The sequence below is a fragment of the Crotalus tigris genome, unplaced genomic scaffold (assembly GCF_016545835.1).
Source record: "Crotalus tigris isolate CLP2741 ecotype Arizona unplaced genomic scaffold, ASM1654583v1 scf7180000018941.1685476, whole genome shotgun sequence".
Classification (NCBI taxonomy): domain Eukaryota; kingdom Metazoa; phylum Chordata; class Lepidosauria; order Squamata; family Viperidae; genus Crotalus; species Crotalus tigris.
The window spans coordinates 112440-184528 of record NW_024097285.1 but is presented as its reverse complement, the minus strand read 5'-3'; the positions used below and the strand labels follow the sequence as shown (position 1 = coordinate 184528).

General features: G+C 36.1%; 1 long non-coding RNA gene across 1 annotated transcript; it reads left to right on the top strand.

The window, feature by feature from the left end:
• Nucleotides 1–19826: 19826 nt before the first annotated feature.
• LOC120314536 lies at nucleotides 19827–57898 on the top strand. Its single transcript, XR_005558471.1, has 3 exons — nucleotides 19827–22441; nucleotides 54284–54403; nucleotides 55291–57898. It is a non-coding gene; the product is annotated as an uncharacterized LOC120314536 (long non-coding RNA).
• Nucleotides 57899–72089: the final 14191 nt, after the last annotated feature.

Here is a 72089-nt window from a genome sequence, read left to right as displayed (position 1 = left end):
AATGTGGAAATGTAGACAAAATGTACAACATTTCAGTGAAGTTACTTTGTTTTAATGAAGCTGAAGCAGCAGTTCTCCCTTAGTAGACAGTTTCCGTGGCTCTGTAGTGGAATGTAGGAATGAAGGAACAGCCTGTCCTCTTTCCTTTAATCATTAAAGCATCAAAGCTAAGATGGGACAGTAAAAGGGAGAAAAAGGAAGACATGATTAGCATTAATGTCAAAGGAGAGAACCTGGAAAGAGGGCATGAAGGAATTCATATGTGCAAACATCTGGAGCAATGGAATAGTAAGGAGAAAACAATCCCTAAAAGAAAAGGCAAACATTAGGAGATCTGGTCACACAGGACAGGTCCCCCAGGAAGGTTTGTCTTCTCTACATGGATAGGAAGAGCAAGAGGCAGGAGAATGACCACTTAAGGCCTTCAATGGCTACAGTCTGGACTGAGCACTCTCCCAATTACTTTGCCAATCCACTATTGTCCAGACTAGCATTATTAAACTTGGCTTTAAGAGTAGCCAAGAGCAGCATAGAAAGAGGCTGATTATGTTACCATGTGGAATTGCTCTGTGTTTTCCTATTGCCACCTAAAACAGAATTTTCCAATTTGATGCCCTTTAGACATATTGATTGCAACTCTCATAATTAGCCATGATGAATAGAAGTTATGGATGTTTTAATTCAACACATCTGGAAAATACCAGACTGAGAAAGGCTATTCTAGAGAGCTGATTTCTCAATATGCAGTTTTATGGATTTATAGGGATTAAATTACTGAGCTTGGATGGTTGTATTTTTGTTGCATTAGATAGAAGACTAAGGCTGAAAGACTTTAACCCCTCCCCAAATGTTGAAATTAATATTTGGGGATGAATAATACTATAATATTAATAATTACAATTGGTACATCATTTGTGACATGAACTCAGACTTTTTGTCCTTACTCTGCATAGTTTTTTAGCTAAAATAAACTTTCAGGATGTTGCAAAACCTGTAAAACCTGTTTCAGCAAAGATAATTGTGGTCTTAACAAATAGGCTTGTCATGCTATGAATAGTGACAGATATAATATATCAATATTAACTCTTAAAAGCTCCAGTGAAGCTTTCAGGATTGTTGTTTGCTTGTTTTTAAATTTGTTCCAGGTGTAAGTTTTGAAGAGCTCAAATCTTTAGAAAAGACCTATGTTCTGTGATCAACTCAGGATTTTGGATCCTCTGCCAATGCCCAGATCTCATTTTTATTGACATCCAGAAGAACTGAAAGCATTCTGTCTATGAGAATCAATGTATGGCTTTCTTTTTATAATTTTTTTCAAGGGTAATTAACCAAATATTTCTATTGCCTCAACTTTGCTTATAAAACCACTCTGCTTGTAATAACATGTAAAGTAGACCAGCACTTTATTTGAGAGAGAAACTGTTTTCCAGATGGTTCAGTAACAACACCCATTGCTTACAGACAAATGGAAGGATTTAGTTAAATCAGTTCCAAATATCAGGGCTCAGAATGAGAACTAGACATCTCTCCCCCCCCTTCAGAATAGGAAAGAGGAATAGAACTATCTTTAGCTTCTCAAGTTATAAATGAGTATAAATTGATCAATTATTCATAGTTTGTTGAACAAATCTTTCTATTAAAAAGAGTGCTCAGAACAGATTAAATCTAAACAAGTCTCTGTCAATGGCAAAAAAGAGGCAATAGAGGAAACTTTTCCATTCACATGTCTGGGAGAGTCCAATGAAAAGTTCAGCTGACCAAATCCCTGCCAGATAGCAAGTGTATAGTAAGACAAGATTAAAGATCTCAGATATGGCATGATCATATAGCAGTAGGTCCCTCTCTGACATCTTATCAAATACATCTTACGTGAGAGTTAAGGGATGGCAAAGACAGTAAAATGTTGAATTGACAGGGGAATCTACTGTTTGGGGATCTATACTTTTAATTATTGGCAATTTTCTTGCTATATTATGGGACATTTGTCAGTGCTGAAAAAAAACGGCCCAAAGGATTTGATCAAAGGTCTATTTACTCCAGCAGCCTATTCCCTTATTCAGAAGCAAGAGAAGAATAAAGTGGGAAGAAACTCAAGCTTCCCTCTAAATAATTGGCATTTGGAGCAATATATAGTCCCTGTTTATTATAACAACATTATTCCGAAAAGAAAAAAGAGATTATTCTAGATCAAAATCTAACAATTTGCCAATTCCTTTAAAGGAGGAGACTTTGTTGAGACACTTTCCATTCCCTCAACCACAATGTGAGGAAATATCAACGTTCTCCTTAAGGCTAAATTCAGTGGCAACATGGGGATATACAGAACTCTGTGAGGAATTTCACTAGTGTTGTCAAAATTAAATTCTTCAGATGTTTTGCCCATTCAGGAACTACCATATTTGCTTGAGGCAATCTTTGGGGGCAAGTATAACATGTTACAGATTCTCTGGCTCCCTGTGCGATTGCTTTGCATAAATGACCTGCCATTTCTGAACGTCCAAACAAAACTTGTAGAATTATTGGCATAGAGAGAACATATTTCAGTCTTTCACTATAATGTATGTTAAACCTTCTAAGTCAGTCTTGAAGAGATACACATTTACTCCACTGCTGACATATGGTCTTCATCGCTTCCCTCCACTCTCCTCTCCTTTTTACTTGTTTACAGAAAGAGAAACTCCCCTGTTCGTGCTAAGGCTCCACTGGAGCAGCTTAAAATAAACAAGCTCAAGATAATGCAGCCTTTCTTTTCAGCCAGAAATGCTGGTTTCCTGCTTAAACGCATACCTTTGATGATGGTTCATTGGCAGAATTTGCCTTAGGTAAGAGAAACATAATTATGCAATTTTCAACTACAGTGTTCCCCACCCCCTCCATATTTCTCTTTTTTAAAAGACAGATGAAACTCACAGTTCTGCCTTCTCATGTTTGCTTGGTTTAGGCATTAAGTCTAACTGAGTGGTTTAATCTCACAAAACTTTTTATTGAAAAAAACAGCACACTAAACATGCAAACATTCAAATAAAACCAGCAAATATAAATGTTCATTTGAAACGGGCAAAGAAGAATGTAAACATTTTTAATATTGTCCAACTTATTAAGTGTTAGACTCACATTTTCATCATTTAATTTCTTGCTTTCCAATCCCATTTTTACACATTAAAAATGTCACTGAAGTTAATGAAAAGGTAGTACTAGCCAGCAAAATAATTCATTACTAGGAATTGCTGGTGGCTATTGTGAGGCAAATAGGGAATGTTCTTGCCCTTCTTTTTATCCTTTGAAAAAGGCTGTGGGAACAGGAGCTGCTTTACTCCTCTGCTAGTGCACAATTGGTAATTGGACTCTGTTCCAAGCATGTACCAGCATTTCTGTTCTGCCTGCTTTAGTTCCTCTCATTTATTATTATACGTCTAGATAGACATTCCTTCCTATTAGAATCTCTGCTACTCTGAAAGGCAATTGTATGATAATGCTCATCAGCACACTGATTCAATACATCATGTTCATTTCAAAGATATGTCTCTGACTTTAATTGAATTTTTTTAAGATGTCAGATGAAAGCAATGTGTCCAGTGAGATACAGGTATCGACTTAACAACCTTTCATTTAACAACTGTTTGAAGGTATGATGGCTTTGAAAAAGAAACTTACAACATTCTCACACCGAACGATTGTCACAGTGTTCTCATAGTCAAGTGATCAAAATTTGGGCGCTTAGCAACCTATATATATTTATGACATGTGCAACATCCTGGGGTCATATGATCACCCTTTATGGCGTTTCCAGGTGGCTTCTGACAAGCTGAGTCAATGGGGGAATCTGGATTTATGTAATGATCACTTGATTGGTATAACAACCATCTGATTCACTTAACAACTGTGGCAAAAATGGTAATAAGAATGGGTGAGATGACTGCATAATTAAGTAATGGAAGTTCTGGTCCCAATTATGGTCATACATAAGTCAACCAAAGTTTAAAAGCTTAAAGTGAAGAAAAGATCTAGGCCCCCATGAAAACCCTGTTCCCACCCTCCATCCCCATAATTATAAGCACATTGTATTCTGAGATGCTAAACTGGATTTTAGAATATTTCTTATCCTCTACAGAAAGAACACACACAGAGGCACACACAGACACACATAGACACACATACATAAACTGCCAACACTAGCTCTTTTCTTTTTTAGGGATAAACAGCCAAAAATTCTCTAGTGCTACTGTGTCCCCTCTCCACTGCTTCCTACCCTTATATTGCCCAATAACACCAGAAAGGGACAATTGGCAATCTAGTCCCCTCTCCCACCAACCCACTGAACATTTTAGAGAATAACTGATTTCTCCACAGATTGGACAAATCCAGAAATTCATTTGGTTTATTAACTCACATATCAACTTTAAAGGTGATTTTACTTGTGACACCATTCCAATTTTGAAGGAGAAACTCAAAATATGAGCGTTTTTTAATCCATAAAATTTAATTTACACTTACTGTAGGTCCAAAAAATATGGATGACATGTTGTCTAGCCCTGTTTACAAGCAATCACACTGATTTTAAGGGAATTTAATTCTATACTCCAACTCCATAGGGAAATCATCTTCTCTGAGCTATAATCAACATAACACAGCAAAGAGGTTTTTCACTTCTCCTCCTCCTCAAGCACTAACTTAGACATTCTTTGTATCCATCTGCTTCAGAAACTTTCCACTCTTTTTGACCAGATGTAGGACATACGCAAGAGCACTGCAGGCACAAAATCCATTTTTCCAGTTGTCAATTCTGCTGGCAGGTAGACACAGATGGACATAAACAATAGCACATCAATGTTTAACTACTTTGCAGGGCCAAAACTGATGAAATTAGCTAAGTGCCAAATTGCCCTCAAACTGTAGCTGAAAATGTATACTTCATATCCACTCTCTAGATTAATAAAATTTTATATCATTATCCAGTCATTGATATGGTGATATACATTCCTAGAATCGAAATAGAAATGGCCACTGCTATCTTTATTCATATCCCCAGAGGAAATTTCCCCAAAGTCAGCAGAAACATTAGCTAAGAATTAGCCAAGAATTAGACCAAGACTTAAGAATAATTAAATAGGCATTCTAGAAAATAGTGCAGGCTGACCAAATGTTTAGTGGTTTACAGGTAGTATGAACATTGTTCTTAGCTTTTACCTCTGCATATTGAGGACATTTCTTGAATTGCTCAGAGGAAATATGAAAATGAACAGTTTCAGCTTGTGCCATAAAAATGTTCATCTATTTGTTAAGAATATTATATACTTTGCTGCAATTCAAAGTGCCTACTAAGATCAAGGAAGGAAAACATTTGAAATGTGCCTTTGGCTCTTAATGGATATAAATAAGAAAATCAACTACAGTATCCCATCTGCTGACCTGTTGACTCTCTGCTCAAATCTGTAGCCAGGAACCTTCTCCGATGTACACTATGTGTTCCTGGTCACACACAGGATAATTTGATTTATCCCCACCAATGATTTATTAAGAAAATAAACACATTAGGCACAATGTGGCATATGGGACACACCAATAATCAGAGAAGTGCCTGTGTTTGCTCATGACCTTGTCTTGCTCAATTTGTACGCTATGCAATTTGTCTGCATGCATCCCAAATTCCATATTTAATCAATTAACAGAAAGGATTCACATCTCCCTGGGAAGCAAATGATGCCTAGTATAAAAATATAAGAACAACAATCGAAGCTGTATTCCTAAACAAAATTACTAAAGAGAAAACCCTACGGAACAAAGGGAGACTTATTTCTGAGTAAATGAAGCATCAGAAAGAAGAGTTTACTTTTCTGCTCTACATAATGAAAAAAGAGTGTCCACTTTCTGAACTGGACCTCTGGATGTATCCTTTATTCTGAAAGCACAAGTGATCGGGAGACAATGTTCCCACTGATTTCTGCCTGTCTGCCTAGATAAAAAGACAGAAGCTGGGTGAGAATAAAATGTGAGCAGGAAGAGATGGCAGTGGAAAGTGTCAGATTTGCTTTGAAAAGGTCTGCAGGAAGTAACCAGGGAAGTTGTGGCTATTCAGGAGAGATCTGTGCAACAGTTAGCATCCTTGTCTGAATGCTTATGAGTGGAATCAGCAGATCTGAAACTTTTTCTGCAGGAACAAGATACTGAACACATTTCAGCGAGAAATGTTCAAAAGGAATTCTGGGAACACAGTTTCAATTCCAATTTCTGAAGAGGAAAAACACTCAGGATCTGGTGGTCCTTTTTGTCCTTTCTACCCTTTCTTTCTCCTACCTTGTTGTGATAATCTGAGGTTGGAGAAAATGCTGATAGGAAACCCAGACAAGTTTTTTTCCCCTAGATACATAGGATTTCTCACAGGAAGGGATAGTTAAAACTAGTTAAGTACCTGGCAGAAGTTAATACTGTTGGAGTTGAATTTAGAATAAAAGAATAAAAATGGTTAGCAAGCAACAAAAGGAGCAAAAAATGCTTAGCAAGCCCATTAGTCATGGGCTGCTAAAAAAAGATAGACATTCCTGGGGGATTCATGATCACCAAGGAGGAATCTCTATGGAAGGCAGAGAATCATGCAGTATGGAATCTATCTGTATAATGCTCTGATTTACAGAAGAAGACGAGGAACCAGAAACACCAAAGAGAAGATCAAATTTGTGCTACTAGCAAGAAGTTGCCAATGAAATCCTTTGATTAAGTTTTGGGAGAGTTTAGCAGCAGCTATATTTGAGCAAAAACAAAATTATTGCAGGCTGAGGATAAATGGTAGAATAGTTAGGTCACAAGGGAATTTGAAGCCAGAAGCCAGAAGATAAGGGGAGTTTGTATATCTTGTATACCTTATTTGAATGTTGCTTGAATAATTATCTAATTAAATGACTCTCTCAGACAATTTGATATCTTTGTTTTCCTGATAATGCTATCACTAAGTCAAAACTGCCCAGAGTCACTGGGAGTTGGGCAGCATAAAAACAAACCAACCAACCAACCAACAAACCAATAGGAAGATCATTGAGTTCTGTATCTTGTCTGATCAATCCTAAAAATTATCAATGGGTCATATACATTTATAAAATGTAAATATTTTCTACTCAGATTGCAGGAGGGGGCTATGATTATGAGAATATTCAAGTTTACAAGGCTTTTAATCTGGTTCTACTATCTTGGAGTATGGCAAAGAGGAGGAAATACATTGAGATAAATATAAAACTTAAGATTCTTTTGTGGATGTTCTTGAAGTTGCTAATAGGAAACCTGATTGGGGAACATAAGATAATGTGACATGTGAAAACCAAGGAAACTAGGCATCTGTTTAATAAATAGTGTAATAAATATGCCAGGACACTTGGAATCATTGCAAGATGTCTGCTCCTGATATTCAGCACTTATTAGTACTCAATCTCTAAATATGGAACCATATTTTATTTTTATGCAAAATGTCTACTGTTATCCTTTATACATTTGTCCAAAGCTGTTACTGCTGCTGCTCCCTCTCTTTTCCTCTCTTTCCCTTATTTGTAAAGCTGGCTGAATATTTTTAAACCTTGATATATTTGATAGAAAAGATATAGAATATTAAAATCTTTTGAAATATGAGTTGAAGTGTTTAAGACTGTAATCCAATGTATCCTTACTGGGAGTAAATCCCTCCATGATTAAAATGTACAGAATGGACAGTGTGATTGTGACCTAATCTTGAAGGTACTGATTAGCCACAGTAATTAATAATGGACAGCAAATGATAGATGGGATTGTGTAAATTATTGATGTAATCTAGCCTCAAATAATGGCTAATTATTCCATTTCTGTAAGGGAAATAATTTTAACTAAATATATTACAAAGAAAAAAAAAGATAGAACAAAAGTCAGAAAGGCCAAAAATCTGAATATACCAGTAGTTATTTACAATCGATAGCAAATAATCCAGTGTTTCTCAAACTTGGCATCTTTAAGATGGATGAGCTTCAACTCCCAGAATTCCCCACCCAGCATGAAATCCACTCATCTTAAAGCTGCCAAGTTTGAAAATCAATTAAAGCTGTTCTTAAAATTTGTTCAAAATGAAAAAGTCTGGCTGAAAAAGATACCTTTTTCAGAAATAGAAAATTTTTGCAACAAGAGTGTACGCCACAGTTTGGAAATGATATAAGTGAGAAGTGAAGTTTCTGCCACCGGACTTCAGGAAAACTTTTATGAGTGAGTCCTATATAGCTTCAATGTCTGAAACAAAGTTATGTGTAACTACTGACAAATCCACCAAATCCAATTCAGAGTTTACTTCAGCTGTTATGTTAGATGTAATTGTGTGAACATACATTTTATGATCTCCATACTTGGGAATACAAGTTTAGGTTGGGGACAGAGTATTTCCTTTGGAGGTAAAAACAGAATATGCCCTTTTACCATGTATAAAAAAATCTATCCCATTTAGAATTCTGTTCTGTGGAATTCTAGCTTTGGCTGAATATAAGGTGGAAGACAGAATTATATGGTATGTAATTGGTTTAATATGTTCAGTATTTGTGCAATTAAAGCAAAAGAAGCAAGCAACAGAAACAACTTACATAATTTCCAATGCAAGCTAATGTAAGCTGAGTTGAATATTTGCAGCTATAGCTGAATAAAAGCATGACAAAATACCAATCAAATAAAAGCATGTCAATCAAAAGTAAGAAAGAAAAGAGAGGTAATAATTGTACCTTTTTTTTCTCTTCAAGTTAAACTTGATCCCTGGTGCCTTAATTGATATACCAATATAGTTTCTTGAGAATCTACAAAAAGTTTTTAATTTTTTTCCAGGATTTTTTTGTAGTTTTTGTGTATTTCTCATCTATCCTATGGCCTCTGTTATTTTCCAGGGACCATCCAGCAGGAACCATTTATAAGTAAGATCTAGAATTACACAATTTAAAAACTAAACAGAACCAACCTACTCATCCCAGAATGAATGGACCTAAAATAACAATTATACATGCCACAGGAAAAAAAAATGTTTAGATTTTATATAGGAATTGTACAATGATGGTACAACAATAGGAAGTGGCAATCAAGATGACTGTAGTAGTCCTTGGAAGAATAGCATTCAGTAGGAAAATACCTTTTAAAATATAAAAGTGCTAAGGGAATAGCAGTGAAAAGATGAAAAATATTAACAACACTCTCAATGGCAGATTCAGTAGTTAATGGGAAGTGGTAGTGAAGGGGAAAATAGCATGTAATGTAGAAACATAAGCAGTATTGAAGAAAGAACAATGAACAGTCTCCAGTATTAGAGCTAATTCTCAAATTGTGACAATCAATTAGATTTCATACTAGATCAATTTGTTACTAAAACAAAAAGTGGAATCTGTCACTCCAGTCCAGAAGGAAAGCACGTATTGCATGCAGGGGAGAAAAGGGAACAATAATTTGAACCTTGATTTCAGTATAAATAGATCTTTGACCCCCGAGACTCACGAATTCTTTCATAATGGCTTCTTTAGCTTTCTACAACAAACTAACTAGTCTGAACTTTTGTATCTTTGGAAATGTATTATTGCAGTTTCTTGGTTAGCCAGGTCATAGAAGTCTGACACCCAGTGGCTGACAACAGGACTTCACACACACCACAGTTTTTAAGGAAACAGCAAGTCTAGAACATGCTCTTTTCATTACCTTAGGGAGAAAAAGAGAGTTCTGGAAGAAGGAGGACTAGAGTACTATCTATCTTACTAGATAGAACAGGCAGAATCATGATAAGATAATTTCACTTTATTGTAAAGCTACATTAACAGAATCCTGGAAGTCTGATCTCCTTCCCCCTCCTTTACAGACCAAGAATTAGGGAGAGTCTCTTCTGAACCTCTTGCCCTCCCCACTATCCATTTGCAGGCTATGCAGTCTCTTATCGGATCATTCCTTAGGCAGCCTTTTTCGGCCCTGTCTCCCAAGATCTTTCCCACATTTCATTACATATACTTTCTCTATCAAGTAGTCCTTTTTCTTGAGGATTACAGGCAGGCAGAGTCTGCAGAAATCCTCAAAAGAAAGTGGTAAAAGTAGGAGGCCTCTATCATTAGATGCTGATGGATGCTTTTTGGCTGGATCAATTGTCTCTTTTCCTCAGATTCCAAAAAAGATTATAAAATCTAACTAAGTAGAATATGTTCCAAGGGCCTATGCTGATTTAATAGGGTGCATTTTCATCACAACTTGCATAGTGTTGTATACAGAAATGGTGATTTGATGGAGCTCCTTTAATTCTGGTAAAAATACATGCTATATAAAAAAATGGAGACTGTTCTAAAGCTAAAACAGTTACCGATTATGATGTGCATACTGTCTGGATTTAAATCCTTGTGGAGGAGTATCCAAACTACACAATATCCCCTGCTCAGGAAGGAGGAGATATCTGTAGCAGCAAAGCAGTGGAAGGTTGGGAGGTGGTTATTAACAGAGATTTGGGGAGCAGAAGTGTGTGTTGCAGAAGAGGCTGACAGCCAGTAATCCACAATGAAGAAAGTTTACTCCAAACATGAGATTTTCATTTTTGTCCTGTTTGGAAATCTTTTTCTTAAGGATATTGGAGGGTGTTAAATTTGGTTTTGGAGTGCTTTCTTTATGCCACAAATGGGCCATGTTTTGTGTATCTTTTTTTTAAGACCAGAGTTGAAGACGGAAAGATGCAAGATCCCAGCAGTGGTCAAAAAGAAAGATCCCTCTACATTTTAAACTTTATCAAAATTGTTCTTAACCCTCAGAAGTCCAGGCCTTTGCTGAGCACTCCTTATCTTGTGTTCTCAGTAAACCTCTTCCAAGTCCTGGCCCACCGTCTGAAGTTCTGATTACTGTAATTATTATTTTTTTTTCATTTACATGTTACATAATATGTTTTCAAAGCATTCATCAAGGCAGAAACACAATTATGACTTTGGAGCTTAAGGCATACTTTCTGGTTGGTATAGTTGGCTGCTGAAGGGCAATTTTAGCCTGCTTATGCTTTGAATGTTCACACATTTGATTATGTTTGGAAGGGAAAAATTATTGAACATTCTTCTGTACTTCCTAGGAGAATCCTTTATCCTGCATTACATCATTTAATTAGGTACAGACTACATGACAAAGAGTGTAGCGTTTTACATCATTTGACATTTTATCATCAGAAAAGTCCTCCACTATCATTAAAAACCTCCTTGTGTGTTTCACAGGCCTAATGTATCGTAACCCATCTGTCTAAATAGTCTCCTCCTTATATGCTTTGGCCTAATTTAGGCACCTTCTAAAGTTTCACTGTATTTCTGCCAAAAGGATGACAAGCTTACTACATAAATATAATTGTAATCCACTTGCTACCCTTGCAATGAGCACATATGGTTAAAATAACTCTACATTTCCCCGCACTTTTATAACATTTTGTGAATAAAGCTTCATACTTTTTTCTCTACAGGATGTCCATGTCATAGAAAATACTTAAAACAGAGATGAGATGTAAACTAGGCATGTATAAATGAATTGAATTTGCAGCCCATACTGTATCCATGTTTATATACAGATATGCACACACTTAGACACGCAAAACTTATGTTGTGCTAAAAATATAATTTGTCTAAATTATTCTATGGTCCTGATGTTTCCATTGATAGACAACAGTAAAGTACCATTTTAGATATTTCCATTTTCCCCTATAGGCCCTTCATCTCCTACATTGAGTAGAAGAAACCAAAAGTTGTTGTTGTAAACCTTCTGAGTAAAATGTTCATGACATTCATATTATACTTTGAATTGGGATCAGATGCAATTACTCTGTGGCCAAGGCTCATGTGGTGGTTTTCCAAGACATGATTTATATTTTAAATTAATCTTTACTGAATTGCCTGATACATATCCAGATATTCATTTTCTCAGTGATTTCATAATTATTGCTAATTGATACCATCAATGTTTTCTCCCCATATGAAAACCTTGCTCCACTTCATCATGTAAAGCATAAAATCGAATATAATCATAATTTTATTTATATAACACTTTTTAAAGTTGAAAAGTTTCCCTAAAAATTAGTTATACTAGCCCCTTCAAAGAAAAGAAAAGGATGGAATGATAAAAAATGCAGTTTCCTACTAGTATGCCATGCTCATTGATTTGAAAACAGTTCTTGCTGAATTAGAATAACTTCTAACTAGTAAAACAAAGATTTCTGCCTCTTTGAAATTTCAGTATATTGGCATTGTACTGGATTGTAACTGCAACACTAAAACATTTTTTAGGTTATGGATATTAGAAGTAAAACATCAGATTAGATTATTTAAAGTAGATAATAAGGGGTAAAATACAGGTGGTCCTCAGAATAGAATAGAATAGAATGGAATGGAATGGAATGGAATGGAATGAAACAGAATAGAACAGAACGGAATGGAACAAAATAGAATAGAATAACAGAGTTGAAAGGGATCTTGGAGGTCTTCTAGTCCAACCCATTGCTGAGGCAGGAAATTTAGCAGAAATTTAGCACTCACTCATTCAAACTTACAACCCTATTGAACAAGTGGTACTTGCCACTGGTCCTGAGAGTTTCAGCCACTGCAGCATCCTCACAATCATATGAACACAATCTAGATGTTTTCTGCCCAGTGATGTTGATCTTTTAATTAGTAAATGGTAAAATATTCTGCTTGAAACATGAAAAATGTTCCATATTTTTATATGGAACACACGCTAAAGCTGAAGACAGGTGAAGGCAAGACTGACTTGAAGATTTCATATGATGAGGTTTTGGTTTTGCTTGTTTTTTTAATACCCAGATTGCTATAGGGATTTACACTGAAATGCAGCCACCTGGATTCAGATATCTTCCAATATCCATTCTGAGCAAAATCCAGGAATGTGAATTACTGAAGAATACAGCTGTTCCTTGTGGATTAGGCCCATAATCTGAGTATTCAGACAATAGTAAGCCTTTAAGAAGCTTTTGCATGCATCCAAACCATCTGTTCCTATTCAATGAAACTCTTCTGTGCAGTTCTGAGCTATCTACCATTCTGATCTAGTATAACTTATAGTCATGGAACTCTAATAAGTAGACAGAAATCTATTTTAGCCAAGATTTTCCCACTTACTTCAATAGAGGAAGCCACTCCCTGAGTACAAAGGTACGTGAATGTGCCAGAGTGTGTGCACATGCACATATGCTAATAGGAATGGTGTATGTTTAATCCATCAGTCCAAAGATGCCCTTCAATATGTAACTGAGAATGACACACATATATTCTTTGAAATCTGAAATACTGCATCTGGAAGCCCAAGAGGAATGATAGCACAACCTGCTCTTCACTACAAGCACTGACCCTGCTGGGATATTGTAATGGTCTCTAAGAATGCCCTTGAGAGACAGGAGAAGGAGGAGCCTCAGACTAGGCAATGATCAGATAAGAAGCAATTGGGAAGGTGGCAAATGTCTCAGAATAGACCTTTCCTAGTTTCTTGGACTGTAAACGTGAGGAAGGAAGAGATGTACTTTCATATTGCAAGATTCTGTTACTGTAACCTTTCAGTACAGGTAGTGTTATTGTTCATAGTTTGAACTTCTTGTCTTGTTTATCTTTGGACAAACACAGAGTGCTGGACATCAGGTAGAATGAGATGAGGAATCTTTGGCCCTTCAAATGTTGCAGAGTTTCAGGTCCCCAGTATTTACCCAGATCAGCAATGCTTACTGATACTGCTAGGAATAATAATCTGGAGGGGCCACAGATTCATCAGTTCTGCCTTCCATCCTAATGAGAGGCACAGGTATACCTTGGAGATATTGCAAGTTCAGTTCCAGACCATCACAATAAAGTGAGTATCACAATAAAGCAAGTCACATGACTGTGTGGATTTCCCAATGCAGATAAAAGTTATACTTAGATCATACTATAATCTATTGTCTAAAAACAGTACACAGACTTTAATTAAAAATACTTTATTGCTAATCATCACCTGAGCCTTTAGTGAGTTTTAATCTTTTTGCTGGAGGAGGGTTTTACAAAAAATACAAAAGCTGTGAAGTGTTAATAAAATAAAGTGCAAAAAAATGAGATATGTTTGTATTATCTAAAACAGAAGTTCTTGATTACTGTTACACAATATATTGGGGATTTTCTCTTCTGTATATTGTCTACTCAATGGATTTTATCATGGTTTATCGCACAATCAACCAGATGTTCAGATAGGATTTGGCATTTTTATCCACCTATTGAACCCTTCCTTAGTACCTGGGATAGGCAGATGTTTGATAGTGTTAAAGGTATAGACACAGGATATAAGCTGCTTCAAATAAAGCTGCCTTTTGCAATTGACTAGTGGTGATTTTGTCAATGCTGATGGTGTTCAAGTAGTGCTCCAGTTGTTTTGGGATTGCACTCAAAGCGCCTATTACTGAATATTGGTACTACCTTTGCATTCTTTTTCACAATTAAATATTTCTATTCATAGGTCTTTGTATTTTGTTATCTTCTCCAGTTCTTTTTCAACTATTCTGCTGTCTCTAGGTACTGACACATCCACTATCCAGACTTTTTGGTCTTTCTTATAGTTGTTAAGTCTAGGGAGTTATGTGGTAGATGCCCGCCTGTTTGAAGTAAATCCCAGAGCACTTAAGCTTTTTCATTTTCTATGATATTCTTTATTTTATGGTCTCACCAGTTCTTGCTTGCAGGCAAATTGTATTTCTTGCAGATCACCATTGTTGCTACTTTGTTGTACCATTGCTTTTAGCCAAAATTGCTGTGTGATCTTCCTGCAGCAGCTAACCAGAGAGTTCAACATTTCTTCAGCTTCTTTGCAGATGTGGCACTTGCTGTCTTTTCACTTCTGGCTTCGTATGTGTTCTGAACCGTATAGCTCTATGTAATCCTAACTAGAGAGCATGTATCTGTATGTTAGAATATCTGACATTTATTGAGTTTAGTGTTGTTTCCTTAAGAGATGGATTATGGGAAATGCAGTTTTAGCTAGTCAGTCATTTCATGTTAATGGGTCAGTGGGAGGAGTCTCTAAAGGGCATTGGGAGACTTCCTGGACACAAGCCAGTTGGGAATGTCTTTGTCTGAAAGAAGCATGGGCCGTCAGATGTCACCCAATGAGCCTGCGCCGTTATAAAGATGGTATGGAAGAGAGCATCATTCTTTTACCTATAGGAATGGATAAAAGATGTATTTTCCAGAAGTTACAACCACAGCATGAATGCAAGTAATCTTTCTGATTAAAATATGTTTTTTTTGTTATGAAATCATTTCTATTGAGTTATCTATCTGATTTGATTTATAAGGCATTTTAACTCAAGATCAGAATAGTGTGCATTTGTTTTTAAGGCTTGATCTTCTGCTCTAGCCCTTCTGTTTCTTTCTTCAATTTTCCTGCTGTTAACCATTGCCAGGTCATGTTATTATCTGTGTTGCGTGCTATGTTTTAAATGTACTGGCCATGTAATACTTTGTCATTATTATTTTATGTCCAGAAAAATACTGTTGAAAACTTTTGTCAGAAGAAAAAGTTTCTAAATAAAATTAAAATAGTTATTTTAAATATTTTGTCTTTTTAGAAAAGTTAGATTAAAATGAAAAAGATTATTGAAGCCCACACAATTTGCTCTGGGGGATGCACCTGCAACTTTTCAGATTATGTATAGTTTTGACCTCCACCCTGATGACATCAGAAGAATAGAAGAAAAGTTATAGACTCAGCAATTTTGAGAGTTGGTGGCTAAATAAAGTCAGATTTGTTCTTGCTGAAAACAAAGGGGAGGGGAAAGAAACAAATAAAAAATAATTTTCAAAACATTAAATTAATCTGTTTCGAGTCAGCTATAAATAGTAAGCAGGAAGCAGTGAACAAAAGGCTTTTCCCCTTGGAAAATTAAATCTGATTCATTCACAAATTGTAAATCAGTCTTGCATTTAAAGCAATAATTAATCAAAGCATTTATCCCAAACAGATGGAGAGGAAAGGGCTACAAGTCAGGAAAATGCTTCTCTTTAAAAACAACATAAAGAAAACTGTAAAACAAAAGCATGAAAGAGTCCTTAAATCACACTCAGAAATGTTTATTTTAGCAACGTGTGGTAAAATTCTCCATGACACAATTGGTGTAATGTCTTTGCTTTATGTTTCCTAGTACTGTTCCAAAATATGACTCACATTAAGTAAAATTCCACAGAACATAGCTCCATGATTAAAATACAACATCTTCTCCAGCTACTTTGGGACCATGATGCATCCACAAGAGAAAGCAACCCTAGCAATAAAATATTATCCCTATGTGATTATTACATGTTAGCTCAAAATGATTTTGTTTACTGAATATTGAGATATCATTAAAATAAAATAAGGATTGTGCCAGATACTCAGTAAAGAAGGCAAAAGAGTAGCAGATGACGCTCTACCCGCATCCCAAAAGGCAGACCTAATCAACTCTTTCTTTGATTCAGTTGTCTGAATGCAGCTAGGAAATTGGGAAGACTTGATGGAGGGATTCTAGTTCAAGCTTAATATAAACATGGGAGAAAATATCTGCTGACCTTGAATGAGTTCAAATTACCGGAGAAAAAGAACTCAAAATGACAAACCAGTGCCAGTCTGAGACTGATATCTGGGAAAATCCGGAAGCATGGATTTGACAAGAATAAATCTTGCAAGAAATGCAAGAAGCTTCTCTGATAGATTGAAAATACACTGTGGAGTATGCTGTGGACAGTACATATCTTGATTTCAAGGACCTTCTACAAGATCTGAAGACCCAGAGGTTCGTTATTCCTTTCTATTTGATGTCCACTAGTTGTCAGCCCTCTGAGGTAATTCAAACAAGAATCTCAAACCGACTTCCAACTACCTGCCAACTTCCCCATTGAGTTTCCTTGTTTGAAGCTGGCAGGAAGCATCAGAAATCCATCCTTCCTTCCTTCCTTCCTTCCTTCCTTCCTTCCTTCCTTCCTTCCTTCCTTCCTTCCTTCCTTCCTTCCTCCCTCCCTCCCTCCCTCCCTCCCTTCCTCCCTCCCTCTTAGGGTACTTTCTCCATCTTGTCAGATATAATTTGTTTCACATCTGTCATTCTTTCATTAACATTTTTTGGACATAATCCACCCATAGAAGAAGACATCATTACTGACAGTATTGATATTGCAGTTAATTTCTGGCTTCATTTTTCAACAATTTCCTTTAATGTTTCCATTGTTATAACATTTTATATCAGTTTGTAAATTCCAGTATTAACTGACAAGAATGGATTGTACTTTTTCTCTTCTGCTTACAATCTTTGTCCTGCATAGTATCCAGTTTCTGAAATCGAAAAACTAACTTATCTTCCTTATGACTTACAATGGCCAGGGTAGCCAAAATAAGTCTGTTTCTCATGAGAAGTCATTAATTTTTTATAGTTAATTCCAAAATCTTATAGTAAAAGTCAGTATTCTAAATATATCTGGAAATTTAATTTGTTTATAACTTTCTTAGATTAAAATCTTATTTAGCTTTTTTAAGTTCTTAAGCTTATAATTATTTATTCTTTTGTTCAGAATGGAAGAAAACTCACTTGAATTATTTTTCTTCCACAGGTCCAATTTATGGCCAGAGATTTCCTGGTGGTCCATTTTCCAGGATCCAGATTTGCTTAGCTGTTTGAGATCAGTCAAACTGGAGGGAAATGGGGTTGGAATTGTGGCACACATTTCTTTTGAATCTGGTAATGCAAAGATAGAAGTCACTATAAGTGTGTGCATGTATAAAATAGCAATTAAATAATTAAACAAATTACAACTTCATGGATGTGATTTTGCTTACAAGTTCATCTCATCCCCCACTTATAATGCTTGTGTACAATAGAGGCCCAATTCCAAATGACCTCCAACATGTCCTAGTGGACAGTCACTTAAATATGAGCCAGCAGTGTGCTGCAGTTGCCAAAAAAGCCAACACAGTGCTAGGCTGCATTAACAGAGGGATAGAATCAAGATCACATGAAGTGTTAATACCACTTTACAATGCCTTGGTAAGGCCACACTTGGAATACTGCATCCAGTTTTGGTCACCACAATGTAAAAAGGATGTTGAGACTCTAGAAAAAGTACAGAGAAGAGCAACAAAGATGATTAGGGGACTGGAGGCTAAAACATATAAGGAACGGTTGCTGGAATTGGGTATGTCTAGTTTAATGAAGAGAAGGACGAGGTGGAACATGATAGCAGTGTTCCAATATCTCAGGAGCTGCCACAAAGCAGAGGGAGTCAAGCTATTCTCCAAAGTACCTGAGGGCATGACAAGAAGCAATGATGGAAACTAATAAAAAGAGAAGCAACCTAGAACAAAGAAGAGCAGGTCAAGCTATTCTCCAAAGCACCTGAAGGCAGGACAAGAAGCAATGGATGGAAACTAATCAAGGAGAGAAGCAACCTAGAATTAAGGAGAAACTTCCTGACAGTTAGAACAATTAACCAGTGGAACAACCTGCCTCCAGAAGTGGTGAATGCTCTAACACTGGAAGTTTTTAAGAAGAGACTGGACAGACATTTGTCGGAAATGGTATAGGGTTTCCCTGCCTGAGCAGGGGGTTGGACTAGATGACCTCCAAGGTCCCTTCCAACTTTATTATTACTATTACTATTATTATTGAATGTTGTGCAAAAATTTACTGTAACCATTACAGTCTCTTGAATTACACCAAATAGCTTTTTCACACTGGCTCTGTGTTTTGGCATTTTGACTAAAATAACTTTCTCCTCTTGTCTCCCAGCCAGTTAGCATTGGCTGCTTTCTTTCTTTTTCTTTTTTTTACAGAAGAATAATTTGCTGCCCAAATAAGATGCCTATTGTTTTGCTTGGGTTAATAGCTAAGCCATTTAAAAACATTTGTCGGTAGATGTCATGATAAAACATTAAAAGGGCTCAACCCTAACAGGCAGTTGCATATATATCCCTGTTTGCTTCCTTTGTTTAACAACCCTGAAATGCATATGTGCAACCACATTCTTGCATACCACATTGATAGTTAATATGTAAACAGAATACTGGCAACATTTCTGCAACTGAGATTTTCCCCTCCTTAATCACATCTGTCAATCTTTTCTTGAGAAAAAAAACATGGCATTTGATGTACCAGATTAATACATGAGCTATGTTGTTATGCAAAAAGATAAAAAAAAGAAAAATAGAAATGTTTTAATCATGTACAGAATTCCCAAACTCTTCCAATTAAATTACCCTCTACTGCAGTGGTTCTCAACCTTTTTAATGCTGTGACCCCAACTGGTCGTAAGTCGAGGACTACCCAACTGGTCGTAAGTTGAGGACTACCCAACCGGTTGTAAGTCGAGGACTTTCCCTGCCCAGGAGCGCCGCACATGCGTGGTGCCGTCCGCTGCGCCAGCCGAGGCGTAGCTGGCAAGTGGCAGAGATGGCACAGACCGACCACAGGCTGGGCCACCAGCTGGCCCAGCCCAAGGGAGGTAAGGCACCCGCTGGGCCCCACGCGCACCAGCAACCCTCCCTGCGCCCGCCAGCCTCCCACCTCCCACCTCCCACCCCTGGCCCTCTTTTACTTACATTTTTAGTAGTTGCTCAGCAGGGAGGGGTGGAAACTTCCAGACAGCTCGCCTTCGCTGCAGACAACTTGCAGCACCGTTTGCAGAATGGAACTTTTGGAGGGCTCGGCAGGGTAGAGACAGCCTGGATAATTCTTATTGGCTTTTGAAAGCCAATAGAATTAGACTCTATTCAAGAGAGTCTATTCTATTGGCTTTCAAAAGCCAATAGAATAAAAGGGAGTAGCACAGCTAAGGAAAAGGGGGAAAATGGTGGACTGCATTGTTTGGCGAGCCCCGTGAAATGGTCGTTCGACCCTAAATGGGGTCCTGACCCAGAGGTTGAGAACCACTGCTCTACTGCATTTTTTTAAAAAAAATTCAACTGACCCAGATGTGTTTGCATAACACAGAAGCTAAAAACAACCCACCTCAGTTTACCATATTAGCCTATAATTCCCTCTTTTCAAGTTCATCCAAATGATTACACATGTTTGGGAGTTTTTGTGTCATCTAAACTAAAACTGTCATCATTTTGGGATTTTGGAAACCAAAACTTGTAAATTATTATAAACTTTGGGTAAAAACCTTAGGAAGCCCCAAAAGGCTTATTGGATTCTATGGTAAGCCATAAATCTGATTAATGAAGCCTGTTTGTAGTGGATAAAATTGTGACATATGCACTAGAACTAGTGTGTTATGTGAACATAGGAATATTGCTCAGGTTAAGCAAATGTAAGCTGCAGACTGTTCTTTAGCTTCAGAGAACAAAAGCTAAGATAGCCGATTTACAAATAGAAAAGAAATATAATAAAGTAACTTCTAATATAGCCAATGTGGTCAGAGGTTAAGGTGGACTAGGGGAGACCCAGATTCTAGTCTACTCTCCACTATAGAAATCCACTAGGCAAGTTTGGGATAACTGGTCTCTTTCAGCCCAACCTCTGGAGCAAATGGGAGGAGGGACAACTACATATGCCACTTTAAGCTTCTGTATAAAATGTGATATGTAGTTATTGAAGGACCTGCTGAAAAGTGAAACACCAAAAAGGGATCAGAATTTTTTCATAAATTGGCAGGCTATTAGGAGGAAGACAGGGAAGAAAGGTGAGAATCACAGTTGGGCATGAACTGCTTGACAGTTATTCATAAAAGTAAAGAAGCAGAAACAAAGTAATGATGAAATGTAGAAATGAATGAGTGAGTTTCTTGCTGGGAGTCTTCTTTACACTACCTTTTAAGATATGATGATTGAGTATAGCATATTTGGGCTGCAAAATTTGGACAGCCATTGGCTGGTAGTAAAGACTTAAAGCATTCTGTGGCATGGCTGCTGTCTCATGGTCATCCAAGTTTTTGCAACCCAGCTATATTATGTTTGAAACGGTCCTATGAATGTAGGGTGCAAAATTTTATAAAACGCAACAATAATGGAAGCAAAACATTTATAATGGTATGTGCAAATGACCTTGGGAGATTGGGCAGGAGATGGGGGAATGAGGTGCTGTCTAGAGAATAATCAGATAAGAGAGGGAATAGCCTGCAGATGTATAATGGGGAGAGAAAGAAGCTCAGAAATAAACTTCTCCAACTAATCAGGCTGTAAAAGAGATGGTGGGAGATTTTACTATCAGACATGGAAGACTGTGTTCATGTAGCCTTACAATAAAATAGAATTAGCTCATATGATCATTTTTTTCTTCTCTGTTCCACCTAGGAATGCTGGTAACAATAATAATAATAATAAAGCAATAAAGCAGTTAGAATGACTACCAATAAACCAATAAAAGATACACTTGAAGGCAGGAGCAATCTTGGATGATTTTCTGGAAAGATGGGGGGGGGGGGAAGATTTATGACAGAATCTCAGAATATAAGGGTTGAAGGTATCCTGGAGATCATCTGGTCCAACCTCCTTTCCAGTGCAGGTACTGAAGCATCCCTGACAGATGGCCATTTAGTCTTTGTTTAAATACTTCCAGGAAAGTCCACCACTTCCTGGGGCAGTATGTTACATTATTGAACAATTCTAACTTTTAAGACACTTGTTTTTGTACAACCAAAATCTACTTCCTTATAATTTAAATCCACTGTTTCTTTTCCTGTCTTCCTGTCTTCTGTTCCTTTCAGGCATTTGAAGATAATAATTATATTCCATATAGTTGTTTATTCTTTAGGCTAAATAAATCAATACCTCTAATAGTCCTCTAATATTCCTTCTAAGCCACTTATCATTTTGGTTCTTCTCTTTTGGACAAATTTCAGCTTGTGTTCCTTATTCGAGATCTCTACACCTGTATCCTTGTCTGATTTCTAGTATTTAGGCTATTTTATAGCATCTTTTCTACCTTTTCCACAGGATTCAATTTAAAGTCCTATAAATCAGATTGGCCAGGCCCCTCTCAAATATTGTCTTCCTTGTGCATTTGGCACCCTCCACATATCCCATTGTTCATTTCCAATATACTTCTCTCTCTCTCTTTTCTCTTTTTCCCATTCTTTCAAGTCAACTCCAGCTGTGTCCCTAATAACTTCATCCTCCTGGCCTGTGGTTTGTCACCCCTTCCAGTATCTCTACTCTTTTCTGTGTGGCTGTTCCCACATGGACCAGAAGACAGAATATTTGTCAACAGGTTGATGAGCCTTGTGAATCTTTCTGTTACCCCCCCCCCCACCAAATACCCTAGGAACATAATTCTCTTGATAGGCTGCCTGGATGACTGATTTCTGCTTCAGTCTCTCTCAGTAGGGAGTCTTCAATCACTGCACTCCCTTGTTTCCTTCTCTTCAGAGCAGAGGTCTTTCTCTTTATAGATCTTGTAGAGCCTCTTCTCCAGGCCTGGATTCCAGAAACATTATAATCACTGAAGTCCTGGACTATTCTATAACAGCTAAGGGTAAGAGTTCTTGTTAGAGGCTTAGAATAAAAAGATTCAGTTAAAAAAAAAGGCGCTATACAAGATAATGCCTGAAATCTTGCTTAACCGAAAAGAAGAGATTATTATAATAATTTATGTATATCAATTATATATACTCAATACTTTTTAATTTGTAAATGAGCAATAAGTTTAAAGTATAAAGAGAAGTTAGAATTTGTATAGATGTTAGGTTGCTGTCATAAAGCACCAGAAAGAAGTTGAACATTTAAATATTTCTAGTTGCATCAAAAATATGAAGGCAAATCTTTCAGAAAACATTATCTTTCAGGCATTAACTTTAAGAAGAGACTGGACAGCCATTTGTCTGAAATGGTATATAGTTTCCTATCTCAGCAGGACTTCCAAGGTCCCTTCCAACATTGTTGTTGTTGTTGTTGTTGTTATAGTTTTGTAAAACTTTTTTTTAATCTTTGACTCATAGCACTTTCACAAGAACATTGAAAACAACAATAAAGTCATGTGAAAGGATTAAAGCTATCTAACTGTAGCAATAAAAACAATTTTAATCACCTCACTATTTATTATGCTGATGTATCACTTTATTTGGAACCTGATTGAATGGTTACTGATACATGTGGCTCAACTTAGCCCTCTTCAGTGGTTGAATGCCAAGAGCAAGAACACTTGGGGTGGACACAATGGTTTGGTAGAAGGATATGGAAATTGTTTGGATAGGTCCTTTGGCCAGGAAGGGTGAAGGTAGGGCATGGGAGAAGGATGCTGGGCTGGGGTTTTGAAGACAAATGAAAATGTGAATGTCAGGAGAGATATGATGGGAATCTGAGAGTTGCATATTCAGAGGGACAGGAGAGTTGATGGCTCAGATCAAACCCACTTTCCATTCTTTACTATTCACCTACAATATTAGGTTACTAGATCCTTGGAGGATCTGGTTTCTGATAGTTGGTATTATATGTCAGACAGCTTTGCAATAAGACCATCCTTATTTATAGGTTGGTGATAGAAGAAGCAGCCTCCCTGGATAGGTCTGAGGTATGTGTGTTTGTGTGTGTGTGTGGGGGGGGGGTGTTTTTCCTCTTTGAGTTGTTTCATTGAGTTATTTTGTGTGTGGCAACAGTTATACTCTCACCCATTCTATTTCCAAGCACCTAAAAAATATTGCACAAACTGATGAATTACCCTTAAAAATGTTTCATCTTTCATTTCCAATATGGAATATTAAACCATTGCCTAATCGAGTTTGACTCTGTTGACTTCATGGTGAATTCTGAGACAATCTACAAGTGCTTTGCTCTTGTTTATTTTCCAGAATATTTTTTCAACTAGAATATTTTGATGGTTCAACATCCATTATAGCCCTTTAGCCATCCAACTCTAGAGATTTTTCTTATCAGCCAAAGTCTGCCATCTGCTGCTTCTTTTAAAAGCAGTATGTAGCAACTTTTGGGCATAGTTTTAATTTTATCACTCAATTCCAAGTGGGCCTTCACTTCAATAGACAATATAATTGTAGATGGAGGCAATTGTCAATACTATATATATAAAAAGCTAATCCAATGCAATAGCATAAGATTCTACTAATTCTCATCTAAATTCAAGTTCTCTGTAGATACAAATCATCAACTAATGAAAGAAAGTACAGTTATTACCTGTTTAACAAAACCTATTTGTACACGCTACATTGATTTTGGTAATGAAGCATTAAAGAAATTTAAAACATTATGCCCGGAAACAATTTTTTTTCAGAAATGTTAATTTACTCCTCAAGGCAGATTGAAACATATCACCATCCAGTTGTAGTCATAACAATACTGTGTTGCTATTGTGTTTTATCTTTGGTGCAGTGGAAATCAGTTACATATTGCTTTTATTTTCCTCTTAAACAATCAGCAGCAATAATCTTTATTGAATCCAGGTTCAATCATTAAAAAACATTGCTTCTCCTTCTAACACAAGGATAAAAATAAAGTGCATATCTTCAAGAGATATCAGCAATAATGGCTAAGGAAAATCTTTATGTTGAGGGGCATCTGAATAGTTTCCCAAAGGACTGTTTCCATCTATATTTTGTTTTTGGGCACTCAAGCAGCTTATGGATGGGCATCTTTGGAATTAGGACCAGGGGCTGAAATGAATTTGGAGATTGTTTAGCCCACAACCAAGCTCAATGCATGATGTGCAGAGGAAGATGGAATAACAGCTTTAATGTGCTTGACATTCATGTGGGTGATCCCAACATAATTTCTCTTAATGCATCCAAAATTGTTTGGTTTTTTTTGGAAACTGTATCATATTGCTGATTTAGATTCAGATTGTGATCCAAATTATTTTCAACTATATAAGAGCAAAAATACAGGTAGTCCTTGACATACGACCGTAATTATAAGCTTGCTCATTACAGTCATATATAACGATGATTGTAAAATTTTACAATTTTTGTGACAATCATTCACTGATTGCAGTGGTTGTTAAGGGAACCAATGGTTCGCTATGAATGCAATTTTGCCAAACAGACATAAATGCGACTATGTTGCCAAGCTTTCAAAGTTCAGTCACATGACCATGGAGGGTGCCTGACCATTGGATCCTTCGAACTTTGAATTCAGGTTGTGAGTACCATTCTTTAGATAAGTCACAACTTCAAGTGGTTGTTAGGCAACCAGTCATAAGTCAACTATTACCTTATAGACTTTTCTTATCTTAAAGAGAGTGTTCTTTATTTTATTTAATGTTACTTTACATCTAAGTCCAAGAGCTTATATTATCTTCTATCCATTTTTATCTTTTGGATTTCTGCTTATCATGATTCTTCCGATCTAGGATTATGATCTGAATTTACTTCTAGATTTATATTGCACACTTTTGTTTAAATATTTAGAAGTTCCTATATGTTATCAATTATAACAAGATATTGTGAGGCAGTTTAGGACATGATGGAACGATGGTCCCAAAGAGGTCCTTGCTGATATAGGATTCAATAGGATCATAACTTAGTCCAACCCACCAATATACAGTAGATCCAATGCAATATACAATAAATCCAGATTTTCTGAATTTGAACTTCTATAATGCTTAGTGTGGTTTTGCCCAAACTGCCTCCCATCTGATAGAGTTCCTCTTATATTTTTAAGATGGGAAAAGGCTACTGTTGCATATGATGGGAGAGGATGTGATAAATTATGAGTTTCTTCTTCTCCCTTGGGCCAGAAATGGCTATGAAACAGAATATTTTCTTTTCTTTTTAGACCGCCTGTAAATTCAGAGGTAGCCTTTACTGAACCTAGTTCCATTTGTTAAAATAATATATTTCCTCTGGCTTGGAGAACATTCAACAGATGTACTGTGTGTGCCTTGGGAGAAGAACTGGAATGAACGATGGATATTGAAAAGAGCAAACAAAAGGTCTGAAAGGAGACACTTGGCTTTGATGGATGAAAGCAAACTTTGCTACGATTAAAAATATATTGCAAATATTATACATAATATGAAAACAAATACATAGTATAACATGGCGACTACATCACAGAAATGTTTGCAGGTGGTTAATAGGATGATATATTGCAGGGCAGGGGGTTTCAGATGCACACAGACATATTTATACAAAAGAAATTGTAAAGTATGAGATACATTAGACAGTGGGTCTTAATTTTTCTGCTTAATTGGTAGCCACCAATTAAGGAACAAGACCTGATTTGTAATTTAAGAATGGAAACTGATATCATGCCTCCCAAATTGAGAGGGTTTGGGGGTTATTATTCCCCAAACAAGCCACCCCAAAAAGGAACCTCATATTGACTTGCCACTCTGGTTGCAATCCAACAGTGGATAGTATTCAGAAACAGTTCAATTTCTGAAAGAATGGAAGCATGTTCAAGGTCTTCCAAAGCTGCTTTCTTGGACAAGTACCCCTAGTGCTCTTCCTCATAGCCTTTAATTATTTACAAACAGTTTCCTAATTCTGCTGTTCCTCATGATCTTATCTGTTTCTTGGTCCCTCTTTCTGTTGTCCTAGCCCATAATATAGCTGCAAGTCATAGGGCAAGGACTCTTCAAGATGGGAAGAGATGACTCAATAGATACTGCACTCTAATCCCCAGACTCCCCAATGGGAGTAGACAGCACTCTTTTTTGAGTTATTTCTTTGTTGATTTATTTTTACCAAAATATTCTACACTAAGTCATCTAGTTAATTTTGTGCAGGTGTTCAGATTTTTGACATTTAAGCCTACTCCTTTTTCTGTGAAATATATTATTTTGGAAGCAGTTATATCTTTCAGTTGCTGCATTCCAGGCATAGGAGCTGTCTCAAGTCTCTGCTGTACTGATCAAATTGTGTTTCGTTTCTTATACTAGAACTTCAAGTTTATCTTGTTTATTTTTCCCTTACCAAGTGCATTAGAAAATTAGGATAGGTTAGCCCTGCAAGTGGGAACAAAGGTTGAGATTGGCTGTCAATGGTTCTTACATGTTTTATTGAAGTAGGGAACGAAGTAATGCATCTTGGAGAAGTATATGGGAGAACAATTGCGGGTCACTTTGAAAATGAAACAGCTAATGCTTCTGAGAAATAATGTCAAATCTAAATTATATGGCTTTGTAGGAGGACACAAGAAGAATACATCTGTGCCCTTCCATATGGGGCTCACTTCAACAATTGTGTCTCATCACATCTTTTTCAGAGTCCATTGGAATTGGGCCACCAATAAATTTAAAATATTTTAATAACAATAATAATAACATTGGACATTATTTTTAAACTATTTAGCAGACAATCTGCTGGATTGTCTGCTGAGCCACAACTTTAACAAGTTCAAGGGTCCAACTGCAAAAGAAAAACAACTTTTTAGATCAGCACTCTAAGAACAGATTGCTCTTCAATATTTGCAGCCCAAATATTATCAAATTGCAACTTCCAGTAGTTCCAGTCAGCATGGTTAGCCACATTGAGGTTAGACAGCCAGAGGTTCCTCACCTCTGCCTTGGATCCCTGTGTAGATATACCTAACTCTTTACTTTAAGCTCATCCAATCTCCTATCACCCCAAAAGAATGCTGCATGGTCTTGGCAGTCCAGGATAAGATAAGTGAGGTAGCCAATGTTCTTGCCTGTTTATCTTGGTAGAAGACATGATCCACACTGAAGTATATTTCAGATACAAAAGAAAGTTAAACATCATAGCCCACAGGAAACAATAGGAGTAACAAAAGTATGCAGCTCTTGAATAGCATATGAAGGGGATTTTCAGAAAAAAATATATTGTAAGTGGCTGTAGTAACAGTCTGTATAGACACTTTTTGTAGCTTTTTTATGATGCACTAACTATAGGATCTCTCTCAGGATACTGTTAGAAACCTGGAGGATACAGGTAGGTGGTCTGCTACTGCTGCTGCTCACAGGAAACAGTACACAGGATAGGGGGAGCTGTCCTCTCCCTATCTCGAATGAAAAAAGGATTTTCTCTTCTTTGGGCATCACCAAGTATTGGGCAGGGCAAGAAGGTGAAGTGGTAAGCCAGATAATCCAGATCCAGTGTAGTAGACTTCTCAGAGTCTGTGAAAGAATATGATAGTTTGCAAAATGTTAAAAATCCAGGACATCTTCACATTTTTCTTTTGTCATCATTTTGAGAAAAGCAGCATGTTCCTGCAGATGATAATGACCAACCTTAATGAACTTAAAAGAGAAATAAGTTGTTTTGCTGAAGTAAGTGTATGAATCTATGTAGTTGCTAAGAGTCAACAACAATTTGATGGCGTGTAATCAGTCAATGAATGTGAATGTATACAGCTATCAACATTTCTGTAACTAATGCACCCACACCTTTTTTCTCTTTCAATGAATCCAGAGAATAAGCCCATGGGACTCTTGGCTATTTAGTGGCTGCTAGAAGCCTGATAGCCTGCAAGGCTAAGAAAAAGAAAATATTTATCTTAATAATAATAAATAATAATAAAAATCTTCATAAGTAAGCAAATTGGAACTCATGGCTACACTTTGTAGACATTCCCAGGATTGGTCTACCATCTTCCAAATATAAAAATAATAGTTTTAAAGGGAGGATATAATCTTTTTCTTTTTTAAAGATCAGTATCTAAAAAGACCCTTTGAATTTCACATTTCCAACAGCTCTGTTTCAAAGATGAAACTTTTATGAATTATGATTACACACTGACTTATGGCATAGTATATTAGAAGGTATTTAATATTTGAAGGGTAGAAGAGGAGGAGGCGGGGACAATCCCAGTTAAAGCTGTCAAAAAGTGATTTTCATCTTGTCATAACAATTTTTAAAATCCCTCAGGGTACAAATTATAATGCTATAATAAAATGGGAGCAAACCCAAAGAAAGCATTTAGGTCTAGTCTTAGTTAATTTAAAAACTTTTATTTCTAATTACAACAGCAGGACTTTCTGCATTCCAAAATAGTGACCTGCCAAAACATGTTCGTTCTGAAATGAAAGAAAATGATCATTTTGCTCACACAGAAGAGATCTATAATTTTAACAAGCTCACTTACAAAAATGACAACTGTCTTTATTTAATAGTATCCCCTAGCAGTTTCAGAACTCTTTGTTGCGACTGAAAGTCAGGAATGCAAATGAACCAGTTGCTTTTGCTCTGATGCTTACTAATAATTTCTGGCTTGACTTTTAAAATACTGTCATACTGCAGACATGCATGCGGTAATGGAACTAATTTATCTAAAAATCCACTCTACAAAAGGGCAATACTTTCAAGTCAAAACTTACCTAATATCTCAGATCTAGTGGATTATTTTTATTGCAAAATAAAATATAATATTCTAGTATCTACCAACATGAAATAAAAACCAATAATATAAAGCAGTGGCAACAGCAACAAAAATTTAGTTGCAAGCATAGACTATTCAAGTCCCACCACTTGTATAATGAAAAAATTAAAAAAATGAAAGATGATTAATCCATTTTTTAAAAAATGGTCAGAAAAATAAATATCTGTGCCAGGCAACTAAATGACTTCAATATAAGGCATTGTAGTTGAAGAGGTAATATCAGTTTAACAAATGGTATTAGAACCCCCATGAATAAAAACAGTCTACCTCTCCCTGCTGGAACCCTGAGAGCAAATGGCAGCAAGGAATTTCTTGTTTTCTTATAAAAGCTCTGCTTTGACTTCCTTACTAGATAACTCACTTTTAACCAGTGGTGGAATTCAGCCAGTTTGCACCACTTCGGCAGAACCAGTAGCTATTTTTTTGTTACCCAGGCCCAGAATGGACTTCCGGAAGTGGCATCCACACAAAGAACTGGCTCTTCACATATCTGAATCCCACCACTGCTTTTAACCCAGGGAGTATGAAGTGTACAGGTATACTAAAGTTTGCAAACTGCAGTGCTGGAGCCTGCTTGCTAAGAGATATAATCACACAAGAACCAGGAAATGAAGTGAAAATGAAGTGAAGGAGATTTGGCCTGAGGCATTTCAAGGAGTTTTTTCAATTGTTAAAAATCAGACAGAAGCTACATAAAAGAAATGGAGCATGAAGCAAAACCTGCTGCTGAAGCAATGTCCGAACAGCTCCATTATATAATAAGCTGCACTGTGTGGTTGCGCAAAACAGTACTCCAGAAGAGGAGGGAATACTTGCATCCAATCATGCAGGGGACGAAAGGAATCTTTTGAGGTGGAAGGAATAATATTACAAATGCTATAAATGTAACCAGCTGAAATTCCAATGGGCTAATCACTTTCTTATGAACATTTACTGCCTAGGGTTGAAAAAGGACATTGCACCTCACTGGTTATAAACAAAATGTTTCTTATTTTATTCTGAAACTTCTAGTTGGCCTGGCTCCTTTCTGGCTATTTCTTAGCAGCTTGTCTTCTCAATAATTTTTGAGAAGATTTGAGGCTTGCTATAATGTCAAGTTTCATTTACTGTTTAACAGCATTTGATGGGCGGCAGTGGCAATGGTACTTCCCCCCCCCCGTAGGTTCAGTTCAGTGCAGGAACTGAATCAAAACACAGATAATCCTAGACTTACAGCCAGCTACTAGTGACCATTCAAAGTTATGACAGACCCTCCAAAATGACCTGGTTCCTAAGTTATGGCTATTGCAGCACCTCTGTGGTTGTTTGCTCTTATGACTGACCACTGGGATGCTACAGCACCCCACTTATCTTCTCCATCCCCACTCAACAGGTCTTTGCAGGCCTTGAACCTGCTTCCCACCCCACCAGGCCCCACACTTTCCTCTTCACTTATCTTTCAAAGATCTTCAGTGCTCGGGAGGGTAAGCTGCTCTGTTTCCGAGCCACATGGTGCAATGCTGGAAGCAGCTGCCATTTTTGGAGCATCTGCATTAGATTGTGACTGCTCCAAAAATGGTGACCATTTCTGGAATCGCATCACATGGCCCAGGAGCAAAGAAGCATGCTCTGCTTTTTTTTAACATAAGCTATGGACCATTGCAGAGCTCTCATTGCTTCAGCAATCACAGCAGTCACCAGTGTGTAACATAGTCTACCAAGTTGCAAGTCACTTTCTATTCCAAACATCTCAAGTCAGATATACTACATATATGAAAGTCATTCTGAATTGTACAACTTACACTGGTAGAAGAGAGAGACTAGACTAGTAGCAGAGAGATCTAAATTCAAATCTTGCTCAGATATGGCCCCTGATGGACAATGTTGGATGGGTTGCACACTCTTGGGCCCAACCAACCTCAGAATCAGCCATCATGATGAAACTGTTTGTGTTGTAAATATAAAGCATGAACCATACATTTAAGTCTGGGAAATATTATTTATTTATTTAAGTCTGGGTATGTTTTGTATTTAATATCTAAATATTACCATTTCTTTTATGTATTTTATTGTTTGCTTTTGTATTTGTTCTGTTTTCTTTTTGCATCATTGGTCTTGAGTTGTACTTTAATTTTCCATGGTGAAGAATATATACATGTGGTGATATTTTATGAGGCACTGCGGTATTTCACTGCTAGTGAAGTGAGTTGGAGATATAAGAGGTGGACTTCTAATTCCTTTGTTTTTGTCAATTTTTCAAGCTTTATAATATAAAATCCTGCATATTATTTTTTAATAAGGCCATAGTCCAAAGGAAAAAAGGGGAAAAAAACCTTAATGTTCCCCATTCTTTGAAAAATAAGAGAAATACCTTCAGACTAGTTATTCAACCTTTCACCTTGTCTTTGTACACTCCTTTGTATACACAGCCTTATATTTAAACACTTTCAAGTTTGCTCTTCTACTTTTTGTATGACTGGTGAAAGCATAGTTATGCTTGCATTGCCTTTGCTGGAAGAAAGAATTGCCATAATCTCTTATTTATCTCTTCCATTGTTTGCCGTCTTGGAAAATAAGATGTTGGAACAGGTGGGGCCTCACCTTTAGCTTTTTAACTCTTAAATTTCAACTTAGGTGGTAATTATGTTGGAATTGAGAAAAAAGGGAGGGGGATTAGGAAAAGTAGCCATTTTGGGGAAACACACATACTATTGCACAGGATATCCTAAAGGCTGACAACAATCTCGCAAGTCTGACATTTGTTAATTTGGAGGAGGCAACCTTTGGGGGCTGAGGGTGCTTTTAGACTTCTGAGAGCATGGGATGGCTACACTCACAAAATGGCTTCAGTAGAAATTTTGTCTAATCAGAAAATGACTCCTCAACTGTCCATTTTCTACCACTGAAGACAGGTCAGGCAATGCTGGAATCCAATTGAATGTGGAAAATGGAAATAGAATAAACCTAGGATACAGACTACAGTTAGTTGTTTCTGAATTTGAAATTCTGATTTGAAAGCCAACAGAAATGTTTTTATTTTTTGCAAAAATATTATCTTTCTTTTCGTGAGCTACCTTCTTCTCTGTTAATGTTTTTTTTTAAAAAAAATAAATCCCTGGTACATTGCTTCATGATTTTTTAAGTCACCTGAGGTAGAAATGTTTCTTCTCAGCTCCCTTCATGGCAAAGAAACAAGCAAGTAGCTCAGGGGGAAAAACAGTAATAAAAATTATTTTTGCTGCATGTGGCTGTTTAGCATGTCAAGCAACCATTTTCCACTGAACACAACTTGCCATAATGGAAGTTACAGCAGACCTTCTAGAGAAAAGCTGGAAAATCAGATGAGTGGACATTTTTATCTCCACTGAATAGCTCAGTGTTTATCAACCTTGGCAACTTTAGGTTATGTGGACTTTAATTTCTTGAATTTCTCAGCCAGAATCAAATAAATACCTTGAAGCAAATAAAGTGTGGCAGCAAAACTGAACAATAATATCTAAGCTCACACAAGCCAGAAAACATTATTTAGGATTTAAACCAGGAATATATGAGCAGAGGTCACATTTACTCTGTACTAGACTAGAGCAGTGTTTCTCAACCTTGGCCATTTTAAGATATGCAGACTTCAATTTGGTTAATTTTGGCAGTTGAAGTCTGCACATGCTTAAAGAGGCTAAATGAAAAACACTGGTCTAGAGGAAAATAGATGACAATACTCTGTATATTTCTGCTTTCTAGAAACTTTTGGTGGTACAGACTGATGACAAGACAACTGAGCAATATGGAAGTGCCCTCAGCTGATGAAAAATTTCTTGAAGCACTTTTTCAAGATTGCAGAAAAGTATGACTTTTCTCTAAGAATTTCTTTCGTACTCTACTGAATCTGAGAGAAAATTTGGAAATATTTTAGCATATTTTAAACTTGTTATTCTGAAACATTATTATTTAGCTAAAATTATGAATTAAATCAATAAGTTGATAAAAGCAATGAATTTGCTTTTTCAAATAGAAGGAGAAAATATTGCCTAACACAATATTTGAAAGGTCCTCTAAATGAAATGGATCTTTTCATGGCCAATTTTGATGGACTAAACTTTTGAAGTTGGCAGATTTTTGTGGAAGACAATTCTTTAATACTGTAGTTCTCCTCTAAACATTATAGATTTGTTCATTTTTTAATCCAGACTTGCTGAAAATACACACCATACATGAATTATTTCCTGAAGCATAACTGAATTATTGCCTTGAAGTAAAAGCACTGAGTCTTGTGCTATCTTAAAGACAAACCAATTGTAGCTAAAGCTTCTGTCAAACATAATCCATTGATTAATGAGTAGGGAGGATCATCTAAATTTAATGGGTGAAATTAAAGTGACATTCTAAATGCTGGCTTTTTCATTTGTTTCCATCTGAGAAAAAGGAGTGTCTTCAGTTTTCCAATGCAGACATGACCCACTTTCTTTTATTAATTGGTGTGTTGATCATTCTTGAGACCAGTTAGAAAGAGGACATTGTTTCAAAGCCAGGCCAAGCTCTGACCTTACTAAAACAGCAATTTGATTTTTTAGAAAAAGCCAGTTACAAGTAGCAAACTATGTCACAAAGGTCTCCATGAGAGTCATGGAAATAGTGTAGTGGATTGAAAGGGAAGGCATCAAGAAAAACTGTCACAATCAACAAGGATGTTTTTCGGTCTAATTAAACTGTTAAATTGTTCTTGATGGATCACTGTTCCATTATGGCAGTAGCTCCCAGACATTGGTTAAGTAAGTTTGTATTGATGATTTTACACAAAAAGCTATTTGTTTTTTTTTAGAGAAAACAAGAAAAACATGTAATTTTGAATTTTTTGTCCTGATCCTAAATGCATGAGCTTAGAAGTAATTATATGGAGTTTTACCCAAATATAATCTTGACTGTTTTTCAACAAGCTGCATATAACCTCTATGAGTGTAATTTGAGTTCACCATTTTTTTGATTGATTTTATTTTTTTCTGCACACCAGCAATGACATAGATAAATAAATAACACAATAAACATAAACCTAGAATTAAAGAGAAATTTTCTAATAGTGAATGGTTTGCTTTCGGAAATCTTGGGTGCTCTATCATGGGAGACTTTTAAGAAGAGATTGGATAACCATTTGTTTGGAATGGCGTAGGGTTTCCTACTTGTGCAGGAAATTGGACTAAAAAGACTTCAAAGTCCCTTCCAACTCTGTTATTCTGTTATTTTGTTAAATTAGGAATTATTATTTCATATTATTTGCCATTCAAGCAGGATAAATATATATAAAAGAAGAGATAACAGGTAGAGCATAGTACTGTGTGGTTTTTAATGTACCAGTCTAAAGCATTTTAGGATTTTAGTAGCATGATCAAAAAAAAAAGATATCCCCAGTTTGAAATACATTATGTTTCCTTACAGTGAGTTGTAACAACTGCCTATCTATCCTAGTATCACCTGTACTAGCTTTCCTAAACATGCTACCAGTCACATGGATGCCCAAGGACTTTTTCAAGGTTTCAAAAAAGTCAAGATGGTGCAGCAACCATGTGATTAAAACCCTATTCTTCCACATCTTTAAGAAAGATGTGAAACTTTGATTGCATGATTGTGGATTCTATTTAACTGCTTTGATTCCCCTTGCCCCAAATACCATTGCACCTACATATAATGGGCCAATTGCACCCTTTCCTGGACCAGGAGGCCATGCTCACAGTCATTCATTCCTTGGTCACCTTGCATTTAGATTGCTCCAATACATTATTACATAGGAATGCCCTTGAAGACCACCCAGAAACTTCAACTGGTGCAGAATGCAGCAGTGTGCACAGTAATGGGGGTGAGGTAGTTTTGGCCATGTAACATATTTGTTGTATGAGCTGCACTGGTTTCCAGTTTCTTTTTGGGTGCAGTTCTAGGTGCTGGTCATCGTCTTTAAAGCCCTATATAGTATATGGCCTGGTTACTAGTGGGATTGCCTTTTCCTACGGACATCTATCTATCTTTTTATTTCATACAGGGTGGATACACTGCTAGTCCCTTCCCTAAATATTGCCATCTGCTGAGAGGTAGGAAGCATGCCTTTTCCATGGCAGTCCTTGTCCTAATGGAATACTCTGCCCCCTGAAGTTTGTCTACCCTCCTAGCCTTTTCTAAAGCTTTGAAGACCTGGCTCCCCCCCCCCAAGCATTTGGATAAGATTGGATAATTGCACATTTGAAGTTTGACTTGGTCCCAGGACTTCGTTGTTTTTAATGTTTAATCGGTTCAGTTTTATAGTTTTAACATTATTTTATTTCTTTAACTTTTGACTGGGAGCTGCCCAGATTTGGTCAAAAGATGGGCAAATACACACACACGCACATACATACATACATACATACATACATACATATAAAAGGTCTGTTAGAATAAACTTGCAGAACAGGAGCAACAACTTCAATCAAGATAACAATCAGATAAATAAAAATTGAATCTAAAGCAAAAATGTAATTTGAGAAAATTTTCAGATTTGACCATCCCTACTTCTCTTGCAGATAAAAGGAGGGAGTTATATCCTGACATGCAAGATTCTGTTACTGTAACCTTGTAATAAAAGTAGTGTTAATAGCCATAACTTTTGTATGCAAGTCTTGTCTGTCTCAAAGGCCTGACACTGTAGGAACCTGGGTGAAGAAGACTGGCACAGTCTTACTAGCATCAACTCTCTAGAGCATTTCATGGAAGTCATTTATCATTTATCACCAACTGAGGCTAAATACATTTACAAAGCAGATACTTCATTATGGTGTTCTCCCTTGTCTTTATTTTAAGATGGATTAGATAATGAGGTTGGAAAAGAAAAGAGCATAATTAGGGACCACAATGAAGTTGATAAGTTTAGACTGGAATGCAAGTAACCTTATCCAGATAGAAACCTGTTAGGAAGAATAGGACTTAGTCTTAATTAGATACACACAAATTGCACTGCTCAAGTTTTAGTCCTGTATTGTTGAAGTTAAGTTCCAGTACTACATTGGCCTGTCTTTTGAGTAACACTTTTTTGTATTCTGCAATAAAGAAGAGACCAAATGAAAATGTCAATTTTTAACTGTAATATAAAAAGAGGTAATGTTCAAGATTGCTAGGAAACTTTATAATTCAGTTGTAATATTTCATGTGAAAGATAATGCTTAATTTGATATCTACTCTATAATAAAAAATCTAATAATTTCTTTTGTTCTTTACCATAAAAAGTTTACTTCCCAATAAAACAACCAACTCAATGTATGAGATGTCCTATTCCTATTCTGACTTTTTGTTTTTTTATGTTTTAGCTCTGTTGAATGAGTGAGCAATGAAAGGACAAATGTTGTGAAGCAATTCACCTCACCTCATTTTGAATGTTCAGTAGGTTTTGTCATAGAGGAAGAGGTCAAGAGGGTTAAGGTTTCTCTTCAGGAAAAAATGATTTATTGATAGTTATATTGCCAAGCCCTTCCCCCACCCAAATACTGGAAGCATTCCTGATAACGTGTCACGGTGAACTTTGCATATACGTTTGTGTTTTGGAAATGGGTGTAAAGCTACAATTATCTTTACTGTGTCTTCATTGGCCTGGCAAAGGCATTTAACACCATAAACAGGCAGGCTCTATGGATCATTCTGACATATTATCGATGCTTGAGGAAATTTGTGAAGTTGATTCAGCTACTCTATGATGGAATGATAGGACAGATTCTTTGCAATAGTGATACATCAGCTGCATTTATCATTTTCAATGAGGCAAAACATTCAAATCTGTTCTTTGCTTGCATGTTGTTATGTGCTATTCAAGATTTGAAGGAGTATAGACAAGAACAACCAAGTTCCTGCAGGGCTCATATTTTTAGATGCTGAAAAAGCATTTGATCAATTGAATTGGCATTTTATGCTAAGAGTAATGGAAGAAATGAATTTTGGCGAAAAGATATTACAAGCCCTCACGGTAATTTATCAAAAACAAACGGCACAACTTATTGTTAATGGAGGTTTGTCGGAGGTTTTTACAATAGAGAAAGGTACTAGACAGGGGTGTCCTTTATCGCCATTGTTGTTTGTTTTAACATTGGAAATATTATTGATTAAAATTAGAGAGTCTCAGGAAATTAAAGGAATAGAAGTTAACAAAAAAGAATATAAGTTGAGAGCTTTTGCGGATGACTTGGTTGTTACTTTGTCGCAACCTGATCGCTCTGTAGTAAACTTATTACAGTTGATTCATTATTATGGTTTGGTTTCGGGTTTCAAGATTAATGTAAATAAGACTAAAATTTTACCTAAAAATATGTCTAGTCAGGAGAAGCAGATTTTGGCTAACTTGACGGGTTTTGAGATTGTTAATAAGGTAAAATATTTGGGGGTGATGTTGTCTGTTTCTAATGTAAAATTATTTAAAAATAACTATGAAAGGTTGTGGGTCAGGGTACAGAAGGACTTGAAGAATTGGGAGAAGTTGCAATTATCCCTCATGGGAAGAATTGCAGTGATAAAAATGAATATTCTACCCAAGTTTCTTTTTTTGTTTCAAATGTTACCGATTTTGAAAAATGAGATTAACCTAAGTGAGTGGCAGAAGGGTCTTAATAAATTTATTTGGGCAGGGAAAAAGCCAAGGGTTAAGTTTAAAATTATGCAAGACTTCCGTGAGAGGGGCGGACTCAAGGTACCAAATTTGAAATTATATTACGATGCGGTGGTTTTAACACTAATTAGTGATTGGGTAAATTTGACAAATCCTGAGATACTTCATATAGAGGGATGGGATTTACTTTATGGGTGGCATGCCTATTTAATATTTAATAAAAAAATGGATTGGGTCTTTAAATCTCATATTTTAAGAATCTCTTTACTTAGGACTTGGAGAAAATATTATAAAAGTGATTTTAAAGTTCCATTATGGGCCATACCTTGGCATGCGATAGAAGGAATAAAAAGAGGTGTAAAAATGGATATGGTGTCTTATAGTCAGTTACTTAGATGGGATGGGCAAAACTGGCAGTTAAGATTACGGGAAGATTTAGCGCAAGAAAATATTATTTATTCTTGGTTCCAATATAGGCAACTAGTAGATAAATGGAAGGTGGATTGTAAATTGGGTTTTCTTAGAGAAGATGGAAATCTTATTAAGCAAGTTAAGGATCAAAGACAAACCCATATCAAGAGAATCTATGGGGTATTAGTTGAAATGGACTCAGAAACGGAATTAATTAAAGACTGTATGATTAGATGGGCGCAGAATTTTGGTGTCCCAGTCTCATTGGATATCTGGGAAACCATTTGGGTGAGAAATGTCAAATTTACACAAGCACAGAACCTTAGGGAGAATTTTTATAAAATGTTTTATAGATGGCACCTTGATCCACAAAAAATGTCTCTTATGTACCCTGACGTACAACCCAAATGTTGGAGATGTGGTTATACGGATGCTTCTTATTATCATATTTGGTGGTCATGCAGAGAGATAAAAGCATTTTGGATCAAAATATGGTGGAATATCCAGAGAATTTTTAGAAGGAGGGTAAAATTTACTCCGCAATTATTTTTGTTGGGCATTGTTACAGATTGTGATACAAAGGAGGTTGTATTGATGTTAAATTTGATTACAGCCGCCAGGCTGTTAGTAGGACAATACTGGAAGAAGGAATCTTTGCCTACATTGCAGGAATGGTTTCTTAAAGTAGCTTATCTGGCGGAAATGGCAAAGATTTCGGCTTTCTTAAAGCAACAAACGCAAGAGAAGTTTCTTGCCGTTTGGGACAAATGGATAAAATTTATACAATTTAGATTGGGTATTAAAAAATATCACATAGCTTTTTCATAAATTTTATTTTCATATATAGAGAATGTTATATATAGATACTTTTTTATATATATATAAATATAAATTTTTTAATTTAATTTTTTATTTTTATTTGTTAATTTTTAACTAAGCCTATATTCTGCTCTGGGAAGCTCAGGGGGGGGAAGGGAGGGTGTTTGTGAGGGGTGGGGGATGGGGGGGTTTTTTTGTTTAGTTTTTTTTTTTTGTATATGTTGTTTTTTGTTTTGTATTATTTTTGTCTTTTTGTAAAATTTATAAAACTTTCAATAATAAAAAAAAAGATTTGAAGGAGTATACATCAGGTACTGATTGAATAGCTGTCTCTTTGTCCTCTAAGTGCCTCCATACAATCATTCAAAAAAATCATCTTTGCTGATGACTATGCATTCCTCGCTCACATGGACAGTGACCTACAGTTGACAAATTCTCAGATTCCTCTGTGTTCTTCAGTCTGACTATTAGCCTGAATAGGACTGAAATATGTTATGAGTCTATGCCAAATACCAAGCCCACAGAACCAAAAATCATTGCTAATGAGATTCAGTTGATAAATATAGTATAAACAGCTTCAAGTTCTTGGGAAGCATAATCTCGAGTGATGCGTCTTTGGACAAAGAAATTGACTCCAGGGTCAGTAAGTTTAGCTAGCTGTGCACTAGAGTGCTCAATCAGTACAACATCCATGTCTACTCCAAGATGAAAGTCTACAGAGCTGAAGTTATCCTGTCTCTACTAAATGGATGTGTGTCCTGGGTTCTACAGTGAAGGCACATCAAACAACTGGAGAAATTTTACATGTACATTCTCAGCTTCATTCTTGAAATTTGTTGACAATATCTCCAGTCTGCAAATCTTGGATCACCTGAGTCTACCAGCACTGAGTCCTAGAGCCCAGATGAGTAGAACATATCCTCAGAATGGATGACTACTATATGACTCACCTGTTGCTCTATAGTGTGTTGGAATCTGGGAGGAGACCTCAAAATCATGCAAGCACTACAAAGATACTTTGAAAGAAACCCTACTCCAATGTGATATCCGGCCAAGAGAACTAGAAGCTGCAGTTGCTGACAGAATCCACTGGTGAGCCTTGTACTATGAAGCCTCCACCAGCTTTAAGATAGGTGCTGCCAAAAATTGATAGAAAACTGAGAATGGTGTTACAGAATAACACCTATGCCCAGTATAATGGACTTTCAGTGCCCCCATTGTGCTAGACTCTGCATTTTCAGATTAGGACTGCAGAGCCACCTCCATGTATGCAGATTAACTGCACAACAGCATGTCTTCTTTGACCCTGAAGGACTACCATATACTATGTGAATTAGTGCAATGAACACAGAGTATTCAGATACTAAAGAGGCTTGTTAGAGTTAGAAGCAGAATGTTTACTATTTTTAAGGAGTTTAGGATAGAGTCCAAGAGAAGATTTATTGCTGATTTTATTTTGGCTTTGAGATCAAACATGAGTTAGCTGCTGTATTTTAGATGCCAAACTACCTTATTTTCTTAGTAGGAACTTACATTCCAGTGTGTTTCCAGTTAATAAGGGTGATATGTTTAATTTTGCCATGTTTTATGCTATTAAAAATTATACTAACATCAAAGCCATTTCATGTTCTCTAATCTATATTTAGAATTTTTAAATTATAATCCTGGGAAACTTGAGAGATATTAGTGTATATTTGATGCCAAGGGAATAATATGTATTTTGAAAAATGAAAATGAAAGCAAGGAATTTTTGAAGTGGTTATCCACAATTTTTCCTCTAAACATGCCAGGAATAATGGTAGTATTTCTTTCGCAATCTGTAATCCAACTCAGGTTTCCACCAAAAATCCCAAGAGAAGCAAACACACAGCACTTGTGGCACTACAAATCTTCTTTCATTTCAATCATTCTCTGAACACCAAAGGGCTTATCCTAGATAAAGTTTTGTTCCTTAAGAAGATGACAGCATAACATAAATCCATCTTTGTCAACCCAAACCATTTCAATCAAATCTACTATGGGTATCTGTGGAAGTGGATTTATGAGACTGCTGTGAAACAGATCATAGCATTGAATGGGTTCTATTAACAACTTCCTTTTTCTGGCCCAAAATTTGCGCATATCCAAATAATCATTTATGACAGTGTATCAGGAAATGAATATGTATTTATGACAGTTGTAACAATCAAGAATATTATGTAACAGTAAGTGACATAGGTTAAATGTGTGTAGATTTATTGTTTAAGTTCATAACTGTAAACTTTGCTTGCTTGTTTACTTGCTTGCTTTCATGGTTTTACATTGTTAAGACTGATTTTAATATTCTTTAATGAACTCTTTTGGATGGTTTGGAAGAATGAATAATAGCAATAATAATGAATATTGTATGAAACATTTCCATTGATAAAGGACAATTGTGTAGGGTGTTTTTAAAAAAGACTGTAAAATAATAGCAATGATTGGACCAAAGTACTACCTTACAATATTTATATTGATCTGCATATGTTAATTTTCAGTTGCTAAGAAAGAAAAAGAAAAGAATTTAGAGCTAGAATTACTATCTCATCTCCTTTGCTTTTCAGCATTATGCCATAGGTGTTCTGGTAAATGCAATCTTCATTCTGTAGTTTGAAATATTGGCTATTTCCTGTGTCCATTATTACAAATTAGTAATGTTATTTCAACATGAAAGTTTCTTTAACCTTTACTTCATCTATAAATAGTACTGCTTCCTTTAACAAAGCAAATCATGGACTAAGCAATTGTATAGTTATGTCATTGGGGCAAAATTTCAGTGAAAAAAAAGTAGAAGTTGGAAAGTGTAATAGTAACATCTCCTATTCAATGATTTTCATTTTAAATATAAACAAGAACAGATCATTTTAGAGCTACATGCCAATATTCATGTTTCTCCACTATGTAACATATATTTGAAATGCAAGATTGCAAGGTTGATTAATTTTGGCTCAAATTGACTGTTGTTGTTTTTTCATTACAAATATGTAGGCCAAATCATATAGACCAAGTTTCTTGATATTATGGTCAAAGCTCATATTATAAATCAGAAGTTTTCAACCACTGTGCTGTGGCATATGGGTGGGCAGTGAAAAGTCTGCAGATGTGCCACATTAGTTACCCACAAGTAAATGACAGGAAGTGCTATGCAGCTGTGCAGCCAGAGCCCTGCTTCCATGACATCACCAAGAATGATCACCTCCATTTCTCCTCCTGATTCCCTGTAACATCATAGAACTTCTGCTTTCATGATGTGGAAGTCCATCTATGAGACTATGACATGAAAAAGATTGAAAACTACTGTTATAAATTGTTGGATATTCGTTTAACTGTCTTTTTAGTGGCAATTCTTTATGACAGAACATCACATTTTCCTTATAAATAATAAAGTTATACATAAATGTCTTTATAACATATTAACACAAAGCATCTATACAAACATTTCCTTCAGATTATCAGCGAACGGGGTGAGGCAAAGTAAGGCAGGTGGTGGGGCGGGGTGGTGCCATGCCACAGCCCCTGCGCGCTCAGCCCCCACCATCCAACCTCATTCTCCAGCTCTGCCAAACACATGGGATGAGCCTCCTGCCTGGCACACCATCTGAGATGGCCCCAGTGAATGGGAAGGGCACAGAACCGCTGCCCCAAGAGTCAGCCCCCACAAAGCAGGTGGGTCTGATCACTGTGGCCGCCGGACCAGCCTTTCAAGCAGCAGACAGAGGCATGGAGAGAATTTATGTGATTCACCCTGCTGGATGTACTGGTGGCCAGTGGCAAGCAAAGACAGATGGTGGGGCCACAATGAGGCAGCCCAGCTGACCACCATCACCACCATGCTGTGGCCCTTGCATGCTTGGCCCCTGCCATCCAACCTTGTCCTACAGTGAGCCTGCCCCCCCCACCTCAAACAGCCACAGAGAACTGGAAGGGCAGGGAGCCCTAATCCCCAAGAGGCAGCTGGGACTCTCCTCCCTGTTCCACCCAAGCCTAGCCACGGAGATGCCCCATTTGCCCCGCATCCATGCACCTCAGAACCCTGTTGCCAGACCACTTCTGCCCCGCCACCTGCTTCATCTTGCCTTACCTCACAGTAGTGGCACCATCCATAGCAGCCCCATACAGCAGGAGCTCCGCCACCCCTCAGCCCCCCTCCAGTCTGGGAAGCTGAGCCAGCCCAAAGAGAGTGAGCATAGTAGCAGCAACCTGAGGAAGCAAATGCAGCTGGGCAACCCCTTGGGGAAGTGGGGCCAGGCTGCAGAGTCCTAGTGCCCGACGAGCTCAAGGGCTGGGCTGGGCTGGGCACCCACCACCTAGGGCTGAGGTGCCTGTGCTGCCATCCAAGGGCCTCCTGCATTGCCCATGGTGGTTAGTGAGGCTCCCCCAGTGGATCAGGCCCTGGTACCTGCCATGGTCCCACCCTCCTCTGCCAGAGAGCCCTGGATCCCCTCATCCCCACCTGGGCCCTACAGGTGCCCCCTGACATGAGCAAAGTCGAGCTAGCTATGCCCACCTTGGCCATGCCCACCCAGCACTCCAATGCTGATGCATCTCTCAATGAAATCGAGTTTGACACTCCTATATTATGACATAGAAGAACTCTGAGTAAACACTATGTTGAACTATATCTTGTGGTGTCTTAAAACATTTCCTTCCTTCCAGAAAGGCTTCTGTTTTTCCATCTTATTCCCAGAGCTCTTGAGATTTGTGTGTCAACTTTCAAGATGAACCTGGCTGAAGCCATTTTCTATTGTTCTCAGTTGCCACATAGGTTGGGAAGGGGTGGGAGAGAAAGTGAAGGTATCGCTAGACATAACACAGAGAGATCCCATGGGAACCAAGGTGTGAGAAACCAGAGAGGGAGAGTGTCAAAGAGCCCACCATCTACCCTCATTGGGTAGTGTGATCCCTGGCATTGGAGGGGGGAGGGGACTATTACTTTTAGAGTTAGTTTCACTTTTGATTATGCTGATATTATGTATCCAATAAACATGTTCTTTGAGGAATCTCAAGCCTTGGAGTTCTGATTTGTTTGGATTCATTAGTTGAAATCTTGACATTATATCTCTGGGATTTTTGTGAACTTACTTTATTGTTACATGGGTAATAGAGTTTTCAGTTTCATATCTGTTCATCTTTCTGAAACTTCCCTGCCTGCCCACACTTCCCAATCTATGGTTCTCTTACAAAACTTTCCTTTGGAAATTCATAGAAGTATGGAGAGAGAGGATTGTACAATGAAAGACAGAACATTCACACATACACAACCTTGGCCAGTTCTTTTGAGCCATAAGAATGTCACTGAAGTTCTTCTCTAACTTGGAAGAAACATTGAAAGCAAACTCTCTTTCATCAGAGATGAAGAAGAAATGCGGGGGGGGGGGGGAAGAGAAGGACCCCAAATACAGGAGAACGTTTCTGCATGGGAACTTTTCTTTTTCCAATCCAGGGCTTTGTATAGAGTTTGCTAGAGGGCCATGGATTCATCAGCATTGAGTGGAAGATATTGATCTTCCCATCACCCATTCACTGACCTTTTTAGCAATTCTAATAATTCTATATCAGCAAAACTGCCAGCAATCTGGTTAACAGCAGGTCTGCCTTGTGATACTGCCACATTCCTCTACTGGCTGTGTACAACATAGAGTAGGAAACAGGATAGTAGAGTTGCAAGGCATAAGAAGGGATTCAGAGATTGAGGCTGTAAAAAGCAGACATATGGAATAAATGAAATCCAATCTCTGTCTGGCATATAATATTTTCTTTTAGTCCCACGGCTCTGTTTACTCAGAAAACACACATTACAACAGAATGGGCTGTTCCAGTTTGAAATATATACAAGGAATAGCATTTTAGAACTATGTTGAAAAAAAAACAGATGTTGAAAAAAACAACAAGGTGGCAATAGAAAATCATGTTTGAAGCCACACCTTTTTTTTAAAACATACATTGCATCTGTAATACATGCACAAAGGAGCTTCAATCAGATGGTCACAGTTACCATCTCAACTTCTTCTTTTAATTGTTTTAAAAATAATGGCAGGGGAAAAAAAACAGGAAAAGAACAAAGACACATAAAAAGTGCTTTTAAAAAGTGCTTTACCATCTCGACTTCTTTATCTTCTCTCTCTCACACACACCGCCCACCTCCGGAATGGACGCCCTGAGATTATACTAGGCCAGAATCCTTTTTTTCACCCACTCTTCGTTTCATGGCACTTAATATTTACCAGTTTTTCTTTTTTAAAAAAAGCATTTACAACCCACCCCTTCAGTCTGGAAAACTGCCAAAGCAGCTTATATAATAATGAATCAAAGAACCCCTCCCTCAGCTTTCAAGTCTTTGCACAAAAATCAAAGACGGAGCAATGGGTGGAGATACTCTATCATTTTGAAAATGGCTAGCTCTGAGGAAAGCAGGCTGCTCAAGGAAGCCCAGAGGATACCATCAGTTGCACAATAGATAGTTCTGTTTTTTTTTCTTCCCTGCAAGAATACTTATGTAGGTCATTTGGCCTTTCTCAAGAGCAACTCTCTCCCCCAGTCCCAGCCCAGCTGTTCTTAGCAATGGATAGAGATGCTCCCTGTTAGTTTCTTCCTGACCAAGGTACACACTACTGAAACATTTTTGACTATTTGACTTGACAAAGAGATTAAACCAGATCTTCGATTTGAAACTTGACAAGGTTGAAACTTGCCTTCCAGCTTTGTAATTAAATTCCAACCCATTAAAAGGATCTCCTGTCAACTTGCAATCTAATTGCATCTTACTCCTACCTTCCCTTGTCAAATTCAAAACAGGTAGTCTTCATTTAATGACTACTTATTTTAGCGACTAAGCGCTAAGTCACTTTTTGACCAATCCTCACATATTAAGATTTTTGCAGACATTGTAAAGCAAAGGAAAACAGAAGTAAGAAAGTAAGCAGTCATGATTTCACTTAGCAATCTCTTTGCTTAACAACCAAATTACGTAGCTGCGAAACAAAGACCACCTCGGTGATTTGCAGATATTGGGGCAAGTTGCTGAAGACTGGGAGTCTGCTTTACTAGATGAAGACTTGCCAGAAAAAAAAATTACACAGGGTGGGCAGCATTCTAATCCACATTTCGTTTTAATAGGAGCAGAGTGCAGTATTTGTACAGTCTTCATATTGTAATATAGCCTTTCATTATTATCACTTTAGTAAAATAAAGCTAGGAATAGTTATAACTGCATTATTAATGAAAGGTTATGGCAGTTCTAAAATGGAAATAAAAAACCTGTTCTTTAATAAACTGGCAACTCAACTAACCATAAAAACTATTACAAAAGGGGGGGAAAACACTCTACAAGACCAGAGTATGTGTGGGTGGTCTTTTGGACTGTGTACTTGCAAAAAATGGGAAAGGGGACTTAAGCACCATCATGCATCATTTCCTTTCTCTTCAAGTTTTCATATTTATCTACTTTTTCTCTGTTTCTTCATTTTGGAAAAAAACTTTCCAGGCAGTTGCCTTTCAGGAACAATAGATGCAATGGAAGAGAAATCTGTTAAAACTATAAATGGAAATGCCTCTCCAAATCCAAGATCATACAGTCCTCATACAGGTTTTGATCAAAAAGGGGAACACTTTCTTATCCTAAATTATAATATTTCCCAGTTGCCCAAATTATAACTAGACTGTGAACAAAACTTTCCTATTCTGCAATATTTTGATAATGGCAAAAGCCAACTAATAATGCTATTCAAGTACAATGGAGGAGCAACATCAAGAAGAGAGGAGAGGAGAGGAGAGGAGAAGAGAAGAGAAGAGAAGAGAAGAGAAGAGAAGAGAAGAGAAGAGAAGAGAAGAGAAGAGAAGCATTGGCTCATGAATTAGTTCTTTAAAGAACTAATTCTTTAGTTCATGACAAAGTTGAAGGTACCTTTCTTCTACTAAATTGTACCGATAAATACAAAGTTACTAACTGTCAAATACATTCATTAACTGCTATCAACAGGAGTATCATAGTGTAGATCATAATCTCAATCCAGGGTTCTCCAATTTAGAACATACATCTTCCAAATGATGGCTCAAATATGTTTACAGAGTTAATTAAACCACATACCTCCCTTTAACTGCTCCTCCAGGGCCACATGCAATCTCAACAGCTTCCAGATTTTTTAACTTTTTTATTTAGTATATAAAATATAAAATACAAAGAAAAAATAAAAATAGGGGCTTAAGGGAAGGAAAAGGAAAGGGAAGAGAAGGTGTGAGGTACAAGGGGAAAGAAAAAAAAGGTGTTAATTTCCGACTCTTTTTAGCACAGTATAAAGTAAAAACACTCTAAACACTTTTTGTTTTTACACATTGTTATATAACTAGCCATTTCTATAATAGCAAATCTGTCTAATCGACAAAACCAAATTCAAAAATACATTTTTTTCATCACAAGCACAAAATCCAGAAGTGGTATCCAAATGAAAAACATACCCAAGTATATTCTCCTCTTTAAATGGGATGAGCAATTTAACCATTCCTACTTTACCTTGCTGTGGAAATAATATATGTTTCTATTTGCCCCTACTAATCTTTGTAGACTATCACCATTTTTGTTAACAAAATTAACTGTATACTTTCTCAAATTCTTTGACCTTACTGGAAAAAGTACTTTTTTTAATACCACCACTCCTTTTTAAAAAGAAAAATGCTAAACTTTCTTCAAGCACTTTTCTAAAATCAAAACTTTCTAATACTTTTTTCCCTTAGCTTCTTAACATACAGGCTTCCAGATTCCTAATTGTTTGTTTGTTTTTGCAAATATGGCATTTCAGTTTACAAGAAGTGAGGGAGGTTGCAGAAGTGCCATTGTTTCACCTGAACTCAGTTACAGTCAATAACTGAGCACTTATTGGTTAAATGTCAACTTCATTCACTTCTTAGCCAAAGATAGCGTATTCTGATTGGCTGCTTGTTCTCAACAGATGCTACCGACCCACATAGCCTCAATATATTTAATTCCTCCTAGAATAAACAGGTGTATCAGTTAGGAGTTTACCTTGATTCCATTCTTCCACCGAAAGCATAGGAGAGTGAATGACGCATCACTTATGAACCTACCTGGATCAGCATAGACTAGCCCCAGTAATCTATCCCTAGTAACCTCTTGGTTAGATTAGTGCAATGCACTCTGCATAAGATTGTTCTTGAAAATGTCTGGAAACTGAACTATTAAGTGGAATAGCTAAGTCATCCTGAAAAACTGCACTTGAGCTAACACACAACCAAAGGTTCTGACCCAAGTACTCAATAATTACCTCTCCTAATAAGAACTGGGTTTTTTGGATGGTTTAATTCACAGTGCAGTATGTAGAGTAAAACTTTTTAAGTTGCAGTGTCCCAATTATGTTATGGAGCTCTCTTCCTGAAGGAAGTAAGGACTAGTCTCCACACCATCTTCTTTTCATTTGCAGCTGAAGGATCAGATCCATAGGCACCAGAATGTCTACTAGACTGGCTGTTATATTACTTTCCTTTTTAAAAATAATTCCAATTTTGTGTTTATGGCTTCTTAAAGATTGTTGATATAATTATTTAATAATTTCATATTGATTTCTTGTAAACCACTCTAGCCTTCAGTAGAAAGTAGGAAGGGCAGAATGCAAGTATTCATTCATTTATTCTGTTTATAATATACTGAAGTTCTTTGGATAGATTATGAAGTCACTTTCTAAAATGATTTTAAGAAAAAAATGAAGAATTAAGATATCATGGTTAGTGATCATTGAATTTCTTATTCTGTATGTCTAATAATTTAGATTTGTAGTTAACTAAGATTTATCCATTCATACAGAATGGGAAGATCAGAATAAAACTTACATATCTGTCTCTATTGGTAGAATAAAAGATTTAGCTTTAGAATCCAAATTCTAAACTTCCATTTCCATAAAATGTCTCCCCTGCTTTTAATGACAAGGAATTTGTACTTATGGTGAAATGAGACATCTGTTTATAATTTGTTTTTCTATAAATAGTAAAGATAAGGCTTTCTAATATAATGACAAAAAGGCTGCATTTTCCCCAGTTCTGTTAAGGATATCTGTGATTAACTAAATATAATTTTGCTTTCCTTCAGAAGATAAACACTCTGAATTCATTGGGAAGGGTGTGGACAGTGCATCATTCTCCAGAGAGTATTTAGTAAAACATTTCCATTATGTGAATTCAAATTTTATTCATATGTTTTTTGTCAGGTGCACACTGGATGTTTTGTCATTAAGGAAGTATCAAGAATATTGGGAAGAATATCAGTCGCATGGGACTAGTTATAACAGGAACCAACCTAGGTTAAAAGAAGCTAACATCCAGAGTCTTTGTGAAGTTTGAATCTCCTTGTTTTAATTTATTTTAAATTATAGCTATTGTTTGCCTGACCAAAAATACAGAAACTCAACACCCTCAGGACAAGAGAAAACATTTAGCATTTTAACAAAATATTTATCCAGACTTCATAGTTAGGTATGAGGTACACTTTTATTAATAACATTGGAAAAAGATTGTCTGTGAGACATCTTAGAATAACACGAGAGAAATTAGTGCCTGACATATATTTTCAGAGTATAAAGAAGATATAGAAATGTTTCATGATTTCTTACCTCATTCACTATGCTTACCCTTAACTTGCAGTATTAGTGTTTTATGGTTTCATATGACAGGAAACTAGACATTACAACTCATCTACAGACTTCATAGTATATAAGCTTAGGTAATACAATTCTCTGAGAGGTAGTCTATCTCAAAAAGTTACTGGAAGAGTAATGTGAATAAATGCACTGATTTATGTGGATGCAAATGAAAGCAACATGCTAAAAATTATTAATGGCTCAGAAATCCACATCTCTTTCCTGACAATGTTTAATTCATATATGTTATTACCTGGGAAGATTTCTTTTTATAATTTGCAGGTTGCCTTAATTATTGGAGTGATTTGATATAAATTAAACATTTAATAAAATAAGTACTTATAAAGAAGTTATTGTAGCTATTACTAAAGTTTTTGTTGCCCAATTCCATTCAAAGTAACAAATATCTTAAGGACAAGGAGCATGACTTGAAATAAAACAGTATGAGTGTTTAATCAGAGTAATTTAGTCTCATGTTTTGCCTATGGACTGTTTCTGCTTTTCAATATCAATGTTCTTATTTTTCTTTGTGCTTATGGTCTTCCTCCTCAGCTGCTTAAAGTGATCCATTTGGGAGGCTGGATTCAGATATAATGGCATAGCATGAAAGAGCCATAGTTAACATTCAACAGATATGCTTGCTTGTCCCAAAACTTTGCTTTTCCCAAATGTGAGAAAGTATAATACATTGTACACTGGTTTGTACTGGCCTGCTCTTGAAAATTGTTCAGAAGCTACAACTGGTGCAGAATACAAATATGCAGACAGTAATAGGCATAACTCAGTATGTCCATGAGGAATATGGTAGGTCATATGGTTAGGACACTGGGTTGACAAGCAGCAAGCCCACATTTGAGACCTGAATGCTGCCTTGGAGTGGGGTGAACTCCTGTCATTTGCTCCAGCTCCTGCCAGGGACATGAAAGGACCCCTCAATTGGGCAATGATAATGTCACCAACTAATCCTTTCAACCCAGAAGCACCTCGGTGCTTCCAACACAAGTCCAATGTGAGGCAATGTGAGTATGTTCATGTAACATGACTGGCTCCTAAACTACAGTAGGGTTTTGTTTTGGCTTCCAGATACAAACCAAGTGCCACTTACCACCTTTGTAACATAGGCCCATATCTGAAGGAACACAATTTCTGCTTATCCTATATGATTGCATAGAGCGAGTATACTTTAGGTCTCATGTTACTTGAGAGGATCCAGGAACTGGTGTTTTTTATCACTATATCTGCCATCTGGAATAATGTCCCCCCCTCCCCCGATCGATATCCATATAGCCTCTACTCTGGTTGAGTTTAAAGAAAATATTTCTTGACCCCAAGACATTGAGTTAAGGTGAGCCTTTTATAGGATTATATTGGTTTCCTGAAATGTTTCCTCTTCTGGAATACATTGTTGTTTTGTTTGTATATTTGCTCTGACTGTTTTTAAAGTTATATGCCCAGAATTATTACAGACTTGAGTAAACATCTAAATAATAACTCTAACCCCCATCCTATTTTATTCTTGCTTGGTTTCATTGAATATAGTTTAAACAAACTACATTTTACCAGGAAGTAGGAACTGTGGTTTGGAAGAGGAATTTAGGTAGAAATAAAGAGGAGCGATGTGAAAGTGTGCTTGCACAAAGGTTTTCATGACCGATTCCCATAGAAGGAATACAAGATTTTGATTATATGCAAACCTGGTTACAGTGGAAGGATGTGATGAGCATGACGATGTAACTCACCACAACCAACACACATCTAGAGGGAAGTGTGACCAAAGAACCCATAAGGAAACAAAAGGGCCTTCAAAATACAGTGTAAAAATAAACACATGTCAGTTCATCAAGGATTATGAAGCATGGAGGGCACTTTTGAACACTGGTGCCACAGAAATGAACTCTCTGTTGAGTAAGTAATGTGAGACGAAATGGCCCCTTAGACTGCCAGGTCTCAAACTCTTCAGCATTTTTTTGTTGATTGTGATGAACTCTCCCATTGTACAATTGCTAAAGGCATTTCAATCCTCCTCATATTTTCCTAGAATGTTAAACATCAACACCCATAGGTAATCCATTGTTAAATGTTACAGCCTTACCCTCGGAACAAATGGTGCTTCCATCAGAGGCAATGACAGAAATCCTTTATAATGATCCCGTTGCAGGACAGTTTGATGCACGGGGGCCTTTAATTCTCAGTGCCGATCATGCTTTTCAGAAGCTGGCCTGCTGCAGTATCCTGTTTATACAATGTCTTCCTTTTAATCATTTCAGGAGTGCACTCAATTTATTTTCACATCATTCTTTGCCATGAAATGTACCATTTATAAACATCTTTAAACTACAGTTGCCCTTTCCAAGGTCAGATAGGGCAAGCGGTCCATCAGCCGCACCTCCAACTATAAAGTAGCTCAGATGTGTCATCTGACTTAAACCAATAAATAATAAAGATGGATGAAAGCAGCTCTTAAGGGAACCTTCACAATATGTTACATTTGCACAGTTGCCTTAATGATCAGCCATTAAGAAGAGAAACAAAGACAATTTATTTTTAGCATGCATTCAGCTGCACTTGGTATCTGCCAAATATTAACTTTCTCTTGTTCTTTTGCAATATCTGCAGGGTAGTTCTCGCTGTTGAAACCACTGGCTACTTTATGGATTTGTTTTGCAACTTGCCCATGGATATGCTTAGTTCACTGTCCAATTTAAAAACTAAAAAAAACCCAACACCTTATTTTTTTACTCCAAAATGGGCCACTTCTCTGTAGATTTGAAATAAGAAATGTAGAATATTCTTGATGGGTTCCCTGGGTTATGTTTGAATGATATAATACTAAACTGCAAATCAAGGACCATTTTGAGACTATAAGAGCTAATTCCAGTAATTCAGCCACCCTGTTCCTGTGTGATGTTTCATTTCTTTTCAAATATATATTCTGAGTCTGATAAAAATGTCATTCAACTTTTTAAAATTACAGTGGAAATGAAAGTAATACATTTTCTACAATAAAAAAATAAAATCAAAGGCATTGTGTATCTAATTATTACTGTTGCTAGTGTTAGAATAATAGTACTATACTGGTATACTAGTGATAAGCACTTTCCAAAGAGTGCAAATGTATATATGCTTTAGGGATGGGAAAGAAATTCAGTCAGTCATATTTCATTTCTGACTTAACTAATTTTGCACTTTCAAACTAATGTGTGAAAATGCAATTATAGAAAATGCTATTTTTCTTTTTATTACAAACTTTTTCAAAGCTTACAATGCAATTCTCCAGTTTAAAAAGTTATACAAAAACCCTTTGTCATATCTTAGGGGGCATGAGGGGAAAGACTACAGGTAAGAATGAATGTCTGTAAATATATAAAATTAAAGGTTTCCCTGTCCAGTCATGTCTGACTCTAGGGGGAGGGGTTTATATCCATTTCTTAGCCGATGAAGCCAATGTTGTCCAAAGACAATTTTCATGATCATGTGGCCAGCAGGATTATACACTAAGGGGCATGAAATGCTGTTACTTTCCCACCAAAATGGTACCTATTTATCTACTCATATTTGCATGCTTTCGAACCGCTAGGTTGGCAGAAGTTAATGCAAGCAATGGAAGCTCACCACATTGCATGAGGCTTCGCATCTTGAACTCAGGCTGACAAGTTCAGTATCTTTAACCACTGAGCCATCACACTTCCTTGTAAATATATAAATGTGTTTTTCACTAGGAGGAAAGTTGATTGCAAAAAAATGTTAGTTAGGCAAAAATTTTATGCAAGAAACTGTACATAGATGATTAGGGGACTGGAGGCTAAAACATATAAGGAACGGTTGCTAGAATTGGGTATGTCTAGTTTAACGAAGAGAAGGGCAAGGGGGGACATGATAGCAGTATTCCAACATCTCAGGGGCTGCCACAAAGAAGAGGGAATTAAGTTATTTTCCAAAGCACCTGAAGGCAGGACAAGAAGCAACGGGTGGAAACTAATCAAGGAGAGAAGCAACCTAGAACTAAGGGGAAACTTCCTGACAGTGAGAACAATTAATCAGTGGAACAGCCTGCCTCCAGAAGCAGTAAATGCTCCAACACTGGAAGTTTTTAAGAAGAGACTGGACAGCCATTTGTCTGAAATGGTGTAGGATTTCCTGCCTGAGCAGGGGGTTGGACTAGATGACCTTCCAACTTTACTACTATTACTATATATGTGAATTGTTTTGGTGAGAGGAAAACATTTTAAAAACACTCTCATGTGGGTGTAGAGTCAGGACAAAACAAATATAAGAAAAATGGAAATGGAAATATATGTATGAAATCACTGCAATCATAGTAAACACTGGTGCATAGGTATGCATAGCAATAAACATAACAGTCTTCTAAACAAACCACCATTATAATAAATACAGCAAAAGGAACAAATACAAGAACTACTGACATATTTGTCCATGCCTTCATATGAGCAGTAACAAACATAGCAGTTATAGCTTCCATTTCTGATTTTCAGTTTGTTCTTTATTATAACATTAATTACTTTTTCATGTGCCACCTTTGTTCTTGCAGTTCTTCTCATGTTATTTACATGGAGACACAATGCTCATCTGTCTTTGATATTCTGTGCCATAATTCTTCTCTCCTTTGCTGATACTTCTGAGTTTTTCTCAGTTTCCTGGCATAAAAAAGGTAAGTGACTTCATGTCTATCATGTGACAGTTATAACTGTCTACATGCAGATAAAGTAAGTTGATGGATGTGCTGCTTGTTGCCACAACAGCCTCTGATTTTAGACTGACAAAACTTTTTCATATTGTTATGTTTAGGGGTTGAGACATTTGGCATTTCCTTTCATTCTCCAAGGTGAAAGGTCAAATGCTCCATAATACATTTTTGTGCTCTGTCAGTATTATGAAGTCTTTCATTTCTATGGGTGAGGAATCGGCAGATAGAAAGAGGTTGGTTTTGTGTTTCTGAAGCTGACTATATAAACTTTCAGTTGGAGGAAGGTGCCAAAGTCTGATCATCATAGTCACAGCTCAGGAGATGAATGATGGAGGTTCTGTATAATACAATGGGATTTTGTATGAGTGTGTGCACTAAAATTCAGCTGGATTGTCCAAATGGTGATGGCCTTTGCTGGATGAGATTGAACATTTGTTTAAAATTAACAGGTTATCAGTAAATGAATTAACTAGAATATACTGGTGTACATATTGTTTTTCTAGGAGATGCCTTACATTTTAAAAATGAAATGCTGATATGCCCTACATATAGCTTATTGAATGTTTACATATATGTAAAAAACAAATCAAATCTGAACATATCATTAAATCATACAAGATTAGACAAGAATGATTGAGGCACAAATTAACTAGATGGCTAGTAAGCCAGAAAAGAATAATGTATGGAAGCAAGTGAGAAATAACAAAGCAAATACATTAAAATAACAAAGCATAGTGAAAGATTATGACCCTCAGGATTAGCAACCTAATTTCCATATTGATAGGTCCCAGGTTGTGTGAATTGGAAAGAAAGTTTCCAATTCCATCTCCTTGAGTACAGGTTCTCCACAGGGCTGTATCCTGAGTCCGCTACTGTTCACCTTGATGATCCAAGACCTCTGTGCCAAATCTGCTACGAATCATATTGTGATGATGATGATGATGATGATGATGATGACACGGCAGTGGTGGATCTTATCCAGGATGAGAATGAAGATGCTTATAGGAAAGATTGTAATGTATTTCCCTGATTACTAAGAATTTATTTTTCTCCATCTGTCACTTGCATGGGCAGTGCTATTGTAAAGTGCAATGACATGTATTATAACATACTATTTATAGAAAGATATTTCATTCAATGCTATTATTTAATAAAATTGACAAACAGGAAGCCTGATTTACTAGACACTAAAGTGTATAGACCTATTAAATTAGCAGTAAAAGGAACCTGATGTTAAAAGTATAAATTATTAAGGTTATCTGTCAAAGGGTATATCCTGACTTTGTGCCCAAAATCTTGACAAATATTCCATGAAGAATTAAATTCCTCGAGCTCATTATGCCAAATATGTGAAATAGAAAACTGGAAACATTTTCAGCACAAAAATGTAAATGTTCTTCCGCAGTTATGAACACATGGACTTTTATTTTTCTATGGGCACTGCACAAAAAGTACCATATAATTATTTCAAGTTATTTTGAAAAAAAGCAGATCTATCTGGTCCACTGTATCAGAGCTAGCAGGAGACCCCTGTGTGAAGTGAACACTGCTGCTGCCATTATCACTACTGAGAAAATGATGATCGTGATTATATTCCCATGTGGTATTTCTCTAAACAATGTCATAGTTACCTCAAGAAATATTTCAAAATATGGTATGCTGACTTTAAGTATTAGCCAAGTTAATCCTCTGAAACACTTGTTGAGTGAAGGGTATATTTTAAAATGGTCTATTGAAACATTTAAAATTAGAATCCTTCACCAAGGTAAGAGTTTTCTAGATAAGTCTGATAAAATGCTATCAAACTGAAAAGTGGAGGATTTAAAGAAGAGGAAAGAAAGCAATGACAAGTATATGCATGGACCAGGCAATTTAATCTCTATAGGCCTGATATCTCATTTGTTGCACATTAATAAAATGAGGTTCTAAGAATTAGTTTCATATATGCATGTATGTTTGTATGTATGTATGTATGCATATGTGTATGTTTATGTATACATAAAGAAACTAAAATAAAATGCCCTATAACTAAAATATATTAAGATTTTAAGGTCAAAGATTTTTCTGGAAAAGATATCATTTGCAAATTCAAACTAAATACCAAAAATGTGTAAGCAACTCCAGTAGAATCTGATCTACTACATATAAATAGAATTAATAATTTTTAGATGTTTAATGTTTATAGTAGAGAAAATGAATGCATATGTGTCTAATTTGCTATGATGAAAATACCAGCACTTTGTTCTAGACAAATGATGTAATTGCACTTGAGTTCTTATACATTGTGTTAATATTGAAAATAATCCCCTGGAGAGAGAGATAAATGGAGTGATCTTGATGGTGAGATATGTACATCTGTTTATAAAATATTAATGACTATTGTAAAGGATAAAAAAAAAGTTGTGTGCATCTAATATGGGGTGGAAAATAGGGATCCGCATTCATTGATAAGGATTTCTTTTCCATAAACTGAATGTCATGTATGTGAGACTGAATTATTAGACAATTGCTAATATGATACTTATATGAATTTAATCTTTTTTGTTTCTTTCTATTCTTCCTATTATTAATGGGAAACTATTGAACAATTAGCCAATGGAACAGCTTGCTGAAGTTGTGGGTGGTTCATTGTGGAGGTTTTTAAGAAAAGATTGGATAACCATTGGTTTGGGATGGAATAAGGACTCCTGTCTGGGCAGCAGCTTGAACTACAACACCTTCAAAGACCCTTCCAGCTCTATGATTGGATGATTCCATTATAACATTTCTATAATGAAACACTGATTGTGGAATTCCAACACTGCTATTTTATTAATAATATTTTATTATTAACAATGAAATACTCATGAATATTAATACTCATTAATATTTATATTAAATTTATCAGAATTAAAACAAATGTATACCCTTATTTCTTACAATTGCTTTTTTCTAGTATGCTTGCATCTATTACAAACAATACAAATGAACCAGCTGAACTGAATGTTACAAGAGACTAAGGATGCCTGAATTTTAATAGTAAATTAGTGATAGCAAAGAAGTAACGGGCAAACATATTACCATTTCACTAAATGGGAAGCTAATTATGAAAAGGCTGCCTGCTGAATTAGCATACTTAGGAAGTCCATCAAGTAAACTGGTGTATCAGTATCTGGTGTAATAAATAAGAACAAAATGTATAGTTTAGATGAAAGAGGATATAAAGAGGTGGATAAAAATAGTTTAAGGTTTTCAGGGAAGAATTTAATGTTGGTTAATTAATTGGTTCTGTCAGTGGGCCTGAGAACCCAACTGGTATGAATTTATTTGCTGCTGCCATGGAGTTAGAGTTTTATGTTGTGAATTTTTAATGTTGCAAGCTGCCCAGAGTCACTGTGTGTGAATTGGATGATCATATAAATTTGTTTAAGAAATAAATAATAAAAATGAAGTGAAAATGAAGTTTTTATCAAGACTGAGGTCTGTTCTGGCACCAGTGTTTATATGGATTCAGCTTAAAATTTTGAAATACATGGTTGACTCAAGTTTTATTTGAGGACCAAAGGCCCAGCATCATTTTCTTAAAATTATGTCACTTTCATAGTGATGTTGTTTTAAATTTTCTAATTTTAAATGTTACTAGAGGACTTATTTGCTAACTCCAGTCACGTATTGGAATGAAAACAACACTTACTCGTTACCATTGTTGGCTCAACTTGAAAGTTACAATTTAGTTCCTTTGCAATCCTGGCAAGTTTGGTGTTCCAGAAACAGCAGCAATTTTGTTATGTTTCCAGCACTGAAGCCAATTGGGCATGAAACTTAAGTTTGGTTTTCCCCTCTTGAGAAATGAACATTTTAAAATGGTAACACATTTGTTTTGGAAAATATGTGTCTATTATAGATTCATTACCACCCAAATTGTTAAGTAATTGCATCTTTTAAACCTTTAAGTTTCTGCCAGAGAAATACCAGATTGAACAGTAATATACACAATTAAATCTCTTGCTATGTACATTGTTACGTCCCAATGGCTTCATGGCTTCTAAAATCCTAGAGGCATTGAGTATCCTAGAAAAAGGCTTTTACTAAGATTGACTGACAGTGTACTGCAATTTTTTTAAAAAACCAAAAATACATTTGAAAAATATATAAGAAATTTGGAGTAGATGTTGGAATATCCTATATCCTATATAGCCCAATGACTTCAGAATTTAGATGTGTTTTATTTATTTTATTTATTTATTTATGAGACTTATATATCGCTTTAAGTGCAAACACTCTCTAAGCGGTGTACACCAGTAAGCAATGTATATATATATATTTACATTGCCCCAACAATCTGGGTCCTCATTTTACCTACCCCGGAAGGATGGAGGGCTGAGTCAACCTTGAGCTGGTGAGATTTGAACCGCTGACCTGCTGAACACAGTCAGCTAAAGTGGCCTGCAGTACTGCACTCTAACTGCTGCGCTTTGGTAAATATGTTATGGAAGTGTCTACTTGAAATCCCTTAGACATTATTAATATGATAAACATTTTCTTGGAAGACCAAAGATACTAACTTGACATAAATCGATATTCCTCAAAGTTGGAATCTTTTAATTTATGAAGAAGCTGTGGGGAGAAGAAAATTTAAATTTATACATGTTAATTTAAAGATACTGATGTAATTTTAAAATTATTACATTATTTAAACAGAAATATATTTCTTAACAGTAGAACAAATATTATTAAGGTTAGAAGGGACATTAAAGGACTTCTAGTCCAACCCCCTGCTCGAGCAGGACACCCTATAATATTCTGAACAAACAGCTCTTCACTGTGTCCCTGAAAACTTCCAGTGACAGAACACCCACAACTTCCAAATGTAAAGCATTCTGTTGATTAATTGTTCTCACTGTCAGGAAATTTCTCCTTATTTCTAGGTTTAATTTCTCTTTAATGACCCTCCATCTAATATTTCTTGTCCTGCCCTCAGGTGCTTTGGAAAATAGGTTGACCTACTTTTCTCTGTGACCACCATTCAAGTATTAGAAGACTGCTATCATATCAGCCCTCGTCCTTCTCTTTATTAGACTAGACATACCTAGTTCACTCAATTGTTCATTTGGAACACTTGGTTTAACCTCCATACTTCTTATCTTTGTTGCCCTTCTCTGAACTCTTTCTAGGATCTCAACATCTTTTTTGTATCTTGGTGACCAGAATTCAGTGCAGTATTCCAAGTGTAATCTCACTACTGCAATATAAAGTAGTACTGTCTCTTCATGTGATCTTAAAACCATTCTCTGTTGATGCAGCCTAAAACTGCACTTATTTTTTGGCAGCTGTATCACACACTGCTGGCTCATACATAAGTCATGCTCTACTAGGACACCTAGATCCCTTTCATAGTACTGTTGAGGCAGGTTTTGGTTTTGGTTTTTCCTGCCTATGTATAGGACCTTACTTTTCTCACTACCGAATTGCATTTTATTGGATAGGATACAAGGTTCAAATCTGTCAAGATCATTCTGAATCTTAAGTCTATCTTCTAAAGTGTTAGCTATTCTTCCCAGTTGGTGTTATCCGAAAATTTGATGAGCTTCCCTTGTATCCCCTCATTAAGATCATATATGAAGATGTTGAAGAGTCCTGGGCCTAAGACAGAACCTTGAGGTACCCATTTCTTCCATATAGATTCCATTAAAAACTACATGTTGACTGTGGATGGTCAGCCACTTGTGAATCCATCTGGTGGTGGTACTATCTATTTCACATTGTTAACCAGTGAACAAAATCTTTTAAAGCACAGGGGAACTACCAGAGCACTGGGAAAGAGATGATATGGTTCTGATCAACAAAATGGAGAGAGAAAAAAGTAAACCCAGGAAACTACAGACCAATCAGTCTGATATCAATAGCTGTGAAAATCCTGGAAAAGGTAATTAAGCAACACATTTGTGAGTACCTAGAAACAAGCAAGATCATTATTAGAAGCCTCATGGGTTTGTCAAAACAAAATCATGCCAGACAAACCTGATTGCCTGTGACTAAATTAGGGGATAATGGTAATGCTGTGGACATAATTTATGTAGTCTTCAGTAAGATTTTAGTAAGGTATTTGACAAAGTAGAGCACAGCCCATTTCTTGATAAAATAGAACAATGTGGGATAGTCATTTTTATTTACTGTGTTCTCCCTTCTTCAAAGTCTTTATTATGCGATTGTTTGAACAAATAACAGTATCTAGATGATCTGAAAAAATGCTATGCAGGGTTAGACCTTATTAATACTTAGATGAGAGAGCACCAGGAAATCCAGGACTGTGTGAGAAAATGGTTAGTTAAAAAAATCCCGGAACAAGGTCGTGGGAAACCACCTTCATATTGCTATAAAAAAATAATAATGGAAGAGCATGCCCAGGAAAATAATTATTACAATCTTTTAATCTCTTCTACTTTCAATAAGGAGAGACAGAATGAGAGAGAAGCATATTTGCCATATATTAAATCGACAGCATTCTGCAACTTGTTTTTCCTAAATGGATATTTCTGAAAATCCATTAATAACAAAAACCTAACCCAAAACAATGTAGATAATTTTAATAGGACATGAAAATCAATATAAATAACAGTTGAATACAATAGTCACTGATGTTGGCATTACAATGAATATTCCAAAACATAAGAAATGGTTGTCATTTTACATGGAAACTATCCAAGGTTTATCTGTCTCTGCAAACTGTTTTATAGAATGTCAACTTTATCATCTTGGCAGTGGCTCAACTCTTGTAAAGCCATTCATTAAACCTTAGAATCTTTCTGTTGTTCCGATAACATTTGATTAAATATACTGCATCTGACCTTAGACCACTTGTTATTCTTTTGGCACAGCATTCCTAAAATAATCAGATTGGTTTCATAGGTGAAAACAATTTAAGTAAAAAAGAGTGGGTAAAAACGTTATAAATATTAAACATCCAATTTAATTTTGTCAGTTTTTTCCAGTCATATTTAAGAGGTAAATTTTCTGATTTTGTAGACTAACTTCTGGAGTATGACCATTTACCATTATGATGAGGTCCAATCCTGTTAGCTTTTTCACAATTCTCCAAAATTAGTTAGATGCTGCCACCTGCTTGGAATATGACTACAAAGCAATTTTTAATAGAGGTATATTCTTATATATTTTCCATATTGTATTAAAAGAATCACAAAAGCATATACCTGTTCAAATAATTTATTTTTATGAAATGGAAAAATAAATTAAAATTAATATGTTTTAATTGTAAAATCAATAATTTAATTGAAAAGAGTATTGAATGTTACTTAATCTAATCCTTATCTAATGCAAATAACCTTCTTCACTAAATGGCCAAAGGAGCTTAATCAAAATTATTTTAAAAAATGCCCAAAGGAGCTTGTATTAGAAGATGCTAGTAAAAGAGAATTCATTCCATTCTGAGGCATGCTGTTGATTGTTAAATAGCTCATACCATTAGGAATTCTTTCCAGTGCTTGGGGAATGGCATCAACTTTCTTATTCATTTATTTATTTAAAACATTTATATAGCTGCCCATCTTCAAATCAACTCCGAGAGAGTCCCAATCAAAAGATAAAAAAATATATAAAGCCATATTAAAACTATAAAACTAATTTTGAATAAACTAGTTATTCAATCTGATCCTAGTGCTTGGGACAAGGGGGGGGGAGCCAGATCTTCAAATATTTAGCGAAGGCTAGGAGAGTGGAGGCCCGCTCCCATGGAAAAGGCATGCTTTCTTTCTTCCAACAGAAGGCAATATTTGGGGGAAGGGACTAGAGTATGCCCACCCTATCTGATCTGATAGGATGGATAGATGTCCTTAGGAAAAGACGCAAAGCAAAAATCCATAGCCACTCAGTTTTACCAGGGTCGAGTTAAAGCTGGTTCCTCCCCATTCGGACTCTCATAGCCTCCAAGCTCAGTCAGCACCACCACCACATCACTTCTCTGTCTAGGGGTCGAGATATATAATTGCTGATGATAATGGACCCCATAATAACAGATGAACTCCCTTAACAGTTGCATGTAGATGTAAAAAAGGAGTGGTGAAAGGTTCAACTCCCAGTGCACCCCACACTGCAGGGGCCTAGGGTTCAAGGATCAAATCCTATACTCTACAATAATAGAAAGCACATTCATTTCAAGGTCATAAGATTTCGGAAGTCATCTGGGTATCCCATTATCTCTTAATAATCTCTTCTTCACGTTGCCCATCTGTGGATATGTTCCATTGTCTTAATGTTCGTCTGAAACAATAGTATGCAAAGGTCTACAACAGTGTATGCATTGTGATTTCATTACATTTTATTTTCTGGACATTGTTCTTCTTTTGATTATTGTTTTATCATATTTCTGATCTCTAGATTATTATACCCCTTCAATCCTCTTCATTTGATCTGCTATTAAACCCTATCTTCTATTTGTACATCTGATTTTATCTAATTAAATGAAGATTTTTTATTAATTGTGTATAAAAAGAAACATGAAATTATTATCTCACCATTCAAAGTACAGTATAGATGTGAATTTCATTCCACATTTATGACAAAAAATACAAAAGCTACTTTCCCATGCTTTTCTAATCATCATATGGATTAATGAAATAAAATCTTTGTTGAAGTTAAATACACAAGATTTGCTAATTTATACCATCGAAGTTATTGTAATTATTCTTATCATGCTCGTAACGTTCAATAAAACCATAGGATTGTTGTCTAACTTCATTTGCACACTTTTCCCATTTCTATTATCAATTTGCAAAACACAGCATTTATGAAAACATTACCAGCTATATATAATAGAATCCTGAGGGAATTAAACAGATTACAGAAAATGAAAAAATATTGTGAGGATACAACTGGAGCCAACGTTTCATAAATTTTGATTTAAAAAAAAAATAATTAAAAAAGAAGAATTCCTGATGTTCTCAGCAACACAACTAAGTACATTAGGATTCCAAAATCAGGGAGAAACTAAGTTGAAAAATTTACAAGCTTTTCTTTTTCTACAACAGTGTGAGGCATGAATAGTACATGACCAGGCCTATTATTGAAATAACAATTCTGTTTCTTACATGCTGAAAAATATCATTGTTTCAAAGTCAGTTCTCTTCCAGTGACCCTTTGTGCATTTCACTATTTATCTATCCTGAACTATCTTTAATCAAGCTAGGTTCTCTTCTATATATCATGAAACTTCATATGCTTTGGAGAATCACATGTGAGCCAAACATAATTTCATTTACCTGCCAGCCAGAGTAGCATTACTCCAAAACTCAGACTGGGATTTAAAAAACGTAACAAGAATTGTACTTGTTCAAGTCAAAGAACCAGTTATTCCTACAATGGCCAATATGGTGCTTCTACACAGTCAACCAGTAAAACATGAGAATGGTTCACAACTTCGGCAACTAGATTATTTTATTGTGGGCTGCCCATCTGATTGATATTTTTATGTGTTTTTTTTCTCTAGTTTTTATGTCCAGAGTCTGTTGGAGTTGAGTAGTTAATACATTCATACAAACAAATAAACTGGTACTTAGAAGTTCTATAGTCATCTCAAAAACATTATGAACTTAAATCTAAATGTTAGTTTAAATCAAATATATAAATTTACTCACATTCTACCAATAAAATAACCAATGGAACAGCCTTGTACTATCAGTCTAATGTCATTGTTTGGAGAGTACAATTCTTTGTGCATTCTGTCCCATGTGTTATTGCTGGTGGTCTTTATATCTTCAACTTGAATAGTAAATCATCCAGAATCATAATATTAAATTCTGGCTCTGGGTAGTATCAAAGTTGCCTCCTTAATATGTTTTTTACCTCTCCAAAAGTGGCTTTCAAGCTCAGTCTTAATCTATTGAATTAATGTTCTGACTGCTATTGTTTATTAGATCCAGTGAGATAGCTCAGCTGGTGGAAGGCACTTCCTGCCTAATATAAAGCAGCCCTGGATCATCTTACTTGAAATCCTGAGAAACTCCAGGAAATAGAAAACTACAGAAAGTTTTTTCAGTAAAGCCATCATATGCTTATTCTTGCCTCAGATGCATCAGATAAAAGAAAAGGTTTTATCAAGGTGATAAATCCATGCCAGTACCTCGTAATTAATTTACTTCAGAAATCAATTAAAGCAGTTCATGTTTATTATTAAAAAGTGGTTTATCTTTTAATATGGAAGTTTATGTTCCATAGCAGGAGAGGTATGTGCAAAGCACCTTAGAAAAGCAGATATATTGTCCCTTAGTCCTATACTAAGGCCAAAACAGTTTCTGTAATTGTGTAAGCTATACTATAGTATTAGTGTACATAGTAACAATATATTAACAGGACAATATGGGACAAAATTTAATAATAATAATAATAATAATAATAATAATAATAACAGTAGTAGTAGTAGTAGTAGTAATAATAATAGTAATAATAATAAAGTTGGAAGGGACCTTGGATGTCATCTAGTCCAACCCCCTGCTCAGGCAGGAAACCCTATGCCATTTCGGTCAAATGACTGACCAGTCTCTTCTTAAAAACTTCCAGTGTTGGAGCATTCACCGCTTCTGGAAGCAGGTTGTTCCACTGGTTAATTGTTCTAACTGTCAGGAAGTTGCTCCTTAGTTCTAGGTTGCTTCTCTCCTTGATTAGTTTCCATCCGTTGCTTCTTGTCCTGCCTTTAGGTGCTTTGGAGAATAGCTTGACTCCCTCTTCTTTGTGGCAGCCCCTGAGATATTGGAACACTGCTATTATGTCCCCCTGGTCCTTCTCTTTATTAAACTATGTTAAGTGTGACATTGTGATTCTTCATACATAGGTACTTTGGTGGGAGGGTGGATATGGAAGCAAAGATATGACTATGAATTTATGGGAAATGGAATAATATGCTAAAAATGTTCAGTTTAATTAACTGCCAATACTACTGAATATAAGGACAATTTGCAAATGTGAATTGCTAAGACCAAATTTATAATTTCCCCAGGTGAAATTATTTTTGAATTTTATTTATCCAGGACAGAAAAATTACACTTTCTTTGGAACGTATAGATCTACAGTACAATTGTGTAGCATTAATTGGCTTGATCATCACATCTGAATGTCTAATTTATCACATGAGCATAGCAACATTCATGAGATGCATATCATAGAAATTAGCAAAGTAAAAAATGCTTACAATATTTTCCATACTCAAATAACTGACAATATGGAATACTCAAAAAATGCACATCAAACTGCAGGGTTTCTTAATAGATAGTTAAGTAGGCTGTCATTTCATCATGAAACACTCAACAAGGATGTCAGTATTTTGAATCTCTTAAACTCAACTTTTGGCAAATTTTGAAAACAGTATTTCAAGATCACTTGCAGATTCATTGGGTTATTTTATTATTTATTATTTTACAATACTGGATTAATACATTGATTCAGTACTTAAGACTCTGGGCAGCATACAGCTTAAGAGGAGAGCTTAAACCCAGAAACATAAGCATAAATTAATTAAACTAAATTTTCATCCTACATCAAAGGCTAACTGAAAAGAAGTAGTCCTTAGTAGCTCCCAAAATGCCATAAGACTAGGGGCCATGCATATCTCTAGGAGCAGCGTGTTCCACAATGTGAAAACTTCTGCAGAAAAGGTCAACCTTATGGGCTTTACCACATTTACTTAATGTGGAGGACAACCTTAAGCAAGAGCTCTGTTGATGACCAGACCAAGTGGGCTTAGTCATTTTTATTAAAGAATGTGAGTTGGTATATCTTCCACAAACTGTGAAATAATGCTTTTGAAGTTTTGCCAGCTTCTTGATTCACAAAGAATTTGTTTCATTGTCATGGTAGGAACTGCCACCTATACCACAATAAAGCATTAATGTTATGTGTGCTCACAGATATATTTTCAGGAATTGTGACTTTTAATGTAATCACAGCATATTTATTTTTAAGAAATGACTATGCTTCCTTTTGTTTCATGTATTCTGACAATCTCATGATTCTGTACTGCTAACAACATATTACAATATATTCTCTTGTTACTGATGTAAAATGAAGATGAATAAAAGGAAAAGAGGAAAAGGAAGAGAAATTCCTGGGTTAGCTTCTTTATAAAGACCACAAAGGGAGAAAAATCATTTCTTAGCAATAGATGGGGCAAACAAACTGCAAGAAAAAAATAAATAAAAAAAAATCCAGAACTTGATGGCATTTCTGTGCAAGATAGAGTGGTTTGGACAAGTCCTTGACTCCTTCTTGCATGAAAATTGGCAATGATTAGTAAATGACTTGGAAATTATTGCTATAATTGTCATGTCTTCAAAGCAGCCATCAGGGATTCACCATGCAGAAGCAGATTAATGAGGATTCACTTATACAACAAAAGCATACAACAATTAACAACAACTTCTCAAATTTAGAATTCTAAAACTTACAAACAGCTTTAGGGAAAGAAAGAAACCACAATGCTATCTTAAATTACATGGGCTGGATCCCACTCTCTGGACTGCAAACCTCACCTTATTGTGAATGCTTGGGAGGATATCTAGTGGATGGATGTTGGTTTTCACAAACTGAAATTGTAACAAGGACAGAAGGCAGAAGCAATGAGGGAAGCGATCTGCACCCAAGAAACAGAACCCCAAATGGGAGACAGGCACATGTGAGAAGGCAGGACAGAGAGAAGGAAGGTCCTTTGACAAAATATGATTTACGGTGTAAATAATTACTCAGCCATTGAAAGCTAACTACATACACACATGTAATAACAATTTATACTTGTTTTATGTGTTGTGCTTTTCTTCTGTTTCTAGTGGAATCAAGTATTTTTTTTTATTCTTGATTTTCCTTTCATTTTAATTAACAGCAAAATTAATGTGAGGCCCATGCTATTTAAAACAAGTAAACATACATACAAACAAACCCAACAGATTTGGCATGAATCCTTCAGTTACCCTATTGTTTTCTTCCCTTACAAAGGAGGCATTTGTTTACTTCCTCATTCTCAGGGGCTTACTCCCCCTCATATATCTTTCCATTATTATGTAGCTTTCCTGCCAGCCTCTGTTTCCAAATATAAGTAGAGCTCATGATTTTTTTCTCTTAGGACAACCAAACTGAAGGAACTACTTCATAATAACAATCAATCACTCGTTACTTTATTTATATCTGATAGCTGAAATCCAGTGATGAATAAGAAACTCTGTATGATGCACATATTTGAGGTGCCATTTCTTCTTCAATATGGCTGTAGTGTTTGCAGGTTTTTATCTTAGAATAGTCTTATTTTTACAACTACATTGCACATTGCCAGAATCTATGGATTTAATGGGAAGGTATTTACCAAAACTGTAACAAAAATAAATATGTAAAAATGATGCAAACACAAGAATTCAAGTCAACAGATTGGAAAGGGTAACAGAGTAGATGTCACCCAAATAATGGGAAAACACTTGGAATAGGTGCAGTGGTCCATCCTGTCTTTTCTAGAAGCAGCTTTCCCAGTTTTTAAGAGGTGGTTCAGCTTTCTGACATGATTTCCTTTACCCCGAGAGAGTCAGAATTCAACCAAGGCAATAGGTAGCAACTTTATTTCTGAAAACAATATACTTTACCATTGAAGAATGGCTCTTTGATATCCATACTGACTGTCTGCTTTCTTGCCTGAAGCTTAAGATTTCATTTTGTCTATCTTGAATTCCAAGGCTCTCTATGAAAGAAACAGTAGTTTGTAGCTGACAGACCAGATCTGAGACAATATTGCTTCTGCAGTCATAACAACAAGGGGACATATAAGAAAATATTCAGTGAACATGGTTAAGATACATTAAATTTAATATAAAGAAAAACAAGATTTTACACTTAGGCAGGAAAAAACAAAGTACAAGTACAGATTAGGCTCAAAAACAGGGACCTTGGAGTCCTAGTGTACAATCACTTAAATATGAGCTAGCAATATGTGGCAGCAGCCCCCAAAGCTAATACAATCCTTGGTTGTATAAACAAAGGCATAGAATCAAAATCACGTGAAATATTAGTACCACTTTATAAAGCTTTAGTAAGGCTACACCTGGAATACTGCATCCAGTTTTGAACACCACATTACAAAAAAGAAGTTGAGACTTTGGAAAAAGTGCAAAGAAGATCTGTGACATATGTTTCACCTTGATTCCCTGACAGCATTTTTCACTCATTATGTTGGATTTGAAGAGATTTGCTTCTAATATACCATTGTTTCATTGGGAGATCATGACATTGGCTACCATTTATAAACACAACAAATGTAGCACAAGTTTCCTTTAAAGGTTGGCTTGTATCTCCCAGTCAGAACACTATGTTGATTGTGTGGCCCTTGATTATAAGTGTTTACCTTTTTTTGTATTCATTAATGTGTGATTGTAGAAGAGTAATTATATCTGAACAAAATATTGACCTAGTCTCACAGCTGAAACAAAAGGATTCCAGTTGCCATGTAGACTTCTCCCTTTGTAGACTTCTCCCTTGTTAGATCAGGAAGAAAAGAATGCAAAAGTTTGCAACTCCATGAAGCACTCAGTGAAGTAATGTTGAAACTCTACTAATTGCAGTTTGCAAAAAACTTCATCAGGACAAAGGAAAAAAGTAGTTTTACAGGCTATTGTGCTATGATTGAAAAAATAGTTTGTCTTTTTCATTTAAAATTACATTTACTGTAGATAGGTAATTTATACATCAATGATTAGAAAATACAGCTTTGCTGGTTTCAGCTGGTCAGATTTAAATTATTTCTGAAGCTGCTTTTGACAGCTGGGGAAGGAGAATAACCCAATAACAAAACTTTTCATTCTTTAAAGGTACAATGAATGTTTTTCACACATTGTACTTTCATATCTCCAAAATTTGAATAAAATATGAAGCATGCAGTGATTGGCTATGAATGCTATCTTTTTGCATTCATGAAAAAAAGGAAAACTGCTTGGCAGAAGTATTTGATTTCATAACATGATAGGACTGTTCAAGAATTACTTTTAGAATCTCCTTTGGAATAAATAGCATATTTTTTTAAAAAAAATCAGCAATAACATAGTATTTTCTATTTTCTAAATGAGAAACTATTTCCCCCTCCACCCCCACCCCCACTCTCCACCGTGTTCTCTACTGACAGTACCAAATGGCTTAAAATAATTGATGTTTCAGAAAACAAAGGAAAGGCATACAGCATAAGCAACGTCACTTCATAATTCAGGGAAGGAAATTGATTTCTTTAGTCAATTATAGTTCCTTGACCAGAAGAGAAATGTAAATAAACAAAGTGAGTCTTCTTTTAATGATACAGTTATGAATTTGTGGGAAGGTTTTCCAACTCTGTGTAGAAACACCTTAGATAAGACATCTCCAATAAATGGCTGTCTAGCCTCTGCTTGAAGACCTCCAACAGCTTATTCCAGAGAGGAGGAAGAAAGGGTGGGAAGGAAACATGCCAATATAAATAGGTGAAAAACATTGGTTTTCCTTTTTTATGATGATGATGATACATAAATGGGATTTGTCTATATCCATTATATAGTTAGCACCATTTGTATACAATCACACATTTTTCTGCTTAATTTGCTACCGTTTTATATACCACATATAGAGGGTTTTTTTGTTTTATTTTTTAAATCATATTGTAGTATATCAGCATTCGAAGAACTTTGGTGATCACCTGGTCCAACTTGCTGTCCAGTACAGAAATTCACCACTACAGCATCCAGTTAGATGGCTATCTAGCCTTAGCTTAAATATCTCCACCTCCTCAGGAGTGCACAACTTCCTGATGCAGTCTGTTCTACTGCTGAACAGATCTTACTGTTAGGAAACTTTTTCTGAGGCCCAAATCTACTTCCTTGTAATTTAAACCCATTGTTTCTATTCTGTGTTCTGAATAATTTTGTCTTCCATGTGACAGCTCCTTAAAAAATTGAAGATGTTTATTGTGTCGTCCCATATTTTTCTTTTCAACTCAATAAACAACCTCAGTGCCGCCACCATATCTTCCTTGATTTCTTCTAGGTTTCTTATCATCTTGGTTGTTCTCTTCCAGTTCTTCCTAGTATCCAGAACTAGATAAATATTCTAAGTGTGTTCTGACCAATGCAAAGAAGAATAATGATTCTTCTGATCTTCATATTATATTTCTGTTAATATAAAGTAGAATTGCAGTTGGGGTTTTTTTTTGTAACTGTGTTATATTGGCTCGTATTATATTAGCTTGTGATCAACCATATTCATTTCACATATATTCCAGCTGAGTCTATCTCATACTCATGCTTTTGATTTTTCCTACCTAAATGTAGCATTCTCTGCACTTGTCCCTGTAGACCGTCATCTTCTGGTTTTTGGTGCATGTTCTAACCAGCCATGTTCCTCCTGAGTCTCTCCTCTAAGATATTTACTATTTCCCCCTATTTTTGTATTATCTGCAAAATAAATATTCATATTTTGTAAACTTTCATTTAAACATTTATATCTTGAAGAGTCGAGGGCCTTAGAATGGATCCAATTTGACAAAGAACAATGGTTCAATCAGCTCTGCATTCATTATATGACAGCATAATCCAGCCTATATTTTCTCTAGTAGAATTTCATGAGCTGTCAAAAGTTTTTCTGATGCCAAGAACTGCTGCATTTCAATGGTCAATTAAATAAGCTAGTGTCAAAAAAGGAAATCAGGTTGATACCTTTTTGGTATCACTTGTTCTTAGTAAATCCATGCTGGATCCTGTCAAGCAATACATTATTTCCAGAATTTTGCAAAGAATTAATATCATACTGATTCAATATCAAGTCTCCAGTTGCCCAGGTTTTTCTTTCTTTCTGGAAAAAAGAAAAACATGTGCCCTTTCCTAAACCTCTGGCGCTATGCCAATGATTTTCCAAAGTCACAGAAAAAACTTTGAGATGACATTACAAGCTCCTGTAAGCTTTTTGAGTGTAATTGGCCTAGTCCTCAAAACTTTATTCATTATGGGCAAGTGCTCCCTAACCATATCCATGGGTTGCCAATTCCTTTTTGTCAATTACTTTGTGAAGTGGTCTTAAAATCTGATTTTAACTTTTTATGTTTAGTTTTATATGCAAGCCACCCAGAGTTACCCTATGGTAAGATAGGCAGCCAATACATTTTATAAATAATAAATAATAATTTTATTTAAGCTAAAGGAAAGAAAGAAAGGATGCAAAAATGAAAGACAATAACTGAAGAAACATCAGAAATCAACATGCTTATTGTTCCACTGTACATTCTGAGAATGTTCTATAACATTCTATAGAATATAGAATATAGAATATTCTATAATATTCTATAACATTAATGGCTGATACATACATAGATGCTTTTTTGAGACACACTATTGCTCATACAAATGTACAGATGTTTACAGATCTTTTATAAATTTTGTGTGCATCTGATTTCAAAAATACCCACTGGAGTGTCATGTATATCTTCAAGAGGGAATGTTTTCAAAACTACTTTCTGCGAAAACAAGTCTCAAGCAGGCTATAAAATAATAAACAGTATTTTTAAGTAACTCAATTAATTTTCCTTAAGCTCTCCAGTCTGTAAACGGTTGATAAACAAACTGGGCAAATGCCAGAATAAATATTTATTTGAGGGATCAGAGGCAGCGATAGAACA